The 71,794-nt window shown below is 45.8% G+C and overlaps 1 protein-coding gene across 1 annotated transcript; it reads left to right on the top strand.

The window, feature by feature from the left end:
- The first annotated feature begins 781 nt into the window (after positions 1–781).
- On the top strand, positions 782–45,075 carry BUB1 (BUB1 mitotic checkpoint serine/threonine kinase). The gene is made up of 24 exons (XM_073336764.2): positions 782–857; positions 2,499–2,677; positions 4,819–5,015; positions 5,522–5,565; positions 7,312–7,415; positions 19,647–19,696; positions 19,807–19,997; positions 21,228–21,388; positions 21,770–22,125; positions 24,764–24,822; positions 25,204–25,341; positions 26,826–26,921; positions 28,086–28,176; positions 28,580–28,661; positions 30,314–30,494; positions 31,985–32,072; positions 34,196–34,434; positions 34,954–35,094; positions 38,983–39,098; positions 42,302–42,463; positions 42,702–42,859; positions 42,949–43,126; positions 43,809–43,915; positions 44,672–45,075. Exons 1-24 carry the CDS (start codon positions 782–784, stop codon positions 44,865–44,867), a joined length of 3,390 nt encoding a protein of 1,129 aa, XP_073192865.2. The 3' UTR covers positions 44,868–45,075.
- Positions 45,076–71,794: the final 26,719 nt, after the last annotated feature.

Raw genomic sequence — 71,794 nt, forward strand, 5'->3', positions numbered from 1 at the left:
TATTAATTTAATAGTTGTTTCTTATTTACCTGGACTATTAATTGGAATTCTCCCTCTTTTAAGCAATTTCTCTTAATATTTCAAAGTCATACACTGGTTAGGTATATCTTTCACTATTCGTTTTCCTTCCTGTGCCATACAATTATGTCTCTTTTAGAATGCAATAATCACTTAAAAAGAAAGAAATCCTTTTGGTAGTTTCCCTGCATTTAGTGGACATGGGCCCAGAGTCACAAATGATTTAGGTGTTGCAGTGCTGGGCATTGCAGGACCTAACTTTTAGGCACCTAGAAAATTACAAGAACAATACTTGTATGCAGTGTCTGCTGTAGTTGTGTTGGTCCTGTGATATTAGAAATAGGGTGGGTGAGGTAATATCTGTTGTTGGACCAACTTCACTTTGTGAAACAGAGAAGCTTTTGAGCTTACACAGGAACAACAACAACACTGTGATCCACAAAGCTGAGCTCTGGGAGGACCCAGGTTCCCTATACAATGAATGGGGAAAGATAGGTGTCTAAGAAGGGGTGCCACAAAAGGCAGGCCCTAGATAGGGAGCAGCCTAAAGTAGCCAATGGGAGATGGGAACAACAGAGGTGTGTGCTAACTCTTGCCCCTTTCTGCATGATGGATGGGTGTCTAAGTCCTGACTGGAGTGAGGCATTTATTTCTACAAATGGGAACCTGCAGTCAGGCAGCTGAGGCCATGTCCACACTACAAGAACAGTGCAACTTACATTGGCATAGAGCCGCTGGAGCTTGTATACACCTGGGGGCGTGCATGGCCGGCGGCTTGTGCTGGCACTGCATGGAGCCACTAGGCATGCTGGTGTCGACGCAGAGTGTGGTGCACCTGGGTGGGTAGCCCAGCGTGCCACCTGCCGGTGTCTGGGACCCACTTCAGGGGGAGAGCCCAGGCATGAAGCCCCCCTGTGAGGAGCAGTCAGTTCTGTGGGGTGGGGCCGGGTGGGTGGGTGCCAGGCCCGGGGAGGGAGACTGGGCCCTGGGGGGGGGGGTCTGGGCGGGAGCTAAATCACGGGGGGGGGGGGGGGGAGTGGAGGGCTGGGCCCTTGGGGGGGTGGGTCTGGGTGGGAGCTAAATCACGGGGCTGAGCTCTGGGTGGGGTGCCAGACCCAGGGGCGGGGGGCTGGGCTCGGGGGGGGGTTGCCAGATCCGGGGGCGGGGGTGGGGGGCTGGGCTCTGGGGGGGGGTTGCCAGATGCGGGGGCGGGGGGCTGGGCTCTGGGGGGGGGGTTGCCAGACCCAGGGGCGGGAGTGGAGGGCTGGGCCCTTGGGGGGGTGGGTCTGGGTGGGAGCTAAATCACGGGGCTGGGCTCGGGGGGGGGGGGTGCCAGACCCAGGGGCGGGGGTGGGGGGCTGGGCTCTGGGGGGGGTTGCCAGATCCGGGGGCGGGGGGCTGGGCTCTGGGGGGGTTGCCAGACCCAGGGGCGGGGGTGGGGGGCTGGGCTCTGGGGGGGTGCCAGACCCAGGGGCGGGGGTGGGGGGCTGGGCTCTGGGGGGGTGCCAGACCCGGGGGCGGGGGGCTGGGCTCTGGGGGGGTGCCAGACCCGGGAGTGGAGGGCTGGGCCCTTGGGGGGGTGGGTCTGGGTGGGAGCTAAATCACGGGGCTGAGCTCTGGGCGGGGTGCCAGACCCAGGGGCGGGGGTGGGGGGCTGGGCTCTGGGGGGGGTTGCCAGACCCGGGGGCGGGAGTGGAGGGCTGGGACCTTGGGGGGGTGGGTCTGGGTGGGAGCTAAATCACGGGGCTGGGCTCGGGGGGGGGGGGTGCCAGACCCAGGGGCGGGGGTGGGGGGCTGGGCTCTGGGGGGGTGCCAGACCCGGGGGCGGGGGCGGGGGCGGCGGGCTGGGCTATGGGGGGGTGCCAGACCCAGGGGGGGCGGCCTGGGCCCTGAGGGGGTCAGGCCCAGGGGTGGGGCTAGGCAGGGGGGAGGGGCTGGCAGCGAGGGGGCGGGGCCCGCGCGCTCCCGCACAGCCCGGCGCGCTCGGAGTTCCGCCTCCCAGGTGTTGAGGTTGCCAGGGGAGCACTGACCCCGCCCCCTCTCCTCGGCCATCCCCTCAGGCTTTCCAGGGCGCTCCCTGGGATTGGCTGCCCGGCTGCAGGAGCCCAGCCAATCGGAAGGCGCCTTGGGCGGCGCTGCGCCTGCGCGGGGGATTTGAATCGGCCGGCCGGGGCCGTTGGAGCCTGAGCTGGGGAGCGGCGCGAGCGGGCGGCCACGGAGCGGTGAGGGGCTGGCGGGGGGCGCGCGCGCGCGCGGTGAGGGGCCCGGAGCGGAGCTGCTGCTGCCGCCCGCCGGGCTCGGCCCCGCTGGCGGCGGGGGCGGTCACGTCCCTTTGTGGCGCCGGTGCCTAACTTTTGTGTGTGTGTCGCAGGACGTTTGAAGGCCAGATACAGCGCTCCCAAGGCGACGACCCCCTCGATCCCTGGGACAGGTCGGCCTTGCACCGCCTCGCCCGTAGCGCGCGGCCTCCGGGGCCGCAGGCGCCACGGCGGTGACCTGTTCCTCTCGTTCCAGGTACCTGCGGTGGGCGGAAGGCGCTGTCCCGCCTCAGGGCGGCCGGCCGCGCTACCGCGCTTCCTTAGAGCGGCTGGTGAGCGCCTTCGCCGGCGGGGAGAGGTACCGCCAGGACCCGAGATTCGTGAAGTACTGCATTAAACTGGTAGGGGCCCGCAGGTCGGCAACTAAGAGGTGAAAATGTGTGGGGGCGCTTACCAGCCTCAGAAATAACTGGGAAATTAAGGCTGTCAATCAATTGCGAAAAGAGCCGGGAGGCCTTGGGGCACCTTGGAGACGAACCCATTTATTAGAGCATGAGCTTTCCCGGGCTACAGCCCACTTCATACATGTTCCATCCGATGCATCCGATGAAGTGGGCTGTAGCCCGGGAAAGCTCATGCTCTAATAAATGGGTCAGTCTCCAAGGTGCCCCAAGGCCTCCTGTTCTTCTTGCGGATACAGACTAACACGCCTGCTGCTCTGAAACCTGGGGAAAAAAAATTGGAATTAAAAAAATTAATCATGATTAATCTCCGTTTTAATTGCACTGTTAAACAATAGACCAATTAAAATGTATTAAATATTTTGGATGTTTCTCTTCATGTCTCTGTGTGTGTGTCTGTCTCTCTCTCTCTGTGTCTGTATGTATACATTTCTTTTGTTGTTTTTACAGTGCAAATATTTGTAATAAAAATACTTTGATTTCAATTACAACCCAGAATACAATAAAATATAAGTATATATTTTTATTACAAATATTTGCACTGTAAAATTGATAAACAAAAGAAATAGTATTTTTCAGTTCACCTCCTACAAGGACTGTAGTGCAATCTCTGTTGTGAAAGTGCAACTTACTAATGTAGGTTGTTGTTGTTACAGGGTTCTGTTTTTGAGTGCAGTTATGTAAGACTTCAGAGCCTACAAGTCTACTCAGTCCTACTTCTGTTCAGCCACTTGCTAAGACAAATAAGTTTGTTTACATTTACAGGAGAAAATGCTGCCTGCTTCTTATTTAATAAAAACAAAACAAAGAGCATGAGTTAAGTGAGTTCAAGGACATGAAGATAGAAAGGATTACAAGTAAAAGGAAATATGCTGTCTAATAACTAAGACTTAACAAGCTACTATCGTGGTTCAAAGTAAAATCCTTATCACATGCTTCCTGCAAGATGACTCAAAATGGCTAACCATACTTTTTGGCCAGGACCTCTTCCTAGAAGAACAAAGGGTTCGTTTCCTATGTCTCCCCAAGCAAAAGATCTTAGGTGCTCTCTTTCCCTTACTCTATAGTCCAGTTCTCAGAGACTCCAACTGTCCCCATGGTTGGGTTCAAGGACCCATCTTTCTCAGCTTGCAAAGCACTTCCCTTCTGCATTTGTCCAGTGATGGATGCCTAAAATGGCTCTCCGTCCTTGCTTATCTCCCAAAGTTTGGTGACCTTGCTTTAGGGGGCAGGAACCCCTCCTGTGTACTCAGCTTCCTCATGGACACAGCAAGCTGAACTCATGCTGTTCTTCTCTTCCTGTGGGCTTCCCATCTCCCTGTATGTAAATGGAGCTTCCATTATTTTGATTCTGCCATGATTAATTTACATAGGAGACCAGTAAATAGCTACCCACAATCCTGTCTGCATGGGAATTGTTCCTTTCTGTGTCTGGCACACACAAATTTTAAAACAGAATATCAATTAGTATTAATGTCATTGTACAATGTATGCGTTAATAACCAGTGTTACTGGCATTCGTAAAAGACCTTACATGATTATAACAATAGTGAGCTGGGGTACACTGGGCTAGTAAGGCCAGCTGAAACTCACTGCTAGATATCAGGGTGCCCTCTGCCCTTGAGCTGTTCTTAATGTCACACTAACATCACATTTTAAAATTGTAGTGTAGACAAGGCCGGGGGGGGAAGGGAGTCCATACTACCACACTGACTTCAAATGTTAGTCTGTCTTAATGAAGCTTGAAAGGGCTTTTCAGTCTTGTTCCATTAATATGAGTGGAGAAATAACCTTTCTACCCACCAAGTGCTTGAGAGGTGGGCTTCTGGGGAGCAAGGCTTACTTCCTCCTTCCTCCCAAGTTTCCCTCTGCATCAGAAAAGTGGTTCAACTGTGCTACTAGAAAAAAGGATAGTCTTTCATGTGTAATGTACAGGATTTCTATGTATGCCATAGACATCAGAATCAAACAGTTTTATAATGCGGAATGTTGGACAGCCTTAAAAAAAAAATCACTACTTCTGTCTGTAAATCCTTTTTGTCTTTTAATGTGCCGATGGGTATGTATGTTATGTTCTGTAGGCAGAATTCATCAGTACTCCTAGTCAATTTTTTGACTATATCTACAGCCAAGGAGTTGGTACTAGGACATCTGCTTTGTACATTGCTTGGGCCCAACAGCTTGAAACTGAAGGGAATATACAGCATGCTGGTGCTGTTCTTCAAAAGGGTATTCATAACCAGGCAGAACCAATGGAAAATCTGCAAGAACAATACAGGTAGGGTTTTTTATTTGCTTTTTCTTGGCACACACATCTTGCAAATAGGAACTGTTCAAAATGTGGTATTCAGTGAAGTACTGAACCTGCCTAAATATACATCTTCCAGCAGGGTTGGCGTGTGGCTGATCCACTGGTCTGCCCTGTACGGTGTCATTTTTACTGCATAGGTCCATTTTAAAGAATAAAATAGCCTGGTCCACGTCAATTAACATGCTTTGGAAGTACTCTGTAGGACATTTCAGTTATAATGGAGATTCAAGCAATTGGTTATCCTAGTGACACTTGAATTATCATGCTGTTACAGTCCAGCTTCTCCTTTATCATGATCTTGCCATGAAGGGCCTAATTCATCACTACTATAAGCAGAGATACCTCTTGTGTAATCAAAGGTGTGGCGTCCACTTATGCCAGTGATGAATTTGGCCATTCATCTTTGATTTGTGGTCTGTTGGAACCACAGTATTAAGTCAACCTTAACTAACTTCCATCTCTCTTCAATCTAGACTGTTTCAGAGTCGTATTTCTCAAAGTCATCCGCTGACGCAAGGTGAGGCTAATGCTGATCTACCCATGAACTACACTCACTCAAATAGAATATCTTGCCATAGTGTTTTTAATGTAGGTTTGGGTAAACTCCAAGATTTAGCTTTTTGGAACTATAAGGCTTATTTCCCTTATAAGATACTGCATAAGATGTGTAGCCATGTTTGTGGCTTCTGCTTCTTCCTCCCCTAATTGTTTCATAATCTTAAGGAGTTTTGCTCCCTTCCCCGCTCCCCAAAAAAGTGTTTGTGTGGAGGGGGGGGGAATTACTAGTGGCTTCCTTAGTACTAGCTCAGCTGCACCAGACATGCTACAAGCCAATGAGAGAGAGAGCTCTCCCGTCTGCTTAATAACCACCTCCGCAAGAGGCGGTAGGTATGTTGGTGAGAGAAGCGCTCCCCCTTTGACCTAGTGTTGTCTACATGAGTGGGTTGAGGTTGGTATAACTCTCACTCATGGAAAAATCCACTTTCCTGAGCGACTTAGTAATGCCAAACTAAGTATGTAGTGTAGACCGGGGTCGGCAACCTTTTAGAAGTGGTGTGCCGAGTCTTCATTTATTCACTTTAAGGTTTCGCATGCCAATAATACATTTTAACATTTTTTAGAAGGTGTCTCTCTATTATATAACTGAACTATTGTTGTATGTAAACAAGGTTTTCAAAATGTTTAAGAAGCTTCATTTAAAATTAAATTAAAATGCTGATCTTACACTGCTGGCCCACTCAGCCCGCTGCCGGTCTGGGGTTCTGTTCACCTAGGCCGGCAGAGGGCTGAGTGGGGCCTGCGGCCGGGACCCCGGCTGGCAAGGAGCCGGCAACCAGAACCCCAGACCGGCAGTGGGCTGAGCGGCTCAGCCCGCTGCCAGTCTGGGGTTCCGTCCGCTGGCTCCTGCTCAGCCCACTGCCAGTCTGGGGTCCCGGCCCTGTCCACATAGAGTAGGTACCTACCTTCTCCCTGGTTCTAGCCGTTCTCTTCCTCTCTCTGCACTGAGAAGAGGGTGGGAGTGTGCTGAGAACAGGGCTGGGGGTGAAGGAGCAGGTTGAGGTGCAGGGTCTGGCCAGGAGCTAGAATGAGGGAGGGGGCTCAGGGTTGGGGCAGGAGGTTTGGGTGTGGAGCCCTTACCTAGGCAGTTCCCATTTGGTGTGAGCGGTGCAGGTGGGAAGTGGGGGCGGGGGGGGGAGGGAGGTGCAGGAGCTCCTGTTTGGTGTTCAGGGTGGGGCTGGGGTTGGGGGGGGGTGTAGGGCAGGAGGCTGGGGTTGGGGGTGGGGCAGGGCACTGGGCTGGGTGTGTGTGAGGAGGGGGCAGGGGTCATGGGTGTGCTCCCAGCTCCCTGACCTGAGCGGCTCACGACAGGGGGCTGGAGGGGATATGCCCTGATTCCACCCCCCTTCTCCAAGATCCCTGGAGCAGAGAGCACGCTGTGGCTCCGCTTTTCCCTCTCCCCCTCTGTAGCAGGGGCTGCCAGCTGATCGGCAGGGAGGGAGAGAAGGAGGGGCAGGAACCCAGCATGCTGGGGGAAGAGGCAGGGGGAGGGGAAAGCTTGCCTGCCCTGCAAGGAGAAAGTGGTGGCGGGTGGAGAAGAGCAGGCCTGGCAGGATTTTTAATGGCAGGCTGCTATCTGCCAGGGTCAGCAGACTGGGGGCTTGATTTTTGCTATTGTTAATGGACAGCAAAGGCGCACTTTTTTTTTTTTGGTAGCTTAGTAATGTCCTTAAATATAAAACTGTATCTACGTTGTCTGTTCTAGTTGCTGCCTCAAAACAACTTCACAATTCCCAGACTCCAAATCAAACGGCTCCTAGAAAAGATGTCTCAGAATCTGGTGACCCCGCCGGTCCCTCCAAAAGTCAGGTATCTCAAAACTTCTAAAATCAAAGACTTGAGAAAAGAGCATCTTAGTAACTATTTTAGAGGCCTACAGGATAAATTCAAAATGGTGAAATCTGAGTAAACAGACCACCCGCTTCCACCTCCAACAAACATGGTATTTAGGGTACATGGGCATTTAGATTACATTATGCCTTAACATAAATGTACAGACAAGCTAGTATCAGGACACAATTCCTAGCCACCTTCACCCCACAAATTTCCATATATTAGAAGCAAAGCATGATCTAGCTAGTATACTTCAGTAGTAGGGTAGGTTATATAAATTGCAACAAATAGCTACACAAATTTTGATTCTTAGTATAAAGATTAAATAAAAGTAATTCCATCTATTTCAAATATAAAACTTCTGACAGGGTTAAGAAAATAGCTACAAGAATGATTTAAGATCTCGAAAACCTGCCTTTCAGTGAGATTAAAGTAGTACATAAGAATGGCCATACTGGGTCAGACCAAAGGTCCATCTAGCCCAGTATTTCTGGCAAACAGAAGCTAGGGACACCATCCCTGCCCATCCTGGCTAATAGCCATTGGTGGACCTATCCTCCATGAATTTATTTAGTTCTTTTTTGAACCCTGTTATAGTCTTGACCTTCACAGCATCCTCTGGCAAGGAGTTTCACAGGTTGACTGTGCGTTGTGTGAAGAAATACTTCCTTTTGTTTTGTTTTTAAAACTGCTACTAATTAATTTCATTTGGTGACCCCTTAGTTCTTGTAAAGTAAAATCTAATTTATCCAATAAATGGTTGAGTCACCTCAACCATGTTCTACAAGTACCTGTGTAGGAAGAAGACTTGTGATAGCAGAAGACTCTTTAATCTATCAGAGAAAGGCATAATAAGACCAGATGGCTGGAAACTGAAACTAGACAACTCTTGTCTAGAAACAAGGTGTTATGAGGGCTTGTCTACGCTTACCGGGGGATTGACACACGGCGATCAATGCATCGACCGCAGATCACTCCCATCAACTCCTGTACTCCACCGGATCGAGAAGGGTAAGGGAAGTAGATGGGAGAGCATCTCCCGTCAACATCGCGTAGTGTGGACCCCGTGGTAAGTAGATCTAAGCTACATCGACTTGAGTTACGCTATTCACATAACTCAAATTGCGTAGCTTAGATTGACTTTTCCCTGTAGTATAGACAAGGCCTTAGAAGTGGTGGATCATCACCACCACTTGGAGTCTTTAAATCAAGATTGGATGTCTTTCTACAAGATGCTGTAGCTTACCCACTAGGTATGGGCTTGATGCAGGGGTCACTAAATGAGATTCTGTGGGCTGGCTTTGAAGGTCAGACTAGAAACGTGATCATAATGCCCTTAGACTTACAACCTACCTACCTAACCCAGTAGTCAAAATTACTACATCAATTTGTTACCTTTGTATTGTCAACAGTAAATTTAATATGCCATCGTGCTGCCCATGTTATCTAGTTTGGTTAGGTTCCTTTGGTCTTGACCAACCTAATTTTTGTCCTTGGCAAGCTTTGCTCCCTCACTGGCTGCCTCTGCTTCCAGATTACTGCTGGTCCTAAAACAAAACTTTGTGCACCCTGCTGTTAGCCTCTTGTATGATAAAAACTTGACCTTTTTTCCTACTTTGTTTCTTAGATTGGTATTGGATTCATGACAGTACGTCACTTGTCAGGTGCTGACTAGTTCTCTTCAGAGCCTCTTGTGAAGGACCCCGTTAATTGGTTTTCCTTAATCCACTATTAACGAGTCCTTTCTGCATGCACTACAAAACAGTTTGTTCTATTTTCAGCCTTTCTCTGTGGTAGGGGAAAGAGACTCTGGCAGCAGGACAGTATACGGAGTAGACCGGGGAGGCACTGCATAGGTGTGTGGGGAGCCATGTAGGGTACATACTCTAAGGGTTGAGCTGTATCTTTACTTGCCTAAGCAGTGCCTCGCTATCTGCACTGCTACTTATAATCTTGTGTGGAGGGCCATGTACTGCATGTATCAACACCTTGCTGTAAGGAGTGTTCAATGTAGATATACCCTTATGTTAAATCTTTATTTGCTATTACAAACTTCCGTGAACTGTAAAATGATCATACACTTAACTGAAATAATTGCATGCTATTCTCCTGCCCCTGCTTGGGTCACAAGAAGGACTGAGTGTAGTAACCCTGGCCCTGGCATTAGCACCTGCTGCATCTGTGGTGTAGCAGCATAGAATGCTGTCTTGGGGGTGGGGAGCCAGTGAGAGGACAGCTCAAGCTGGAGGGTAGGGGGCAGCTTGGAAAGAACCCAAAGGGGTCAGTTGGAAAGTGGTTGGAGAAGGGGGTGAAGAGAGGTTGTGCTGGGGTAAAAAGAGGATTGACTAGAGGAAGCTGGACCATCAAGGGCACTGTGGAAGGAGCTTGACCATGAGGGGCAAAAAGCCTATGGCCAGTATGCAAATTCCCCTCCTTGTGCATCGAAGCTCTACAGGTTATGGAACTGGTGCATAGCCAACTATATCCAGATTTTCAGCAGCTTGCTTTTCTAGGCATCCCGAACACCATTGCTAATGCCCTCAGCAAACACATCTCCCACAACTGCAAATGAGATCTGGCCACTCAGGGCCTCCATCCCCAGAATATGTCTTGGCCAGAGACTGATCTCTTCACCACCTCTGAGAACATTGTGTCCTCTCTTCTGTTCAGGGGAGCTGGGTACTACTCCTTGGGGATGCCTTCCTTTTACTGTGGGAGAGGAGTATAGTCTAGGCCTTTCCTCCAGTGCCCCTAATTCTAAGGGTGATGAACAAGATCAGGCAGGACAAAGCAAGTTATTCTCATAGTACCTACCTGGCCAAGCTTGGCACCATCTGTTATGTGCTTCAGTTCTGTATCCAGTCATTGACCAAGCTCCTGGCCATTCGTGATCTCCTGTCTCAGGAGGCAGGGCTTGTTCTTCACCACAGCCTGGTGGTTCTGTCTCTCAGAGCCTGGGTCCTGGATGGATCTCCGCTATAGAAAGTCCCTGATCTATGGAGATGCCGCAGGTTTTACTAAACAGTAGAAAAACATCAATCCACACTACTTAACTGCAAAAATGGAAGCTATTCGCCCACTCATGCGGTCATTACAATCTCTGGCCTGAATTGGTTCCTCTTTCTGGATTACTTGTCAGATCTGTAGACATCCGGTTTATCCCTCAGGTTGATCAATGTACATCTGGCTGCTATATTAGCCTTTCATCCCCCGGTCAAGGAATTCTCTACTTTTGCTCATTTGGTATTGTCCAGGTTTATTAAGGGTCTGAGTAATCTTTCCTCACATTAGACAGCCCACTCCATCCTGGGACTTCAACCTGGTTCTCAGCCACCTGACGAGACCTCTGTTTGAATCAATGGCTACCTGCTCCCTTAATTTATCTATGAAGATGGCCTTCCTAGTTGTCATGTCAGCTCATAGGATTGGGGAGATTGGTTAAGATGAACATCTGATGTAACCTTGGGTAGGAACCTGGGATGTGGACATAAAGACCTTAAGAACAATGAGGGGGGGCAAGGCAGGAGGGAGGAGAAATCTGCCACCAAAGCGCCAATCGTCCATCTATTCTGTGGGGGGAAGTTCTCCCCAAAACCTCACTGGTCTCAGCAGGACTTGTACTTCTATACTCTGGATTTTAGAATGGCTGTAGCCTTCAACTTGGCTAGGACTAAGCAGTGGAGTAGATCAGCTAGATTTTGGTCTAAGGGGACTCCCATTTCTGCTTAGACTTTTGACATGGGTATCTACAGCTGTTACGAGTGCAGGTGCTCAGCCCCCTAGGGACTCAGGGGGACACAACCATATCGCAAGTGACCTCTACTGCAATTTGTGAAGAATATTCTGGAAGCATTACACCCTGCTCCATATCTGATCTGATGTGGCACTTGGATCTGCACTACTGTCTTCAGTTTTAGATCCTGTGCTGATGTCCCCTTGGGATACTGCTCGTAAACTAACTGAAGTGGAGCACCCATGGGGACACTATGTGAAGGAAAGGTTACTCCTCCTGTGCAGTAGCTGTAGTTATTCAAGCTATGTTCCTGTGGGTGCTCCACTCCTCTCTGCTTCTTCCTCTCTGCTTTGGTTGTGAGTCTCAGCACACTATTACTGAAAAATTGCTTACTTTCTCATTTTTACCATATAATAAAATCAATTGGAATATTTAATATTGTACTTACATTTCAGTGTATAGAGCAGTATAAACAAGTCAGAGTCTGTATGAAATTTTAATTTGTACTGACTTTGGTAGTGGTTTTTTATATAGCCTCTTGTAAAACTAGGCAAACATCTAGATTAGTTGATGTATCCCGTGGAAGAACTCTGCATACCCCCAGGGCTATGGGTACCCCTGCTTGAGAACCATTAGTTTAAAACCAACAGCCATTTGTAGTGGTAGGTTACTCATTTGCTACACAGTTGTCCTGGAGGTGTTGAAAACCTGACTCTCACTTAAGTACATGAGGCTTTGTGATCAAATGGCAGCCTTGTGGTTCCACTTGCTTACAGTCCTTCTTGCTGGTGCTGAAGTCCCTATACCCACCAATACACCATTTAAAGAAGTAGTTTGGTAGCAGATAGGAATCCCTGAAATTCTGTAGTGCAGGACACAATGCTTGCCATCACAGGGGGAGGGAAGCAGCTCCCACCAGTCATCTTATGATGATGACATCCATGCTTTCTTCTGCTTTGATAGTGCTGCATCTTTTGAATTTTCTTTTAAGGATACATGCTGTGATTCACTTCTGTGGATAGGACTGCTTAAAAACTGCCTGTATCCCACCGTTCATCTTTAGTAAGTGCTTTAAGAGCCTTTCTGCTAACCATTTGTTCCTCTTCAATCCCATTCGAAGTTCTGCAATAGCCATTGCCACCACTTTGCCATCCATTAGAGCCTCTGTGAAGCAGTTTATGGAGTCCAGCTGAGTCACATTGCTTGCAGTAATAAAATCATTTGTTTCTGTTGCTTTTACCATCATTGTACGTACATATGTTCTTGGTGTAGTATTCACTGTGATTGTGTCATGGGCGCGAGAGTCTTTTGGGCTAATGCACCTACTTCACTTTCCATGCAACATTCTCACTAAGTGAATGCTTCATACAGTTTCTCTCCAGTCTCTTATGTGGAAACTGCTTAAGGAATGCCCTTGGGCTTCCAGCTTAGCACATGAGAAGCAGCTGTTCTCGGAAAAACGTGCCATGAGACCTAGTATAAGGCGAGTCTCTCCCATAGCTGGCACTTGTCCCAGCATCTTCCTCTCCAATCTTGCCTGATTCAGTTTATGGGTGCAGGTCTTATAGCACGTAAGGCACCACCAAGTATTCTCTAAAGATTCAGCTACTAATTGGTACTCTTTGTCTCCCCCGTTGATGCCTAAGAATGATGACCAAAGTAAAAGGATTTTGATATAATTACAATCCCAGTGTAATTTAATTGTTAAGTAAGGATGTGCATAGCATTTGTGCATGGATTCCAGGAACTGCTGGTGGCATGCTGATGTATTAACCTGTGCCTCATTACAACTTTTTGGCATAATAAACAAAGCTGATAATTAGGGCTGTCAAGCAATTTTAAAAAAAGAAAATCATGCTGTTAAACAGTAATAGAATACCATTTATTTAAATATTTTTGGATGTTTTCCACATTTTCAAATACATTCATTTCAATTACAACACAGAATACAAAGTGTATTTTCACTTTATATTTTTGATTACAAATATTTGCAGCGTAAAAAAAGAAACAAAAGAAATAGTATTTCAATTCACCTAATACAAGTACTGTAATACAACCTCTTTATCATGAAAGTTGAACTTACAAAATGTAGAATTATGTACCAAAAAAAAATGCACTTAAACAAAACCATGTAAAACTTTAGAGCCTACAAGTCCACTCAGCCAATTGCTTCGGCCGCCATTCCAGAGGATGAGCATCCGTGCCAATCACGGGTTCTGCTCGACAACAATCCAAAGCACTGCAGACCGACGCATGTTCATTTTCATTATCTGAATCAGATGCCACCAGCAGAAGGTTGATTTTCTTTTTTGGTGGTTCAGGTTCTGTAGTTTCTGCATTGTAGTGTTGCTCTTTTAAGGCTTCTGAAAGCATGCGCCACGCCCCGTCCCTCTCAGATTTTGGAAGGCACTTTAGATTCTTAAACCTTGGGTTGAGTGCTGTAGCTATCTTTAGAAATCTCAATTCGGTGAATTGAAATACTATATCACCTTCTTTGTGTTTTGTCAAATCTGCAGTGAAAGTGTTCTTTAAACGAACAACATGTGCTGGGTTATCATCCAAGCCTGCTATAACATGAAATATATGGCAGAATGTGAGTAAAACAGAGTAGGAGACATACAATTCTCCCCGAAGGAGTTCAGTCACAAATTTAATGAATGCATTATTTTTAACGAGTGTCATCAGCATGGAAGAATGTCCTCTAGAATAGTGGCCAAAGCATGAAGGGGCATACGAATTTTTAGCGTATCTGGCACATAGATCATAGAATATCAGGGTTGGAAGGGACCTCGGAAGGTCATCTAGTCCAACCCCCTGCTCAAAGCAGGACCAATCCCCAATTTTTGCCCTAGATCCCTAAATGGCCCCCTCAAGGATTGAACTCACAACTCTAGGTTTAGCAGGCCAATGCTCAAACTACTGAGCTATCCCTCCCCCATAAATACCTTGCCACACCGGCTACAAAAGTTTCATGCAAACACCTGTTTTAAATTTCAGGTGACATTGTAAATAAGAAGCGGGTAGCATTATCTTCCGTAAATGTAAACCAACTTTTTGGCTGAACAAGAAGTAGGACTGAGTGGACTTGTAGGCTCTAAAGTTTTACATAGTTTTGTTTTTGAGTGCAGCTGTATAATAAAAAACCTCTTACATTTGTAAGTTGCACTTTTGCAATAAAGAAATTGCATTACAGTACTTGTATGAGGTGAATTGAAAAATACAAATATTTGCACTTTATATTTTTTTATTACTATCTTATCATTTTTAAAGTGAGCACTGTACACTTTATATTCTGTGTAACTGAAATCAGTATATTTGAAAACTTAGAAAAGAGCTTTCATGTGATACCCAGCTTGACCCATTTGTCACATATCAAAATTTCCACCCCTTGGTGGAGGACCTGGCAACTGGGACCTGGAGGCAGCAAGTACTCCCTGAGTTACCCCTTCTCCCCGCAAATGCACAGAGGGGCACACCATTGATCAAATTATGATTCTGTAGATTTTTACGAATCAAATGATACCTTCCTTACCTTTCTATCATTAACCAGCCCATGGAATTACATATATTCCCAGACTAAGAAGGTTCCTAACTGAATCTCAAGTGGAGTTAAGTACTCAGCTCTCTTTGAGAGGTGGGGCTTAGCCCCCACCCCTCTCTTCAACATTTACTATTAACTAGCTTAACCAGCTCCCTGTGCTCAGTATGCTGGCTCTTATGAATCCCATTTTTAGGCACCTGACTCTTCTCATGCATTGTGTAGGGAACCTGGGTGCCTAACTTTGGGGTTGTGAATTACACTAAGGTCTGGTCTGCACTTAACATTTACACTGACATACCTACAGTGCTCAGAGGTGGGAAAAATCCAACCCCCCTGAGCAAGGTAGCTGTCACAACCTGATTCCCTGTGTAGAAATAGCTAGCTTGACAGAAGAATGCTTCCTGTTGACCTGACACTGTACAGGGAGGTGTTCCTACAGTCACTGAAAAACTCCTTCTGTCTGTGTAGCATTACATCTGCATTATAGGGTTCTGCCAGTATAGATATGGCACCATTGTTATGCTGGGATAGTGTAGACGTAAGCGGTGCAGTGCCAAAGTCTCCCTTATGAATCCCACCCTCTCTATGATACTTAACTGTAGCTGTTCTTAACTAAAGACTTGGACAGGGCAGGTTGTGATTCCAATTCAGCGCAGGGAATTGAAACTTCAGCCCAACCACAAAGTACTCTTGCTTTGTATAGTATTGTAGTGGAGCACAAGCTCTGCTGTAGTTAGGGTCAAGACCAGCTTTCTGTTTAATACTCAGATCTTCCAAGTGCCCTAAAATCCACATGGTTATACAGATTGTCTTTGAGTTCAGTGTGCCTTATGGGGGTGTGGAATTAGGTCAGTGATCCATATTTGGGGCCATTTGACCAAGGAGTACCTGAGATACAGCTTCACACCCCACAAAAAACAGTAAAAGGATGATTAGTTTAGTTCTCCGGGTGAGTGGGGGCCTAAGCAGTTCTAAACCTTGTGAACCTACTGGATTATATTGAGTGCATGCAGAGGGAGGCTAAAGGGTTTGAAAGCTAGTTACACCTCATGGGACCTGAGTGACTCAAGGGAGAACATTGCAGCAATTGGACCTGTACACCGCTTGGGCGCTGAAAGGTCAAATCCAATTGTTGGCACAAATCTTAAATTTAAAAAAAAAAAAAAAAAAGACAGACATGTTCCTCCAATATGTTTCTATCAAAAGGCTTTGTTTACATGGGGAAAGGTAATCTGAGTACAGCAGACTATTCAGAAGGCCCTGAAACTATTTTTGAAGAGAGAATAAATTACACATGCCAGTGCTGGGAGGGGAGGGTGCCTGGGGTGGAAGAGTAGGTGGGAATATGAGGAGAGGGTTTGGGATGCAGGGAGGGGAGGTGGTTAATTGGGGATGGATGAATAGGAGAGTGTGTGGGTGTGTCTAGTGAGGAGCAGGGGCTGGGGGTAAGGTAGACTGGGAGGTGGGGGTCACTGGGAGCTAGGTGAGTCCTATGGGACTGTGGAAGAACAGGGACGGGGCATTTGTTCAAGCCTACATACCTGTCTTGTGTGCAAGAATCTGTGGATCCCAGCTTCTCTAGGAGGGTCTGACCCCTCCTCCCCATCCTCTTCTATGAGCTGGGATCTGAGGAGATGTGTTCCTTTGGGCGTGTCTGAGCCACTCAGCTTGCCCCTGCAGTGTGTGTTGGAATCTGGGGGGTCAGTCCATCTGTGGAGGTCTGAGCTCTTCTCCCTGCCCCCCATGTATGCCAGGATCTGGGGAAGTCCTGCTCCTCTGAGTGTGAAGCTAAGTAACATACCGTGTGAAATCGAGGGTGGTATGTAGCAAGCACATAGCAGCTGTGTGGTCTAGTGGAGAGAACAGCGGTCTGGGACTCGGCAAAACTGGGCTCTATTTCTGGCTCAGCCACTGACCTGTGGGATGACTTTGGCCAAGGCATTTTAACCTCTGTGTGCCTCAGTTTCCTCCATTGGTATGTTGCGCATAAGGTTTCTCTCCTTGAGATCTACTGATGCAAAGTGCTATGTAAGAGTCAGGTAATATCATTACCTGGCCACAGGAGCATCTGAAGTGCACACTTACATGATGATTACACCTGCCTAAATGACCACTGACTCCTACTGACGTTACTTTCAGTTTAAAAAAAAAAAAGCGCAGACTAAACTAAATGACAAAAATTCTTTGTTAACACAGAGTTAAGGTTGCCTGGTGGTATTTTGTGTCCTTCCAGGATGTCAAGTTCAGCAAATTCAAACTTGTGAAAACCAGGAAATAGAGAATTAAGGTGCACACTCATGCCCTCTTTGAGCAGTGCCTCATTATGCTCGTAAAACATACTCATACTCTGCCTTTGCAGTGGTCTGAACAGAAGTTACCCTAAACCTGCCCTTCATTGAGTTTGGGGAAGGGTAAGTGAAAGTATAGTGTTAAATGGTGCATAAGGGGGAAGGATTTGTAACAGGGGTTTAAAACTTCATAGATGTGGTGTTCTGTCTGTGGCGTTGGCTAAGTGCAGGTCACACTCATCTCCTGCCTAATTGCTGACAGTCCCCATGGCAAGAAGTCACCTCTACCTTGCTAGTGACACATGCTACACAGCACTAAAATGAAGTGTACTGGATCTCTCAAGGTATGCATGCACCTCTTTTTCCTTTGATCTCTCCCACACACAGGGCTCAGAGGGAGGTGCTCGTATATTACTCCTGAGGGCATTCTGCACCAAAAAAAAAAATCTGTGCACGATATTTTAAAATTCTGTGAAATTCCACAAATTTTATTTGTCAAAATAACACTCCATAATCACACCAGTTTCAATTATTTTGGTAATTTATTTCAAAATACCTGTCAGCAAGTATGTCTGTAACAATACAGACACACACAAAAATTCCCCTAAGAGTAGAGTTTTAAAGAAACCACTATGACTACCCAGTTCCTGTTTCTCTGCCCCCTCCTCCCCAAGACCAGCTGGGGGGCCAGACACCCACAACCCCTCCCCCCTAGAGCCCAACCATAGTGCCCCCCCCCACCAATACACCCAAAATCGCTGCCCCCGAGAGCCCAGATACCTGCACCCCCTCCCCACTGCCCAAGCCCAGCTGCGGAGCCCCCCTTGCCCAGATACCTGCCGCCTCTTTCCCACCCCCCGAGCTCAGCCGTTGTCCCCCAGACCAGACACCCTCTCCCAGAGCCCAGGGATCCAGAGGGAGAAACGGCTTGATGCTTGGTCCCATGGTTGCATGGAGTTTGCTGCGCGCTGCCGTCTCCTTCCCTCAGGGTGTGCTGTGAACTGCAGCTGCCAGGAACCCCCTTGCTCTCTCCCCATCCTCCCTACAATGTCTTCTATTTATGAATTGAGCTCTGCCGGGCCCAGCAGCCCCTAGTGGTGGCCAACAGCACTGCAGCCCATTTCTGTGGGGGAAAGGATATTCTGTGTGCACAATGTTAATTTCTGCAAAATTCTGCATTGTGCGGTGGCGTAGAATTCCCCCAGGAGTAACAAATGCCCCTGGAGAGCTACAGCCCCCCACTTTGCCTCATATCACAATCACAGCTCTTCCAAGCTGCTCTGATTAATCCATCCACCATTCAATACAGCTACACCTAACAGGGAAAGCTGCTAGAGTGCATGGAGATAAGTCCCAATGGCTATTGCCAATTCCATGGAGGCTCTGGGTGTATACCTTAAGTCTGTATTTCCTGGGTTTCACCAATTTGAGGTTTGCTAACTTGACGTTCTGGAAGGGTATGAAATACCACTTGGCAATCTTAACTGTTAACTCGGTTTGGTTTGGTTTGGTTTTGTTCCATTTAATGAAGTTCTGCATAGTTGTAGCTAATCAGTATTGGAATTGTCTTGGCCTATCCACACTTGTCAGACCGTTATAACATAACTGAGGTTCCATCCCTATTGTGGGGGGGCTATAATTATACTATACGCAGTCTCCAAGAAAGATACATCTAGATTTGCATATAAATTGGATACACTGTTCAGCTCAATCATGCTACACTCTTGCACTTCAATGGTTCAGGATGGGAATATGGTTAAAAGATGGCTTGCTTCCACCTGAAGTGAAAAGCTATGGACCACTTTGTGTTGAACTCCATTGTCGTAAATGGCAGCATGGTGTAGTGGTTGTGAATGGGCACTTGAGACTAAATTTTGCACCATGGTAAATCTCTGAGGCCAGTGTAGTTGTGGGGGGTCCTCTCTCCACAGGAAGGAATAATGGTAGTGTGGTCAATCATCACTGTCTCACATCATTTGATAATGACCTTCGTGTCTCATAGGACCAGAGTTGACTGGTTCTAAAAAGGAACGCTGTCTGGCTGGAAGACTGTGGTGTGATGTAGACCCTGAATGTATTAATATAGAGGAGAAGCTGTGCAGTGGCAATCCTCTGCTCTGTCAGACCCACGTGCCTTTCCACTGTAGGGAGGGGATGAGGAAGCCATCACACTACCACACTGGGGTAGTGAGAGGTAAACAAGATACAAGAGTGAGATTTGAGATAAAGGATTGAGGAGAAGAGACTGAGGAGGCTTCTGCTGCCCCCACAAGTCCCTCACTTTAAACTAAGGTTACTAAAAAAACTTGAGGATCTGGTGAGGGGAACAAACCATGAGTCTGTTTTCTAGGTATGCTGTCCATTCATTGATGGAATGAAACCCTTAATAGCTGGTATTGGTTTAATAACATGGCTAATTTTATAGCTCTACCTATGTCTGTTATGGGTCTTCAACTAGCTCAGAGTCATCAAAATTTGTAGCTTGGGAAGGTGGGAAGATCAATATGTCTTACATCTTTCAGATTTTATATTCTGGGCATCACAAAGTGTTCAACAGTGAAAAGTGGATTTCCTGAATTCTTGGCTGAACAAAATAGGTGGACATTTTAAGACTAGGCTCTCAAAGCTTCTTTCTACCTTTTTAGGATCCAAATCTTTCTGCAGCTCAGTCTTCTCAGGATGGAGCAGGAAAAGTGTAAGTAGCACTAATACACACTCAAGTGTGCTAGACAAATGTGCTTTAAAAAATAATCAAAGTCCTTCATAGTGAACTTGAATGCATCTTTCACACTTTTTTCTCCACAGAGAGTATCTTACCTACATTTCAAAGTCAGCAGTTCTTCCAAAGCTATCTTCAACCTCCAATGAATTTGAGCAAGTGGCAATGTACAATAAAAGTATGCTCATCTGTGAAGGTTCAGAGCTTTCATTTGAGGAAGTGAGAGCGAAGATTGTTTACCGAAAACAAGAAAGATTGAGACGACAAAAAGAATGGGGTACTCTATCTACTTCCCTTCAGAAATGTCCTTGTCCTTATCTCCAGGGAAAACTAGTTGGTTAAAGTAACTCTTCATCGCTGACCCTATTCAGAGGCCTGCATACACTTCCTAGGCCAAATCTGACATCCCCTCTCCTGTCCAAAGAGTAGAAAAGGCATACATGGGACCCTGTAAACATCAGTGAATGTGTCAGATGAATTCCTTCTGTGACTTGAGGAACTTTCTGGGAGGCAGTGCCATTCAGCCCACCTGATAAGAGAGCAAGAGAATGGGACTAGGATTCCCTAAACTGACTTCAGTGGCAGTGTCCAGGATTCCCTAAACTGACTTCAGTGGCAGTGTCCAGTCAATCTTCTCAAACCCATCTTTCCAATATAGTACAGCACACTCTCTCCCTTCTCCCCTGAGGGGTGGAAGGAGTGGCACTTGAGGGGCCAAGAGCAGCCTATGTGGTCTAGCAGCTGATTACCTTCTTCTTACAAACCACAGGAGGCTTGACTTTCCCAGATTTACTGGAGATAGTGAAGGGAGCCAGGAGGTATTTGTAGACAGCTTTAAACTTGACTCACTCTCTCTACATTTCTCACAGGTCCATTTTAAAATATTTGAATTTCCCTTTTTAAATTGAAAATTAAGCACAAATTCCACTCAGCACCATACAACTGCATAGATCATCTCACACCTTCGCCATCCTTATTGCAAACAAATGCGTGCTCAATGACAGTAATGGAAGCGACACCCAGACAACCTTAATTCTTCCTTCTGCCATGCAAAACACACAAACGGTACTGTACCTTTACCTAGTAAACAATAACTACTCTACAAACCATGCAACGAACATAGTTCACAAATCAATTTTAGAGAAATACAGAACCCCAAAAGGGAAAACACCTAAATAAAATCACAAGCAAGGAAACAGTCACCCAACACAAACATTTACCCCGAGAAGATAGAGTTCTGTGACACTGGTTGTCTACTGTTGACTAGCTCAGAGTAGGGCTGGTGGGAGTGTGAGAAGCTGATGTATGTAGCTGTGTGGTTTTATTTCTATTTCCTGATTAATTTAGTTTTGAACACATTATTTCCCTGTAGCAACCTAAATTGTAACAGCTTTTTATATATCAGTATTTTATTTAAACTAAAGCACCTCATATCTGAGGTGGGGAGAGAAAAGCCTAAATGGACATTCATTGCCTGTTTTGCTTATTATGGTCTTACCACCTTCAGAAAAAGAAGAGAGGGACTATGCAAAGAGAAAAGAATCTGCCATCCTTGAAATGCAGTTCTTGCAACAGAAGCTGGAACAGCTCAGTCAGCTGACCAAAGACTATCCAGAGGCTAAGCTGGAAGAGGCATCCATGCTACAGTCTGTTCCAGATAGAATGGTGGTAAGTATCTACTCTGATCAGCACCAGCACTTTTGTATCAAGTAGTAAAGTTTAGCTTTCTTGCTATGTCTAACTTGGGTGTCTAACTTTAACCCACATGTTTTGCTAATTTAACTTGGAAATCAAGATTCACTGACGTACCTATTTTCCTGTTTTGTATTTGTCTGACATGGCTTTCAATATGCAATTTTTAAAACGTTTTTTGTAACTATTAAACCAAAAGCCTACTTAGACCACCAAGGGTTTATTTTTAGCTACATGTGAAAGTTACCTTTGTATGGAAGACTGATTACTTTTTTGTTTCTGGATGGCTACAAGAGCAGTTTAGCAATGATACAAGAGTTTGCCTCTATGTTTTTTGTTTTTGTTTTTCTTGTAAAGGTTGATCCATGTGTGAAACCAATTCCTGCTCTACAGCAAGATTGGACAGCACCTTCTCAGGCGACAAATCTGCAAACCTTATGGTGCCTGGAGCAAGACCAGTTGCAGTCAAGGGCTGCAGCAAGTACTTCAACAGCAGATACTTCTGTACCACAGCCTGTTGAAGCTACTAGCCATCAGTCTATGTCAGAGTCACTATCAGTGGTAACATATGAAAAGGTCACAGGCGAAGCTAAACTAGATCTTGGAGAACTCCAGAATACTCTATTACAACTTGAGCTCAAGAGTTGTGATGCTGTGTCTCAGCCTATTCAGGAACATTCCGCCTTCAGTCATGGCCATTCTGTTGGACAGCAGTAAGTACAAATGGCCTTTCTAATTCTTGCTTCAGATGTTGCTCAGACTCTTTTTATAATTAGACTACATTACTTTAGCTGTGTATTTTGCTCCTATCCTTGATAGGTTGAAACTCTCTGCAGCTAGTCCTACTGTGAAACTATTGATGGCACTAAAGGAAATCAGCTGGTCTGAATTAAGTGTTAAATATCCAGTTGGCCTCTTTTATAACCCAAACTTCTTGTCACACATCTCACCCAAACTCCCTAGTGAGGATTCTTTTTGTGGAACTAATACCCCCAATACTGAATATTACTACAAAGTATCTCTCAAGGATAGAAAACTGTGACACCAATGCTTTATAGGGATCATTTTAGAAAATGCAATTCTGCTAATATGTATAATATAGTCATTGAAATATCTAACTCTTCCAAGTCTCAACTTTTAACTTGAAGTACTACTTCTACTTCCTATCTGCCATGGTCTGTATCTAAGTTGTGGTAATCAAAGTGCTAAAGTAATCTTCAAGTACAACTTTAATTATTCAGCCCCAATATCCTTAGCTTGTCTAAAATACACCATTTTGGGGGCAAACAGGGACAAGCTGGGTGAATAAGCAATGCTCTCCTTCTGCTGTGCAGCTCTGAGGGGGGAAAAAGCTCCACTGTTCTCACAATCCTGCCTTCACTTATGGTATGCCAAAGAATTAATTATTGGCTCATGTAGCTGTGAGTAGAAGCTTAAGTGTGCAACTGAGTTGAAAGAAGAAGGAAAAAATGAGCTGGAGAAGTAAGGTGGCCCACTACAATGCAAGGAGGAAAATTAGAAAGACTTGTATGGGATGGTGACAGACTGAACCTAACCATGCTGCAGAATTGTCGTTGGATTCAAGCTACATCTAGCAAAGCTTAATAACTGGTCACACTCCCATAAGGCATCAAAATGCCTTAGAATCATAGAAGATTAGGGTTGGAAGAGACCTCAGGAGGTCATCTAGTCCAACCCCCTGCTCAAAGCAGGACTAACCCCAACTAAATCATCCCAGCCAGGGCTTTGTCAAGCCTGACCTTAAAAACGTCTAAGAATGAAGATTCCACCACAAGGCATCCAGATCAGACTGAAATGAGGCATAAATTTAACAGTAAGAGTAATTAACCAGTGGAACAATTTACCCAAGGTCACGGTGGATTCTCCAGCACTGACAATTTTTACATGAAGATTGGATGTTGCTCTAGGAATTGTTTTGAGGAAGTTCCATGGCCTGTGTTACACAGGAAGTCAGATTAGATGATAACACTGGTCCTTTCTGGCCTTGGAATTTTAGTTGTACCCACTGAAAGAATGAACTAAATGAATTCCCCAACTTCTTTGTAGACTTTGAGCCCATTAGTAGACATGCTAGAAATCTGTAGGGAACATTCCTTCTATTTAGGATTTATGGGACTCTGAGTTTATTACCTATATTTTGTGACTTATGATTCCAATACTAGGCATCATTGTAAGACATTTCAAATATAGTAATAGCTATTAAAATGAACTGCTGGACCAAATTCTAGGGAACATTTGCAAAACCCAAATCAAAACTTCAAGTGGTCCAGTGTTTTGAAACTGACAACTTTGTAAACATCAGTCTTAAGCAGAATATTGCATAGTTCCAGGTTTTTTTAGTAAGACTGTAATGACTAGCTCCACTGCTTCCAGTTCATCACACTGCTGTTTTGTAAGCACACCCTGCTTTCCCTTCTTACAGTATCCAGACTGCCCCGGGGCTTCTAGCATTGCAAATGCTGAGCCTTGCTGAAGGAGGCTGCTTGTATTATCCAGATGTGCTCTATGGGTTGCAATGAAGAAGACTTTTTTTGTTTTCTAAGATTGAGAAGACACTTCTTGCTTTCTTAAATCCTCCGTGTTAATTGCTTTGTTAATATTACAACTTCTATGTTTTCAGCTTTTAAGTTACTTGTTTTTACCAGCTGCTTACATTTACCCTTCTGAATCCATCCCATAACAGTGTTGCAGTTTAGGGCAGTAGTTCTCAACCCTGGGGGTACGCAGGGTTCTTCCAGAGGGTACATCAACTCATCTAGATATTTGCCTAGTAGTTTTATAATGGGCTACATAAAAAGCACTAGTGAAGTCAGTACAAACTAGTTTCATAGATAATGATTTGTTTATACTGTATACTATACACTGAAATGTAAGTACAATATTTATATTCTAATTGTGTGCTGTGACACCTTTGTATTTTTATGTCTGATTTTGTAAGTTTTTAAGCGAGGTGAAACTTGGGGGTACGCAAGACAAATCAGACTCTTGAAAACAGGTACTGTACAGTAATCTGGAAAGGTCGAGAGCCACTGGCTATGGGGATCTAGTTGTTTGACTGCAGCTTTCCTAAAGAAAGTGCAGTTATAGTGCGAGCATGGGGATATCACTGTCTGGGAACAGCCCATCATGAAACCACTACAATACTTATTGATCAGGAACTCTCCTCAGGGAAAGACAAACATCTTTTATTTGACGCAAGCTGGGAGACATGATGCTCAAAAAGCTGAAGTGTGTTACTGGAAGTGTCTGAGATGAAACTAGAATACATTTAAAGAGGGGTGTTTTTTTTTAACCCCTCTCAGACTAACACTCTTACCCTTTCCTTTGAAGGCACTCAAATGTGAGCACTCCTGGTCTCAAATTAGATCACTGCACAGAGATGAAAGAAGGTAATTACTGAGCAGTTTCAAAAACAGTGATCCCATTGCATGTGTCTTATTTATTCTGCCTGGGGATGCATACAGTGCAGCTCTTCCTGTGTCAATGAGTCAAGTCTTCTTACTTGGGAGTTACCAATATTTAATATAGATATTTAGAGGTCAGTTTATGTTGCAGTTATACATAATGCCACTGTATGCACTTGAGACAAGTTTAATTGATCGACATGCATAGAACAGCATTGTACTCCAATCTTTGTGTCTGCAGATCATAATGCTAGTTGCATTAAATAGTATAGGAACACTGATGCTTACCACCAAACCATGGAAAATGATAGGTTCCAGAATCTGCTTTGACATATTCAAAAGTTGTTTAAACTCTCCTGTTTTTAGCACCTAGAATTGGAAATGCTTCTGTCAGCTTTGGAAATGCTTCTCAAGCCACCCCGAACTCCTCACTGGGAGGAGTGATGCAGGCAACTCCGTTCAAAGTGCAGCCCTCACCCACTGTTCATACTAAAGAAGCACTGGGTAAGTATGTGGGGTAAAATCCTAGCTCCACTGGGCTCTTTTGTCCTAGATTCCAGTGGAGCCAAGATTGCACGATAGCCTCTTAAAAACAAAGCTACTTACTAGAAACTGGCTTTAGGATACCCATGCCTTCGTTGGCAAAGGGGAACCATAAGACTACTAGCACAATATGAATTCTTTCCCATTTGGAATGGGTTGGATGATCTGGAACAACATGATGTGTCCCGTTTTAATGTTTTGTGTTGGGGGATGGTACAAAGCTCTCCACTTACTGAGCAGCCTAAGTACTGAAAGAAATGCCCATGGTCTTAATAGAATCTTTCTCTGGATCTAAATTACTGTTGTTATCCTGCTGTGGTTCTGTCTGAAGCAAAGCCTGAGATCCTTTTTGTCTAATGCTGTTGCCAAGCAGTTTCTGTTTCCAAGTCAAGAGGAACTATAACAGACTGGTATAGTGGAGAGCTAAGGAATGGACAATTTAGTTGTGTAAATGGTCACCTTTGGTCTTCAGCAGCTCCTTGTGATAAAACTGGACAACAGCAAGTGTGCCTCCATTTTTATCAATCTCTGGTGGAGCATTGGCTGTCTAGCTCACTTCTTGGTCCTTTGTCACAACCTCAGCGCTCTGGCTGGGTTGTTGGTAGTCCTGTCCCCTTTCAGGGTGCTAAAAGGTCCAGCGCCTCAGGAGGCCAGCCTTCGTAGCTAGGCCATGCAGCTCTTGGTCACTGAGTATGGTTCACTTACTCAAGGTCTTAATAAACCCTCTTGTTGGGTTTAATAGGGGAACCAAGTCCTATCCACTTACTAGGTTTCAGGCCAGGCCCCTATATAAAGCAGTTGGTACTAATCTCCCAATTCTTTGCTGTTTCTCTGGCCTGCTTCCTTCTATGTTCATACTATAGACTATTCTTCTGGTTCACCCCTATGGTCCTCTCCTTCCAGACATTAAATATAAATATTTATAATCAGTAAACAAGGAAATACAGAAATACTGATCAGCCTATTGTCATACGTAGAGCAATACAATCCTGATCCCACTGTATCCCTTTGAAAACTTACTTGTCACCAGTTTTTGTCTTTCAATATTAAAGCATCTTAACCACTGACCAAAAAACTGACTGCAGTTTAATTCAAATTGTATATATCTCAGAGAAATGAAAATTGTTCATTGGCTCGAAATGTCTTAATCTCTTCAGGTATTGGAGGGATCCACTAGGAAATAAAACTATTAACTATACTTTAAGCCTCATTGAAACACTAGGTAACTTCATGGTACTCAATAAGATATAAAAGTCCACTCTTGTTTCCATTATTTGTTGTTTTGTTCAACACCTGCTGAAGGTGTTTAAATACAGAGTCCAGAAAGACAGTCCAATGATTAGTGCTCTCTTTCTTACCTTTGACGTTTGTCCATAATGAAAAATCCTATAACTTTTGAAAGGTGCTTCTGCAGCTGTTTTGACATGTTTATTTTCTCTTGTTAGGATTTTTAATGGACATGTTTCAGACACCTATCCTGCCTGAAATGTCTTCTCTTCAAGAAAATGAGGAGAAATTTGAGGCCTATTGTAGAAAAAGTGGTATGTATTTTATCCACAATCACACTGCAACCCAAAATAAATGTTTGTGCCCTATTTAGTTTTGGTGCGGGAGGAGAGCAGTCCTTTGGCTATGCATGGGAAATGGAAGAAGCTTAATCCCGAAGAATTTCATATCATGAATCTGATTTACTGGAAGGCTCTAAATTCTTGTGCAAAGGATTAGGAAAAGTATAAGCACACTTATGTTGCCTACGAAATGCTGTAGAAGAGTGTGCATTAAATTGGGTTTAAATAATTTGTTGCTTCTTTGTAACTATTTCTCTGGCACTTGAAACACAATTCCAGAAAAGATCTAGTTAATACTCTGTTTGATCTGCAAAATTTCAGCCTGAAGAAAGGTCTGCCTCACCCTAACTTTTCCTTCTCTTGTTACTCTGAAGTTTGTGTGCAGGTCAGTTTAGCATTTTTGTGTTGGGTCGGGGAGGGACCGCATTTAGACTATGATGTGTATAGTGTTCTTTGCCAAATGTTAGTATCCTAACTGCACGCCTTCATTAATTATACAGTTAACCTGGCAATTTAGCTGTAGCACAATGCATTGGCATGCTGAGATTGGAATGGAGACTGATTTCCTCCAGTCCTGTACTTCTGAGCCAGCGTGCTCTCAATTCCTAGTAGGGTTTCAGTTCTCTGCACAATAAGCCCGGTTATGGCTTTGGAGTGGAAGAAGCTCCATTAATAAACTCCTGTAGTCTTTAGTATAGCAAAAACTAAACTGATTTGTTCCACTGGGTGAAAACTCTGAGGATGCTTCAGGTAGATGGCTGAGATGTGAAGAGGCAGGACCATGTGGCCTTTAATTTTTCTTCCTTCCCACCTCAACCCCTTGCTGATCCTGTTAGCTTGCCCTTTCTTAGAGCAGACAGGGATTTTCTTTAGAACCTATCAGGTCTGTCCCTTACAGCTGTCTCAGGCTGAGAGAGACGCTCTTTTGCTCCATCCCCACCCTGGGACTGAGAATAGTCTTCTGCCTAAAGGATGCGTATGTAATATGCTACTGGAACATGCGTTATGCTGGAGTAGCTAGCATTTCCATTCCCTTCAGTTCTCTGATTGTGTAGGGATGAGGATGTAGCCATTTATTATGTTGCTTTTTAGGTAAAGCTGAAACAATATTGACTTAATTCTTTCTTTGTTTTCTAGAGCCTGGTAAAAGCATGAAAGCTAATGCAACTGCCCCTGTTGTGTCTGCTTTTTCCGTTTTTGAAGATGAGAATGAAAAAGAAAACAATAGGTAAAGAGAAGCTAGTCACAAATTGAATCTCTTGTCTCCGGCATACCATGCGGGGTCAGTAGTGCCATTCCATTTAGTCCTGCTATGACTGCATTAGCACTATCGGTCTGTTTAGATCTTCAATTTAGGAAGTGTACAGAGGAAATAAGGTTCCCAAAGATTGGGAAAATGCCACATGAGAAGGCCTTGGCTGCTTCTCCATGAAATGGCTGAAGTCTTCTTGAACATAGTTACTGTGATCATGGTTCTTGTGTGGCTTGCCTGGTAAGTGTGAGCAGCTTACTTTCTGAGACCATGACAGGTATGCAGACCAATTTTCTAGAAAGCTAATACCAGCTCTGGCCTCTTAACTTTTGTGTAGGTTATTCTGCTAAAACGACTTCTAAACAGCAGTTTCTGTTAGGTTCCCACAGCAAAAAAACAAGCTTGCCCGGGTCAGAGCCTTTGGAGAACATCCCTTACTCAGATGTGCTGAGCAATCAAAAGTAAGTGTTATGCTTATTTTTAGCAAAGCTTAGCCTAGTAGAGTAATGTGGAATTGGAGGGCATTGAAGTGGTTGTCTTTAGTGCTAACCTGTAGTGATCTGCAATTCTATTCCAGCATTGCAAAATTGCTAATCTGTATCTGCACAAAGAATCCCTGGCATATTAAATTTTGTCTCCTAGAAATTTCATAGGCAAGTCACTGGACATCTGCAAAACCTTGAAGCCCTGGGGTATGTTTCCGGGAGTGTGACTTCCCCATCCCATAAACACAACGTCCTTCTACTGAAATGTTTTTATAAATGGGAAAACTATGGTAACACATGGCCCAGATGTTGCATTTAGTGGAATTAAATGTTGCCAGTTCAAATGTCACATGGCTGGAAATGTGAATTGGAGGCCAAAGGATCCCAAAATCAGGTCCTTGTCCACTGTTGCTAGTGTCTGACATAAGCCCTCCTGATTTATGTTAGTCATTGAAGCCCTGCTTTGACTTTTAAAGTATTTTTCTGGCCTTAGGAACTGCCTACAAAAATGACTAGAGGCATGGAAATCTCACTGAGAGAATGAGAAGATTAAGACTTCTCGGTTTAAAAAAGAGATCATTAAGGTGCTTAGTGGAATTCAAAAGAGGGGGTAACAATTATGCAGATAATGTGAATATCCACAGCTGCATTTGCTAGGATAACGAAAGGAAATAAACCTCATGCTTCTGGGTATAAGCTATCCACTGACAGATTTCTTCCTAACCCACCTGGGCAGCTTGTTCCCTAAATGTCTACAACAATCTTTCTTGTACCTTCCTGTGAAGGTTGTGGTCTGGCCACTGTCAGAATACTGGATTAGATAAACCAGTGACCTGATAGTAGAGATAGCTCTTGTGTTCTCAGAGCTAATCCACTAGCTTTGGCGGGGACACTGCTGGGCTGAATCTGCCTATGTGGGACCTATGACAGAGGAGCTTATTGATCAGAATTCTGGGTGCATGGACATTTTCCCTATATAGGTCTCATAATTGTCATAGCTCCAATCTGCTGCCTTTGCACCCTCAGTAGCAGCTCATTGCACAGCTCTGCCTTGAGCTTCTAGGGTGGGCTGCTGACCTTCAGGGATTCTTGGCAGCTTTTCTCTGCTCCTCTCTCCTTTCTTCTCTCTTTCCCCTTCCTTCTTCCCCAGCAGTCCCCAAGACCAACAAAATTAATCTGAGGAGAGAAGTTGTCCCTGGAAGAACTGAGTTTCACTCCTCTGAGTGGTCGGGAGCTGAGCATGGGTCTGCACGTGAATATAATGTGCATCTGTGTGGGTGGGGAGGTGGAAGAGGGTGCTTCAGTACTACAATGACTAGAGTAGTCGGGGGCTGTAGTGCCTTACTAGTCCTGCTCCTTGGCCTCTGGGCTGGGTTAAGCTTTGGAATTTGGCAAAGTCCAAGTGTTCAGAGGTGGCCACGGTGGCTTATTTTTGCTAGCAATGGGGAGACTGTATTTCTGCCTGGAGAAGGTCGGACCAGAATACATTGGTTCTCTCATTTGTGTCAACATGTTGAGGGTCTCGATGACTGTTGGCTGGAAAAGCATTGTGAGGTCCTGCATGAACTGCAGGTATCACAGACTTGTCGCTAGCTCCTTGGTGAACACTGCTTGATTCTTCTGTGTAGGAAGGAACTCGGACAACAGAGTTCTTGATGGATGACTCCACTGTGTGGGCTCTGCACTGTAATAACAAAACACTGGCGCCCAGTCCCAACAGCACAAGAGACTTTGCACGAGCCACACAGCTTGCTTCAACCCCCTTTGGCTACCTGTCAGCGCACTCGTGGCAAGCCATGGAGGACAAAGGTAAAGGATTACGTTATAAAACGATGTGTATTTGATTCACCTCTGCTTTACACCGGCCCTGTGCCAGCTTCACTTCCCAGATCTCAGCAGCTACTTGGAGTTCATGACCCGCAACATTACAGTATGTGGGTGCTAATTAATTTCAGGAAAAAGAGTAGCAGGGAGAATGAGCCTACATAGCAGCAAAGCTCCTCTGGGAGTTGTAATTTGGTGGGGGAGAGAAGGTAGCAGTTTCCCATTCTGCAAGGATTCCCTGATGAGCAGTTCCTAAAAACCTCCTAAACTACTGTTTCCTGAAAACTCCCTTCAATAGGAGTCAAATCTTAAGTTCCTTGCTTGTCTGTTTCTCCTTCATGGTTGCTTCCATACTTTTTCTCTTGTGTGGAATGCCCTCCCTCAAACCCTAACGCTGCCACACCTTCCAAATCCCTCCTTAAGAACGGCTCCTACCATAGTGCTGACAGAGCACTGGCAACTGACTGGGCAGGCAGGGACCTGAGCCTGTTGCCACTGATTGTAGGTCTCATTAACGAAACATAGCTGTACCTACTAATTGTACACACAGCCATTCTAAAGGAAATACAAGCTTGTATTACTGCTGCCCCTTCCCCACGTGTCTTTCCACTCTGTTCTGTCTTTGTCTTTAAACTGAATTGAAGGTTCTTTGGGTCAAGAACTCTGTCCAAACAATAAGTGAGAGCATGTCCGTAACATAAGGGTAAAACATTTCGAAATGCAGCTGAGATTGCCCAAAGAATCCTGTTTGTACCCCTGTCCAAATGCCAGCTTCCATGTTCCCTCAATATTGGCTTTTAGATGTAGTTTTGGGGTCAAGAAACCTGTAGAGGGGATCTAAAAACATCTCTCAGCAGGATATTAACATCTGTTGTGTCGAGTGCTGAAAAACGTTTGCAAGTAACGTTCTGTGCTAAATAATATAGAAGAAGCGTTCCTCTCACTTTTTAACGTTTGGAATGAAGAAAACTTAAACCCATGGACTTGTACTTGTTACTGCAAGAGCAGAAGCAGAACACTTTTCAAAATGGGTTCAGTGCCTATTTAAAAAGCTTCTCTGATTCAGTGTGCAGTCAACATTCTGGGACTCTGATGCTGTCCACAGCAACGTTTTTCAATTAAATGTTTAACAGTGACTTCTAGTGCACGTAGGCCATAATCGTCAATCCTGGACAGCTAAAGTTAGTCATGTAAATGAATGACTTGAATTTTAGAGGTGCTTTTTGCTCAGAACTCATGGAAGTCTAGAGGAAAACCATTGGGTTGGGAGTTCTCACTACTTTGTTGAATGGGTTAATATGTTCCAGTACTTCTGTTCCAAAATTCACTAAAATCTCCAGTGAACTTCTTGCTAGCTAGTCACACAATCCATAGCAAATGTTTGTGCTGAGATATACTGGATTTTATTGTAATCACTTATAGTTCACAAACTGCTCTTTAGCAGTGGGACAAACTTGTCATGCACTTTTATTCAGAAAATGCAGTCCACAACAATGATGGTAAGATGGTTCTGGATTCTTCTGAGGAGCAGTACATGGAGGCATCCAATACCAGGAAGCTAAGGTACAGTACGACTTGTTCAGATGTTTGAGATTTCAAATGCCTAAATGAAGACTTCTTGAATGATAGCAGATTCGGCACCTCTTCCACAGTTAATGGATACCTGCTGTTTCATAGATGCGTTTTTCTACATGCTCTAGAATCCACATGCTTACTCAGATTGTCTCAAAATTTTGCTGTGCCTCATGAAGGGTCTGGGTAGGATTAGCTAAGCTTAGGGTTAGAGAGATAAAGCTCCCCGAAAATCATGTTATCAAAATCCTGTGCTCACAATATTTTTTTTTGCGCACACCTGTGGCTCAAACTGTCACTCTAATCCTTCCCAAATTAATATTGCCTGCTTTGAATTGATCTAAGTTAGTGCACAGTACCCACTGCCCTTTGGGAAAGAAATATTTCAGAAATTATGGGGGTAAAGTTGGGGACTGTAACATGGGTTGACCCAAACTGACCTGCCAAAGAGTGAAATGCATTTGTTCAGCAAGACATCCGAGTAACTGAAGGTACGTCTACACTGCAAAAAAAAAAAAAAACCTCACGGTGCCAAGTCTCTGAGCCTGGGTCATTTGAGGTAAGGGAAAGGATTAATTAAGGACCTGCTGAAAGGGTCCTGAAGGAAGCAACAGGAGAAGATTCTAGAACTGCTGTGAGCAATAGTCACACAGGTCTATTGTAAGACCTTTGAGCATGGGAAAAAGTTTGGGTTGGAAAGCCAGAGCCAGAAGGCTGAGGGCTTGGGAGAGCAGACTCCATGGGAGTAGAAAAGACTCCAGCCAGGAAGGGCTGAGAGTAGCCTGCCAAGGCCAGGAAGAGATCCAGAGACCAGGCTCAAGGCGGAGAAGAGACAAGCCCCAGGGCTGAGCATTATTTTGTGTTTTAGGCCAATAAATTAGGCCCTGGGAAGAAGGGGTATTAATGGACAAAAATAAAGCCTTTGTGGAGTTGGGAGACAGAGGCAGGGCTGCTGCAGAGCTATACCTGGCCAGAGGGTACTGTAGGACAGGCACACCCATTGAAAGATCAAGTATGTCTTTGCTCGGAGTCCTGTAGCTCTCAGAGGTGCACAAGGGTGTCTTCTTGCAATGGGGATTGTCGGTAACCTGTAGGCATATTCAGTAATGTTCTCCAGGTGTTGGTGAGAGGTGAGTGAAGGCAGTGTCTCAGAGGAATTCTCAAGTTAAGGGTGGTATCATTTAGCAAGTTGGGAGTGAATTGTGTCGTGGGGTGACTTGGGCTAGGCTCAGTGTTTGAGTGTAGGCCAGGTGCAGGTCATTCCTCTCTGCTGTACCTGAAATAAACCAAAGTTTTGCCTTGACAAAGAAGGTGCTGGACACTGGGAGGGGAGCACTGAAGGTCAGTGTTCTGTATCATTTGTAAATGTTGGGTGCTTGTTAGTATGTGTTGTGATGGGGCATTGCTCAAAGAAGGTAGTGAAGGTTGCATTACAGAGGTAGCATGTATATACTTTAACTTTATTTCCTGGGTTTTCAGATATTTGACTTTAGCTACTCTCCACATTCTGGAAGGACATGAGGCAGCACTACGCAAATTTCAATTCTATATTAAAGCCCTTTTGGGTAGTTAATTAGGGCTTCCACACAACGCTAGTATCCCAAATAGCTACATGGGGAACCCTGTGGATGGCAGAGGAGCCTCTTGCAAAAGCTCTTGCTTTTTTTCTCTTTCAGTATGAATATGCTGTCCTTCACTGTCTGGGAATTTGTCTGGGATTGTCCATGCATCTGGATAAGTGATGCTTGCTTGTTTTAAATGGAAATAGATAATCTGGACCACAACTCTGCAGCAAGGGATGGAATCTGTGGCTGGGGAATCAGAGTACATGGGGGCCCTACCCGTTGGGAAAGTTCTCCTGAACCCTAGGCATTAAAGTAGTTGACTCAAGCCCTGAAGCGTGAGGATGTGTTTCACATACATTTTTTCAAGAACATACAAAAATGCAGTGAGATTAATTTAAAGGAATACAGATACATGCCATTATTGACATTGGGGCAAAAGAATGCAAACATAAGTTTATTGTTTTAAATGTTTTTATCTTTTTTGGGACATAGGGAGGGCCAGTTCATTATTGGCAAGTAACTTAATGTTTTTTGTATTTAAATATGTAGCCCAGTGTTGGAGCAGAGCCCAGAACAAGGATATCTGTCAGGAAATGCACCCTCTGCAGCTGCTTCTCTAGTGTTAAACCAGCAACTAGCTACTGAGAAGGCTGTGTTGGAGACTTTGCAAGCAGCCAGGGGATATTCAGATGAGGAGATGGTGTTAACTGCATGTAAAGAGTCAGTCAGTACTCCACAGGTTCCCGTGTGTGCAGAGGACAGGACATACCAGAATGTTAAAGCTCCAGGTACTAAGGGTCAACAGTATCATTCCTCTGTTAAAGCTGGGATTTAGGTAGCTGTATATACTTAGTATTTCCTTCCAATGCGCAGTGGTCTGAAGCAAGCAACTATGAATCTATGAAACGTCTTGCAATTTCTCTAAAAAGTGTTCCTTATGAGTAATGATCCAACAGCATGTGGAGGGATAAGGCTGCATATTTCCTGCATCTTGTGAGGTGCTGAGTGCCCTCAACTCCACTGAATTTGTTGGAACCTGAGGATTCTCTCAGCTCCTCTGTCAGATCAGGTCCAAAGGTTTGGCTTTATTAATGCCTGTGTCTTCAGGTAACAATAGCTTTTATATTCCTTTTATTAAACTGTTTCACCCACTCAGCTAAATCTTGGATCATCAAAACCAAGACATACATAAGGGTTCATGGTAGGATAACCTGTCATTCATGCTTATCACTAGATTGTAGACTTGTGTTCCTCTATTTACTCACATTTTACATACAGCCTACAAATTCTCTCTCCCTTCCATGAAGTCATTGTTGAAAACCCTTGGGACGAGGGCTTAATTCGCAAACTTCTATCAAGGCTACCTAAACCACTGAGTACCTACTCTAATACTTTTGAATGGAAATCCAGTCTTCCCACTGTCAAACTGAAGACTGAACTTACACTGGGTAAGAACCGCCATTTTGACACATTGATTGCACTCTGTCTGAAAATTGCTTTAGATACACTGGGCAGTAAAAAAATAAATTCTTTTACATTTATTCAGAAAACCTTCCAAAAATGGCTCCCAGATTGTTTAAAGAACTTAGGGTTCAACAGTGGACCCATTTAAAAATTGCTGTATTTGGATATTATCAGCCTCTCTGTCTCTGAGAGGGAACCAATAAAGTACTTGACATGGAATTCTGAGGCTTGTATGGAACAACAATAATCCTATTTCAACAGAGATGTTGTATGTTATAGTAATTACAGCATACCTGCATGACTTAAATGTTAGTGTTCCCACTAATGGGATACACTTTAGTGTCTGACTACTCACATGCAGTTGTAGGCAAGCAGCAGACACCACCAGTTTGGTTAACCTAATATACCCTCTCTACACACCTGCTCATCATTTGAAAGCTTATGATGTCTACTTTAAGAAGAGGTCTGATGTGGAGCTGTCAAATGGTGCTGTTACCATAGAAGTAGGGATAAACAATGACACCAATATGTTAAAATGACCACTTTGAAATATTTGCATTTGTTTCTGTTAGTTTACTGACTATATATAATTTCAAGACTTAAAATTGGATTTCTTTGTGGCCTCAAAACATCACAATAACAATCTAAATGGTAACAACAAATCTGATAATAAATTTGTTTAGGTATCATTGAAATGTAATAGCACTGGTGACGTTTCTAGTCAACTTCATTATCTTGTTCATTGTTATGATCTCTGTCAAGAATGCTTGGGTTACCACAGTGTTCATTGCCTTAGCATGTACGCATTTCTGTGCAGGGAGGATGATTCTGACTACAGACACAGTTGATTGTGCAGTGGCCCCTACTGGTACAGGAACAAATAAGGTCTTATAGAAGCTGTGATACAGCATGGCCAGAGGGCAGCAGGAGAGTGTTAGAAGGGAGCCTTATTCCCTGTAGAGGGAAGAAAGTTTGCAGATTAATTAAAGCACCTGAAGTCAGTCACCTGATAAAACCCCCCTGCTTCAATTAGACAAGGGAAGGAGTTGAGGCAGAGTGGATTGGTGTTGGAGCAGTTTGGAGGAGCTGAAGCAGAGTGGATTGGTGTTGGAGCAGAGAAGTGCTGCGGTGGGTTAAGAAGACCAAGGCCCTAGGTAAAGGGACACCTGATTTGTGCAGAGGGAGGGCAGGAAGCCCCACAAGCTGAAGGGCAGGAGAGGGAAGTAGCCCAGGGGAAGGAACTGCTAGTTCAAGCAGTTTACCGCTATCCCTAGGGCTCCTGGGCTGGGACTCGGAGTAGAGGGTGGGCCCGGGTCCCTTGCTCTCCACTCCTCTGCTCTAGGACACTAGTGGGGCAGTTAATACCCCAGTTCAGGGCGAGAAACGGTGCCCTGAACCCTCCCCAAGAAGAGAGAGCGCGAGACCCATCAAAGGAGTGCTGGCAATTTGCCACAAAGCTCAGATGCTTTTGGGTCTGGAAGAATACAGGAAGTATTTGTCATCCACACTTTTCCATCTGTATTGCAATGGTGATCCAATATCAGGTTTACCTATCCAAATCTTTGTTTTCCAAGATGCTCTTTTGACATGCTGTTCAAAACCATCCTTGCATAGTGGAAGTTTGGCCACTGACTTGTCCTTGTTGGTGGGTAGGTTGCGGTGCAAGCAATTCAGGTCTCTGTGGTTCTCCTTTTCTTTCTGAGTCTGATCATACAGCACTGTTACCAACTTCCTTGCTGCAGAAATTGCAGCTTGTCCATCACTCCCAGTTTGTCAAGATCTCTGAAGTGGTAAGCTCCCTTTGTTTTGACAGCATTATTAAACAGATTTTTTTCCCTAGACCCTATTAATGAGTGTATAGCAGGAACTATGTTGCAGAAGTCATGAGTGAGTGCGTCCCAAATTGCATGCATAGGTATGAAGCGATGCTTGTTAACTGTGCTGCTAATTTGTTCTCTGTATGTTCCATTTTTGGAAAGTAGTGAACAGTGAGGACCAAAATCTGTATCAGGTGACCTAATTATTATGGTATCTTTGATACCAAGAGACCCAAAAGCCATATTGAGGCACACAGCATGCAGAAGCATCCTTGTATCCGTTTCATCTTGAGTACTGTACAAATCTTGAGCTTCTTCAATTCCTGTTCTGGAGATGGACTTTGCTGCTTCACCACTAAAAAAGCCTCCAGCAAGAAGGAGTGTTTCTGTTTGGGTGTGCTCCTACACTCTGTTGTCTTTTGAGCCATATATTCACAGAAGAATTTTACAGGTGATTGCTTGTTGGATGCCATGTTTAGAAATTTTTTTCCATGAAGGTACAGAGCATTTCTTGCGTCCAACCTTAAATCCTGTCCGGCACTGACTTTCTGTGGTTTTCATGCCCCTCCCCCCCACAGCCCCTTTTGCTCCTTTCTGCCCCCACTGTGGCCCCAAGACAGAAGAAACTCTGTCGCTGTGCCATGGCCCTGGGCCACAGTGGGGAGTGAGAGCGGGCGGTGGGGCTTTCCCTGCCACCCCATGGCTTCTTCCCGGAGAGGTTGGGGGTCACTGGAGCATCCCCCGCCCAGGAGCTTCCAACAGGGTCAGCGCCCCGGGGAGGCCTTCAGCCAGCAGTAGCAGATTTTTTCCAGGGGCCCCTAGTTGGCCGGGGCATGGACTCCAGTCGGCCCAGTGGCTAATCCACCACTGATCTAATGTATGACATTTGCCTCCAGCCATCATTTGTATGGCAGTCCTGGCACCTCTGATGTACACTGTAGTTTCTTTGTTGCATGCTCTTAGTTCATGGATTTTTTCAGCTTGAGCTTCCAGCTGAGGGCCTAATTCAGCTTTGTTCTCATTGTTCCGTCAGCATCATCAGTGGTTTGAGCATTGGCCTACTAAACCCAGGGTTGTGAGTTCAATCCTTGAGGGGGCCATTTAGGGATCTGGGGCAAAAATTGAGGATTGGTCCTGCTTTGAGCAGGGGGTTGGACTAGATGACTTCCTGAGGTATCTTCCAACCCTGATAGTCTATGATTCTATATATACTAATGATATACATATTTTGAACTATGCAGTACAATTTGCTGCGACTGGTACACAACCTTCAATGCCAGACTGATCTTGTTAGCAAACTTAAGCTGAAAATATGGATAACTATTATAATCACTAGTGAGATACTTCAACAATTAAGACTATGCCATGAGAAAATATTTCATGTTGGTATATTGCAAAATGCTGCTATTTGCCATTTTTTGCCACGTTCTAAACAGCTGCATCATTTCGGGGATGGGGGGGAATACTTGCCCATGCAAAACCAGTAAAAAAAATCTCTTAATACATTGTCATTTGGTAGCTTTGACCAATAAAACACCATCTTAAGGTGTTGAAATTAAGCAGTAAAAACTGTGGTCATAGTCACATTGCAGTATTTCTGGAACTGCAAACAATGAAACTAATTTTGGATACCATTGTTTCATCTCGTTTACAGCACTTCTTGACAGCTTCACAGCACACCACCTGTAAACATACATAAAATAAGCTTGCAAATGATATATGATGTGGATTTGTGTAGACTGGATACACTAAACTCCAAAATTACTGTCTTTTTTGGAGAAAATTGCCACACACCTCCTAGAAAGCATTATTGTAATTGCAATATGAGGGTGCCATGGAGCTTCTGAGGTTTTAAACTTATTTAATACCTGTTTGTTACACAGCACCGAGACCAACAGTAAAGGTGTTTATAATGCACCAAAGCAATAACGTGCAGTGCTGCTGTAACGTGCTTGGCCAGTTCATTCTATCTAGAAAGCTTTGCTGAAGAGGAAGTTTTGTAAATAGAACTCATTAATCTATTGTATCTTTCATCTCCTTCCTAAACTGCCAAAGGTTCTAAATCATTCCATGTGGATTGCTTACTTGGAGAAGGGGCTTTTGCTCATGTCTATCAGGCTTCTGTCCTGGATACAAATAACCCTAAAAATAACCAGAAAGTAATATTAAAGGTAAGTGGCTTTGGTTCTGAATAGCTTGTCATATAACTTTTAGAGCTGGTTTCGCTGAGGTCCCTTAGTAATTCAACCAATAGTCTGAGATGTGTAACTAAGTGGATTCCTTAAAGTGCCTAACCTCTAAGGCAGTGGTTCTCAACCAGGGGTACACGTACCGCTCAGGGTACGCAGAGGTCTTCCGGTCATCAACTCATCTAGATATTTGCCTAGTTTTACAACGGTCACTAGTGAAGTCAGTACAAACTAAAATTTCATATAAATGACTTGTTTATACTGCTCTATATACTATACACTGAAATGTAAATACAAAATTTATATTCCAATTGGTTTATTTTATAAATATATGATAAAAATGGAAAGTCGCAAATGTTCAGTAATAGTGTGCTGTGACACTTTTTTGTATTTTTAAGCAAGTAGTTTTTAAGTGAGGTGAAACTTGGGGGGGTACACAAGACAAATCAGACTCCTGAAAGGGTACAGTAATCTGCAAAGTTGGAGAACAACTGCTCTAAATGAACTTTGTCTGGCTTCAGTTTCCAGTCATTGGTTCCTGTTATGCCTTTCACAGCGAAGTTAAAGAGCCCTCCAATACCTGGTATTTTTTCCCTGTGAATATACTTAGGTGCTAATCAAGTCAGCTCTCAATCTTTTTGATAAGCGAAAACGATTGAGTTCCTATAATTCACTGTAAGGCAGCCTTTTTCCAGCCCTTGAATATTGGTTTTTTTGTTTGTTTGTTTGGCTCTTCTCTGCACCCTCTACTTCAAAGAATGAGAAAAGCAAGTTTTTAAATGTGATTTTTTTTTTTAACCTGATAGTGGTTTCAGTACATAGATTCCTTGGTTCTAGTACTTAATGCGAAGTGGAAATTGGGTTTCCAGTGTTGAACTAGCCTCCTCTATGGCTATTTGTCATAAATTGTCACTGTAAGCAAGATGTGTACTGCCTGCAGTAGGCTTAAATGACAATTTTAGTCTTATTTTAAATAAAAGACAATCTATATAGAAATAAGAGCTTCTAACCACATGAGCAATCATATTGCTGTGAACTGAATGGTTCGAGCACTTTTCAAGATCTGTCATAGAGTTCAAGGCCAGAAAGTTCCAGATCAACTAGTCTGACATGCTGTATATCACAGGCCACCAACACCACCAGGCAGAGAATGGAAGGACTAAGGTGCAGCAAGACCCTGCCATGGCAGGGAATTAAATGAGAGATACCCGTAATATTAAATTTCGGCAAGGTGGAAGTTGTGAATTGGCCTAAACAAACATTCTTCTTTGAGTAGCATCCCTGTGGGTGCTCCACTGTAGGTGCGTCTGCATCCCTGCGCTGCTAATCAGAGACCTTCCGTAGCAGTGTCCCTTCACCCCACACATGTGCTGCCACCCCTCATGCTCTGCCATGAGGCTATCCAGTGCTGTGCACACGAACCCTCCTCAGTTCCTTCCCAGTCACCCCTGGCTAGAGATGGAGCTTTAGCTGTCCATTCGTGGATTGTTAACTTCTTTAGAATTGTTAGTTTTTAGCTACCTTTTGGAGCTTCCCTTTAACAACAAGAAAGAAAGGGATAAAGAAATTACTTATTAAAAAAAAACCCCATCCCTTTATTTTAGAGTTTGTTCTTTTCTTCAGGCACCTGTCTGGGGATTCCCCATGACAGGGTATATCCTAAGTACACTTAATAGCAAGGGTATTCAGTTTTTTTCCCACCCAACTATTAAGAGATTTCTCAAAGGCATCACAAACCTCTTTCTCCAATCCAGACTTCCTACCCCACAGTGGGATCTCAATCTAGTGTGAAAAGGACCGACAAGACTGCCATTTGATCCCATGGCCACTTGTTCTTTAACTCACCTTTTCATGAAGACAGCGTTCCTGATCTCCATCACCTTGGCAAGAAGGATAAGGGAGATAGCGCCTCTGATGGAGCATTCTTCCCTGACACGGTCACACTCAGACCACATCTGAAATTTACCCCCAAAGTGATTTCCGCATTTCATGTGACCCAACTTATTTATCTTCCCACCTTTTATCCCAAACCCCATCAGGATAATAGGGAAGCCGTCTGCCATACTCTCAGCGTAAGAAGGGCCTTGGCCTTCTATTTGGACAGGACAAAAGTTTTTAGAAAATCTCTGAGACTCTTCCTCTCCATTGTGGATCGGTCTATAAAGGCATAGCAGTTTCAGCTCAAAGACTCATCAAATGGACCTCAAACTGTATCAAACTCTGTTGCCACATTCACAATTTAGCACCCCCATCCACAATCTGCACACACTCTATGAGATCGGTCTCCTTGTCCATCACCTTCTCCAAGGGTATCTCTATATCCAAAATCTGCAGAGTAGCTACCTGGGCATCTGCTGAACTTTTGCTGAACACTATGCCATACTAGAGGACTCTGCTCCAGACACCAAATTCAGCACCATGGTTCTATCATCCATAATAAATTTGATTCAAAAGCCGCAGCCTCCGGCAGGGGGTACTGCTCAGGAGTCACCTACAGTAGAGCATCCATAGGGACACTTACTCGAAGAATCAGAGGGGTAGCCGTGTTAGTCTGGATCTGTAAAAATGGCAGAGAGTCCTGTGGCACCTTCTAGACTAACAGACGTATTGTAGCATAAGCTTTCGTGCATCTGACGAAGTGGGTATTCACCCACAAAAGCTTATAGTCTGTTAGTCTATAAGGTGCCACAGGACTCTTTGCTGCTTTTACTCAAAGAAGAAGTTACTCACCTTGTGCAGTAACGATGGTTCTTTGAGATGTGTCCCTATGGGTGCTCCGTGACCAACTCTCTTCCCCTCTACTTTGGAGTTCTTATCAACTGTGTGGTAGAGAAGGAACTGGCTGGTTAGCCTTGTGACAGAGAACGGAGGGGTGTGGGGGAAGCAGCTTATTCTCAGGCCAAACAGATGCAGCTGCCAAAGTTCTCCAATCAGCAGTGCAGGGATTCAGACTCACTTACGGTTGAGCACCCATAGGGACACACATCTGGAAGAACCATCATTACTGCACAAGGTGAGTAACAACTTCTTCTAATGGTTCTAGAACTTATTATCTAGATAAGAAGAAAAATGCCCAAGCTCTTAGGTCACTGTAATTATATGGGAAGATTTTCCCATCTTCCTTCAATTTACTAGAGAAACCCATTGGATTATATCACTATTTAATATGGAGTGTTTGGTTACAGGTGCAGAAGCCTGCAAACCCTTGGGAGTTCTATATAGCATTTCAGCTGATGGAGAGGCTTAAACCAAGTGTGCGACATCTCTACATCCAGTTTTATTCTGCTCACTTCTTCCAAAACGGAAGTATATTAGTTGGTGAGCTATACAACTATGGAACTTTACTGGTAGGTGCACTAAGACTTGTGGACTGAAGAGGCATATTTGTAACCTTTTAGGAATTAAAATATATTACAATGCATAGTAATCCATTGTTCCTCTTCGCTTTACAAAAACACGTGTTGTAGGTTTATTTTCCAACACTCTGTTTTGGAAATACGGAGCTACAATGTATATTATGTAAAGCTATCTTTTGGTGTGGTTGACATTCTTTCTCTCTTCCCATCCCCATATCTTTGTTTATAGAATACTATAAATATTTACAAAAAGCTTCCTGAAAAAGTGATGCCTCAAGCACTAGTAATCTATTTTGCTGTAAAAATTCTATATATGGTGGAAGAGCTCCATAACTGTGGAATCATTCATGGTGACATTAAACCTGATAACTTCATACTTGGAGAAAGGCAAGTATTTCCCTTTAGTACCAAAACTACTACCCTTTTCTACTGTGGTTTTAATAATTATGTGGCAATCATTTACTCATTTGCTGCAGGCTTTTGGATAATGACACCTGTGACATAGACAGTCTCTCTCATGGTCTGACAGTCATTGACTTGGGTCAAAGTATAGACCTGAAACTCTTTCCTGAAGGAACTGTGTTTACAGGAAAGTGTGAGACATCTGGATTTCAGTGTATCGAAATGCTGACACAGAAACCATGGAACTACCAGGTATGAGATTACATAGATGTAATAACCTGAGCACTTGGCCCCAATCCACAAATCTATGATTTAGGAGCATAAGTTTTAGGCTCCCTGCAATCCACAAAACCCCTGTCACACCCTGTTGGTGCCTAAACTCACGCAGCTCTAAGTTTCTGCCTCTGAGCATGCGCACTTCCACCTCATTGAAGGCGTCGGGATGCCTTGTATGGGGAGCCTAGACTCTGAACACAGGCTTCGTGGATTGTAATGTTTATGTGGGATTTTGGGTTTTTCTGAGGTTTTTTCCCCCTCCTTCTCTAGGTGCCTAAACGTTAGGTGCCATGATGCTCAATGTTGCAATGCCTAAGTCCCTTTGTGGATCCGGGCCTCGGTGATTAAATTCTGGCCATCTGACATGAGTCCAGTGTTTAAACTTGATAGGCAGGATTCTGCTTGGACATAGCAAAACAGGTTTGCATTTCTATCTGCTGTAACTTCCACTGATAACTAAGATCACAACTGTTGTTATATAAAGGCCTGATCCTGCAACTTCTGCTCAGATGACTTGTCCAGCTGAAATCATAAGGTAGCAAGAAAGTATGTTCCCCGAAATACTTGAGCAGCATGAGTTTTCAGATCACCTTTTAAGTAATAGTGCTAAATTATTAATCTGGACTTCTTCACAATAGACCCATCTCTCTCTGTTTAGACTGATTACTTTGGAATTGCTGGAACAATATACTGCATGCTCTTTGGCACCTACATGAGGGTGAGAAATGAAGAAGGAATCTGGAAAACTGAGGGAGTCTTCAGAAGGTTGGTATCACTGCATCTTAAGGGGAGCTCCTCAGGAGAACTTTTTTATAAAATGCAGCTAAAACTACTCGTTTTAGATGGCTAGAGAGATTTATCTTCTGCACCCAGTTCTGGGGAAGCTGCTAACATAGAATTAGCTTTTTAACTGTCTTAGTTACCCCCTGATGATTTAAAACCCATGATTCCAGGCTGAAGTGTGGCAAGTTCATACACACACGTGCTGCTTGAGGAGGCATTGTACTTGATGCAGGAAGTCTTTCAGGCACAAACTGCCTTTTCAGCAGTGGGTGTGCCAGATTCCAAGAAGTTAAGGAAAATTTACAGCAAATAGACTTAACACACGATAGTACACTAGTCAGCAAGTTTGACTGGCTTCTTTGTAACATGTTGCTTAGTTAAATTGCATTATCTTGTCTAAGGAGTAAGGTCCACAAATGCCCCAGGTTGGAGGTTCCTGGGTGGATGAAAACATTGGCCTGTTTAAGAAGGCAATGCACTCTATGGGAGAGAGGGAGGCTAGAAGGAAATTCAACTATATAGTCAAGTACCATAACAGGACAGTTGTACTTGTTGCCACTGTATGACTAGAAAATACACTTGTTTTTTCCTCTTACAATGGGTTTCTCTAAGTGTAGGTAACTCACTTGTTTGCTGTAACTGGAATAAGTGTACCCAACAGGTCAACTGAAACTAAATATATTGAGAACAGTCTGGATATGCTGACTCTGTAATGAAGTGCTTGTTTTTCTCTTCTAGGATTCCTAATGCAGAATTGTGGAATGAGTTATTCTGCAGCCTCCTGAACATACCAGACTGCCATCACCTTCCATCTTTGGGAGCTTTACGCAAAAAGCTAAGAGACTTGTTCCAAAAGTCATATGCTAAGGAAATAAAGTTCCTCCGCAATAGGCTTGTGATATTGCTCATAGAAAACAAACGTTCACGAAAATAAGCCTTGAATTTAAAGACTTCTGTTTCTCTTAATCTGGAGCGAAGCTTTCTACATATACTTTTAAAATGTCATGTCTTTTCAAAATACACTTGGTTTGCTACTGATCTTTGAGTGAACTTTGTCCTTGACAACTTGAATATTTGCCTCTGCTGTCATGGAGAAACTAATCTACACAAGCTATATGACTTTTTAGGAAATTCTGACTTGAATTTTTAAAGTTACTTTGGTGGACTTCAATGTGGGAGACCAGCTAGAGGTCTCATGCAGCAGTAGCAAAATCTCCTTTGCTTTCAGAAATGATGATTTTTTTCTCTACCACAAGGTATTGTCCATAATAGTTACATCATGTTGGGTACATGATGCATAAAGATGAACTGATAAACAGGTGGAAGGTAGTGGCTGCTTTGAGACCAGTCATTGTGACCAGTTAGGTTCATTATGGGCAAATGGAGGAAAGGCCCAACCAGTTCATGGATTCCATGGCCAGAAGGGACCATTGAGGTCATCAAATGACCTCCATAACATAAGTCAGAGAACTACTTTGACCTGAAACAAAATGTTTCCTACTTGGAATCCCTTTTAGAGCATCTGACAAGGCTGTAATGTCCATTCAAATTGCTTAAAATGGGCTTTTTTTGTAAAGAAAGCAAATCTGACCTGAAAAAATGTGGAATGCAACATAAAAACTGGATTTAATATCATCTCTGACAATTGCAGGAATTTATCCAGAATAGATTAATGTCTATCCTCGTGTGAAGTTAGGGCTTCTGTTCAGACCACCAGAACTGATTAGAATTCTGGACCAGCTCTCTGCACAGGAATTGTAATTGTGTCTGTAAAGCTTAGTGAAGGTGTCAGGATTCTTTATCTGGTAGCTGCTGCTCAGAGGTAGAGACATTAGGTTGCCACTTTAGGAACAAAAAAAGAATTATACTTCCATCATGCTTGGAGATGTAATTAAATGCTATGTCCTTTTGTAGACAGGAATGTGTTTCCAAACCTAAGCTCACCAGAGACACAGTATCTCCAGCCATCAGAATACTTGATTACTGAAAGAAACGGTATGTGGAATAGTGACACTGCTGCTCCCTAATAGGCTGAATGCCAGTGAATAGAGGCTACACCGTAACTCAGAAGACTGGCAAGATTAGGCAGAACCTGCTTTACAATTAACTCGGAAAGAGTTACTATTTAATGTAGCTTTCCTCAGGAGCTTGAGACAATAGTGCATGCAACATGCTGATGGAGACCTTTTGTTTCCTTTTGTTTGCTCAGCCTAAGAGACCTGTAGGAACTGAAGCAGGTGTTGAGCTTTCTGATCTATGTCATACAGGGCTTGAAATAAGAAGAACGTGTTCTCTGCTACTGTAGCATAAAGCTGCTTTCCAGCTGGAATCTGTGCTGATCTTTATGCACTGCTGGAAGACTGAAACAGTGTCCAGGACACCATGTGCTGCATATTATCAATTCTGTGCTTCAGAATAGAACAGTGACCTCAAGGGAGGGCATTGCCCTGTCAGTGACTGGCTGGGCTAAGAGCACTTGATTCTTCAGCTAGCCATTCACCTACAGACAGTGACTGGCGTAGAAACAATCACTACTTTACCCCTGGACACTTTCTTGTCCAGAAGTTTTATGGAGAGTTCCTGTTACAGGTACTGTGACAGGGAAATGGATTTGTGACAGTTTGGGATGCCCATCCTGTTCATCAGACCACCCTTTCCCTGATATTAGTCTTATAGTGCCATCTGATACCCAGCTCCATCTCCCACATCACACAGAACCAAGAGAGGCAGAGTTCAGAAAGCCAGTTGCAGCTGTGGGTAGAAGTCTCCTGTTCCAGGGCTGACAGTACTACTGGGCTGAAGACAAATTGTAGCAAGCAGAAGGCTTCCTACACTTTTAGAGGGAAGTAGGATGGAGCTGATATGGCCTGGGGAGAGGAGAACGTAACTGACACAGGCTACTAATTGATAGCTTAGAATGTTATGGGAATTTTAGTCACATTTGTAACTATTATGCAGCAACATGACTCAAATTACACGCTTATTCTAGCAATCTTGCCTCGCCAAACTCACAGAAAGCCTGGAGGGGGGAAAAAAGTAAAGTCAGTCACTAGAATCTTAATTAGATATGTGAAAGGTAACCTATTTCACATCTAGCCCAACCTCTGCCAGCAAAGGGAGAAAAAGCTTTTATGGGCACCACCTTCCCTTTCAACACCGCAGACCTCCATTGCTTACTTTGTTCAAAACACTCGATTCTGTTGACAGAGAACAACTGACCTACAGTATTTTGCTAGCACTGCAGCAGGTCTAGTCTCAAATGCCTCCAGAAAGGAGGCTTTCGCTATTTTTGTGGGAGACTTTTCAAAGGATGTGCATTCCCTCCTCACCGCTATTTATCTTTTGCTCCTTCTGTTTGTCTTGTCTACTTGATTTCTGTTTTGTACCTTAAAGGCTGTAGCCCCTCCTCTATTTAGGAGCTTCTCTACCCACCTAATTTTCCATGGTATTGTGGAGTTTGCAAATTGAAACTTAATTAGTTGTAGTAAGAATTCCCTTGGAGTCTGTAATTAGAACATAGAATTTAGAAGAGAAATCATTGCTTCACTAAAGAGCAAATTACAAAGATTACCAATTTGCTAGCACACAAATGTAGCCTGTTGGCAGACGGCTTATACTGAGGTACCAAGGCATCACCCTCTGGTATGTAAAAACACACACAATGCTTTGTGGACTCTTGTATTGGATTTTTAAATCATTATGCTCCAGCATAAGATATTGATGCTTTCTTAGTACATTTTACAGCGTTTGTTGCCTGGAATACATTTCCAGTTTAAGAAGTGACACCTTTTGTCCTAGGTCTATAGAAAGGAGTTAGGGTAGTCATTTCTACCTTCATGGGGAGCAAGAATTTTTGGAAAGATTGTTCTACATTTTTGTTTCTGCAATAAATGAAAAAGTGACTGCAGTATGTAACTGGAATAAGTATCTAAAGCACCCACATGCACTTTGTGTTATATGTAAGAGTATCTTAATTATAAATGCAAAAATTGGCCTGGTCTTTTAAATAAACAGGAAGCTCAAAAAATCCAACTATAACAAAACATGCATGCCCAGAGACCTCAAATTTGAGACTTGAAAGAGAAGCGATAAGATCAAAAGCAATTAAAAATAGTCTGTGCTTATTTTGCAATATTGTCTATGTTCTGACATACTGCGGTCAGAATTTGTGTCATAGGAAAAGTCTGAAGAAGAGTTTAAGGAATACCTGCTTGTATAGTTACACTCTCTTGCAGAGACAGGTTCGCTGTCCCATCAGGAGTAGCAGTAATTTCTTCCGCAACCTCTGGATTTATTGTTTTCACATCAGTCTCAATCTACAAAGGCAAAGACAGAATGGATATAGTCTTCTAACGAAAGACAATTTACAGCTGAACACTAGTATTACCAAATCTGAGCCATCCACTTGGTTTGATGTGGAAAGTTAGAGATGCGTTCACTAGCCATGTAGTATTCTAAATTGCACTTGAACAATCTAATCTGACTATGAAAGAAATCTGCTAGTTAGGCCATCTACCAGTGCCTGCCAAATGCTGCACAGTTCAGGGGGAGCTATGTGGCATGTCTGAAGCCACAAGCAACGCACATTTGGCACTATTTTAATCACTAGTGGCTAATCTTTGTAAATCTGTTACTCCATGATTTCTGTGCCAGGAGAGTTGAGCATACAGGGCAGCTGTGCTTTCTGAAATAAGAACTTCAGTAAAGCGGTATTTACACTGAGGTAAATGAAGCATTATTCAGCATTTAATCCAAGACAATTTAATTCATCTGCATTTTTCTGTATTTACCACTTGTTATTTGCAAGTGTGGGGGAACTTAAGTGTGAGGCAGAATCACTTATGATTCTGTCTCCATCTACCGCCAACCTCCTGCTTGACCCTACACTGAATTCATAAGCCTGTATTTATAACATTCTGCAGTTCTGGGAAAGTAGGATGGCACAGCTGTCCTCATGGCATGCTGGAGCAAGGAGGGGATGAGCTGGGAGGGGAAAAAAACTTGGGCACAACAAACAGAATCCCCTCTCTCTTATTCTGACTGGAAAGGATAATCTTGTGAACACTGAGTTTGAGAGGGTTTGTATGCAAAATAGTTGTCTAATGTATCATTCATTGTCCACTGAAATGCAGCTAAACAGCATCTATTCTGCACCAGAAAGCTAAGTTTATATATTAAATATTAACCTTTATAGACTTTAGTAGGTAAAGAATGGCAATACACAGGAAAAAAGTCTCTAAAATGAGTGAAAATACTATACTAGAGCTGTACTTAAACAAAATTAAAGCATTCACCAATTTTCTGTTCAGATTAGATTTCCCCCCAGGAGCCCTACTAAAAATCAATGGTATTTACATGAGTAAGGAAGTTTGGAAGTTTCTGAAAAGCCAATATGCTAAAGTGCCACAGACACTTTAAAACTGGGTGATAGGACCGTTCTTAAGATATTTTCTTGAGTCCAGCCTAATTCTTAAAAAGTGCCATAGAACTTGCTGAGAAACTCAGTGTTTTCTCACTTCCTAAATAAGATTTTAAACGCCAGTCTCTCAGACTTCCACAGGCGGTGATATTAATGATTTCTTCCCATCTCATGCAGACCCAGAGATTATGATAACTGCTCTGCAATTTGGAGGTTCTTCTTCGAGTGATTTGCTCATGTGTATTCCACAATAGGTGTGCGTGCTTGCCAGGTGCACCAGTGCCGGAAGTTTTTCCCCTAGCCATACCCATGGGTGGGAGCACTCTCCGCGATCCCTGGAATGGCTCCTGCTTGGCGCGGTATAAGGGAAGCTGCATGCTCCCCCCACCCTCAGTTCCTTCTTGCCGCTAGTGAAGATGCGAAGACTGGAACTGCTCTGATCCAGCTTTGTTGTAGCTCGTCCCCAGAATTGTTTGTTCGTTCAGTGTTAGTACCTGTAGTTAGTTAGCTGTTTAATTAGTGAGCCCGGGCCGGGGCATGCCCCGCACCCCGGGGTTTAAGTCATGCAACTCTTATAGGCGTTCTATGCCAAGAAGTGACCCGCATGCGCTGTTTGGGAGAAACCCATATCAATGAAAGGTGCAAGATTTGCAAGTTGTTTAAGCCTTGTACCAAAAGAGAAAGGGACATTAGGCTCCGGGCCATCCTGAGAGGGTTGGTGCTGACCCCGACTCCAGCACACCGCTCCGAACCGGCACCGTGGCATCAGTACGCAGCAACCCTCCGGTGCCATTGACCAGTTGGCACCACTCCCCGTCTGCGCGGCATGCCAAGAGGGCCAGAAAGACTCCCTCTTCACAGCGGCACCGAGGGAAGTCTGGGACAGAAGCTAGGCCCATGTGGGGCAGTCCTCAATCCCCACCGGGCCCCAGGCCTCCAATTCACGTTGAGAGGAGTAGCCCAGCCCCTTCAGAACAGGCCTCACCGGATGTCTGTATGCCATCCACGTCTGAAGCCCTCCAGGCAGCCCGGGATGTTATGTCTATGCCGGTGCCCGGAGCACAGCCAATGTCAGTCCCATGCTCCAGAGGCAAGCTGCCGCTGGGATCTCCGCAGTCGCCTCTGGCCCGAGGGAATTTTCCCAACACCATTCACCGCCCAGCAATCGCTCAGGACAGAGTCCATGTGGATCGCCCTTGACACCGACCAGACTGTCTGCCTGGGTTCCATCCAGCCGGGACTCTTGGTGCCGCTCATCCTCAAGGAGTGAATATCGACGGGACCGCGGCGGGTGTCACCAACAGTCCTCGTCTCAGAGAGGGTACCGCAGTCGGTCACAGCACAGTTGTCAATGCCGTTCCCACTCGGATTCCCGCTCCAAGTCTCCGCCAAGACACCGCAGCCCTGGGCGTCAATCGCCACGTCTCGCCGTTGCGGGTCTGCCCGTCGAGGCCGTTCGCGGAGCAGCTGTTACTGTCGGTACCAGTCCTCCACGTCGAGATCACGATCCCGGCACCGCTGTTCCTTCCGGTCCAATGACAGCAGCAGATGTTACGCCAGCCCGGTCTCCAGTCGTAGTCGTCCCTCAGTGGGCCAGGTCATGCTACCCGAACACCCAGCCCCACCGGTGCCACAGCAGGTGCAGTGGCACAGAGCGTCATGGCCAGCCCAATGGTACCTGTGGGCACCGTGGCCTCCGGTGGGAACCCGCTCGGTGGCCGGAGCTTCGGAAGCACCGTTGGCCTCCCACTCCAGACCCCCAAGAAAGGAGTCGGTGGGATGTACGTCCTCGGCACCGTGCCCGGAGTCTGACCAGGTGGTGGACCCTCCGGTGCCGGATGACACCCAGAGCACCGCACCGGCCTCGTCCCACCCGGAGGAGACGATTGTGGCTCCGCCCCCCTCTGCCCCACAGAAGGACTTCAGGGCCTACCAAAAACTCTTAAAGGGGGTGGTAGCAAGCCTCCACCTCCAAGCAGAGGAGATGGAGGAGCCCTCAGACTCCCTGTTTAATGTGTTGTCCCCGTCGGCACCGGGTATGGTGGCCTTGCCTCTCCATGAAGGGGTGGCTAAAATTTCAAATGCCCTGTAGAACTACTGGCTTCGTTGTCCCCCATCTCTTAAAAGGTGGAATGCAAGTACTTTATACCCACTAAAGGGCATAAGCACTTGTATACCCACCTGGCGCCCAACTCTCTAGTGGTAGAGTCGGTCAACCACAAGGAACAGCAGGGTCAGCCTGCCCCGACCCCAAAGAACAAAGATTCTTGGAGACTGGACTCTTTCGGAAGGAAAATTTATTCGTCTTTGAGCTCCCAGTTACGAGAGGCAAACCATCAGGCTCTCCTGGGCTGGTATGAATTCAATCTGTGGGGCTCCCTGCCCAAGTTGGAGCACTCCCTCCAGGAGTGCAATAGGAAGGAGTTCAAAGCGCTAGTGGAGGAAGGGGCAGCGGCCGCTAGGGCATCCCTGCAGGCAGTCTCGGATGCTGCGGACACAGCCACACGATCAATGGCCTCCACAGTGTCCATGAGATGGGCGTCATGGCTCCTGCTCTCTTGGCTGTCCAGTGAGGTAAAGTCTTCCATGCAGGATCTCCCATTTGATGGGACAGCTCTGTTTGCGGAGGAAACAGATACAAGACTGCATGGCATGAAAGACTCCCGCATGACCCTCCAGACTCTGGGCCTCTATGTCCCGTCTCCAACAAAACCTAAATTCAAGCTGCAGCAAACTCCCACCCAGGCTGCCCTCCCGAAGTATGAGGCTGCCTATAAAAAGCAGCGGGACTATAAGAGACGCCCTCAGAGGCAGTCTCAGCCTGCCCCCCAGCCTGCGTCCTCCAAGGCAAGCAGGTGGGGAAAAGGCGTTTTTGATGGGATGCTTGGGGGCATCCCGCCAGTCCTCACCAGGGATCCAATAAAGTTACCCTTCTCCAACCAGTTGTGTGCTTTCCTCCTGGAATGGTCGTGGCTAACCTCGGACCGATGGGTCCTCAACACCATCTCCCGGCGTTACACTCTCCAGTTTTCTTCCTCCCCGCCCAACCACCCTCCAACCCCGTCCCTACTGGGGGACCCCTTGCACCAGGCTCTGATCGAGCAGGAGGTGGGACAGCTCCTAGGACTAGTAGCGGTAGAAGCGGTGCCTGAGGAGTTCATGGGCAAGGAGTATTACTCTTGTTGTTTCCTTATCCCAAAGGTGGGCTCAGGCCCATCCTCGACCTGCGAAGTCTGAACCAGTACATTGCGGAACTTGAGTTTCACCTGGTCTCTCTGGCCTCCATTATCCCCTCCCTGGATCCCGGGGACTGGTACTCTGTCCTCGATCTACAGGACAGGTACTTCCACATCCGCATATTCGAGGGGCGCAGGCACTTCCTCCGTTTTGTGGTGGGACAGAATCATTACCAATTCACGGTCCTCCCGTTTGGTCTGTCCACAGCCCCCAGGGTGTTAACACAATGCATGTCGGTGGTAGCAGCCTAATGCAGATGGCAGGGGGTCCAGATATTTCCCTATCTGGACAATTGGCTTGTCAAGGGCACCTCCCGGTCACAGGTGAGGGATCACGTGGCACTCCTCCTGTCCATGTGCACCGCCTTGGGCCTGTTGGTAAACAACACCAAGTCCACGTTAGTCCCGGTTCAATGCATAGAGTTTATTGGGGCGCTCCTGGATGCAGTGTCAGCCAGCACCTCTCTCCCGCCAGACAGATTCAAGACCCTGAAAGGTCTCATTGACTCGGTCACAAGGTTCCTGGTGTCAACAGCCAGGGTTTGCCTACAACTCTTGGGTCACATGTCGATGTGCACGTATGTGGTCCATCAAGCCAGACTCAGGATGGGGCCCCTCCAGCTTTGGTTGGCCTTGAAGTTCTCCCAGGCCATGGACAGGATGGACATGGTCCTCACTGGGCTAGACTCTGTGATCACCTCCCTACAGTGGTGGTCTGCCCCAAACAACATGCTCCAAGGGGTCCTGTTCAGGGACAGGACCCCATAATTGAAGCTGCTGTCTGATGCGTTAGACCTGGCTTTGGGGGCCCATGTGGGGAACTTTCAGACCCAACGCCTGTTGTCGGCTCAAGACCTGACCCTACATATAAACATCAAGGAGCTCAGGGTGGTGCGGCTGGCGTGCATGGCCTTCCACATGCACCTGGAGGGCAAGATAGTCAGGGTCCTCACAGACAACACGGCCTCTATGTTCTATAGCAACAGGCAAGGTGGGGCCCGATCCTCTGCCATGAAGCCCTCAGGTGGCTCTATTCATGACTCGGCAGAACCGGCAATGCCCCCGGTTCTGCTCCGGGGGGGCTTGGGGAGGGGCACTATCTCCGATGCCTTTCTCCTGTCCTGGTCAGGCTGACTTCTCTGTGCCTTTCCCCCATTCCCTCTAATCAGCAGGGTCCTGGAGAAGATAAAGACAGACAAGGCCCAGGTCCTCCTGATTGCCCCAGCGTTGCCCAGGCAGCATTGGTATGGGACCCTCACGGGTCTGGCAGTAGCTCCGCAGTGGCCATTGCCATTCCACCCGGACCTGTTCTCTCAGGACCAGGGCCGCCTTCTCCCTCCCAGCCTAGAGGCACTTCACCTCATGGCGTGGCTGCTCAGTGGTTAGGCAGAGAGGAAAGGACGTGCTCAGAACAGGTTCAGCGTGTCCTCAAAAGTAGATGGCCCTCCACTTGCCAAGCTTATTTGGCGAAGTGGTCCCGTTTCTTTAAGTGGGCGGCGGACCAGGGTGTCTCCCCTGTGGCCATCCCAATCCAACTTATCCTTGATTACCTCCTCCATCTGAGGGCCCAGGGCCTGGCACCCTTATCAGTCAAGGTGCACCTGGCAGCCATATCAGCCTTCCATTCACCAGTGCAAGGGCACACGTATTTTCCCATGCTATGACTGGCCGGTTCCTTAAGGGTTTAGACCGTCTTTTTCTGTATTTTAGACCTCCGGTCCCGCATTGGGACCTAAACCTGGTGTTGGCTCATCTCATGGGGGCCCCCGTTTGAACCACTGGCCACATGATCCTGGTCTCACCTCTCGTGGAAGGTGGCCTTCCTGGTTGCAATCACGTTGGCCAGGCGAGTCTCGGAACTCAGGGTCCTGACCTCCGAGCAGCTGTACACGGTCTTTCATAAGGACATGATCCAGCTCCGCCCACACCCCACCTTCCTCCCGAAGGTGGTCTCCACCTACCACATGGGTCAGAACATTTTTCTACTGGTCCTCTGCCCCAAGCCTCAGGTGTCCAGTGAGGAGCGCCATCTCCACACGCTCAATGTGCGGCGGGCTCTGGCTTTCTACCTCGAGCAGACCAAGCCGTTCAGAAAGTCCTCGCAACTGTTTGTCGCCTTGGCTGAGCGCATGAGGGTCCAGCCAATTTCCACTCAGCGGCTTTCCAATTGGATCACTTTGTGCATCCGCCCCTGTTATGAGCTGGCGGGTGTCCCCCTGCCACTCATTGTGAGAGCACGCTCGACTTGGGCACAGGCCTTGTTGGCTGCCTTCGTGGCCCACGTCCCCATCCAGGACATTTGCAGGGCCTCCATGTGGTCTTCGGTTCACACGTTCATCTCGCACTATGCGATTGTTTCCCAAACCAGGGATGACGCCGGGTTCGGCAGGGCTGTCCTCTGTCCTGGGAACTTGTGAACCACCTCCAGCAGATATAGCTTGGAATCACCTATTGTGGAATACACATGATCAGTCAGTGAAGAAGAAAAGATAATTACCTTTTCTGTAACTGGTGTTATTCGAGATGTGTTCCTCATGTCTATTCCACAACCAGCCCTTCTTCCCCTCTGTCGGAGTTGTCTGGCAAGAAGGAATTAAGGGTGGGGGGAGCGTGCAGCTCCCCTTATACCGCACCAGGCAGGTGCCACTCCAGAGGTCGCGGGGGGTGCTCCCCCACACAGGTTCTGCTAGGGGAAAAACTTCCGGCACCGGTGCACTTGGCAAGCACGCACATCTATTGTGGAATAGACATGAGCAACACATCTCAAAGAGCACCAGTTACGGAAAAGGTAACTGTCTTTTCTGAAAACCAAATTAGGCCCTTATGATATCAGTGCAATTTGATCGTGGGTTAGCACAAGTATAGCTCAGGGTCTAATGGGGCCTACAAAAATCTATTAATGGTGATTATGCGTGACCTGCAAAGAACCCAGCTTCACAGTCAATACCTCACTTCCTCTTTCAAAGCTACTTCTAGCTGGTATGTTTAGCCTTCTGAGTAGTAAGAGCCTGATAAATGTTTCAAGTCTCAGAATGGAATTAGCAGTCAGGCTCTGGCCCAAACACCCTCTGTTGTGAGGAAACCTGGGATCTTATGAGCAAACTTCCCAGTATGAACGCACACTGATAGTTTTGGGGAAAGCATAAGTGTAAATAAAATTAAGAAGAATCGAAGAAAGGAATGTGTTAAGTTATGCGAACTGGGAAATTCCAAAACAGCCAACAGAGTGGGAAGATGTCTGGTAGAATATTAGAAATATTTTATATATTTTATTATTTATTAGAAATGTTTTATTTTATATAGTTTATTGGATCACTAATTTGAAGGATAGTTTCAGTGCATGGCAGGGTAGGGGGATGTCAGAATTATCAATATTAATGTCACATTTTGGCGCATATGTTAGAGAATTCTTGGAGCAAACTTGTAAAATATTGTTAAACATGCTAAATGCCAAGGTGGCATAAGCCTGGATATTGTCCAATTCCAAAGCAGCAGCTCACAATGCAAGATGGAAATCTGGCATCCTACTAGTTTACAGTGTTGTAGCCGTGTTGGTTCCGGGATGACTTGAAGAAGAGCTCCGTGTACCTCAAAAGCTTGTCTCTCTCACCAACAGAAGTTGGTCCAATAGAAGATATTCCCTTCGCCACCTTGCTGCTAATAGCCTACCGGTTTACACAGATGCGTTAAGAGCACCACACTACAGCACTAATGGAGAAGTCATAGCATAAGTGATTAGAGTCATGACAGATTCATTTAAGTTAATAAATAAGCATTTAGTTTTATTCTTTCTGAATCACCTACATTCTTATTAGGAAAATCATTACCCTCTGTTTGTCAGCAAAAGCCCTGTAATCATTATCATGTGTATGCACATTATAATCATCCACTTTACAGAGATGAGCAATAAAGGTTTCTCCCCCCACTCACTGCCATCTTGCCCTCTGAAACTCTAGAGACACTGCAAGGTCAAATATGGTCCAGAATTAAGGGTTTGTACAAATAAGATTACAAAAATTATGGCCAATAAAATCTTATTGATTTTATTCCCATGGAGATGGTTTATGTATTAAAACCTTCACCTACAGCATTTGCAAGCCAAAGGTTGCAACATTTTTCATGTGCATTTTAATCGGAAAGTTAGAACATACTGCAATCAGAAACTGGCCAAGGTGTTTCCCTGGTCCTAGCTGAGAGAAATACTAAAGTTATGTTTTTAACCCAACAGTGTTTTTTATAATGTTAAGAAGGTCCTCTCCATGGTTTAGAATTGAGCAGCAACTTGGAACTGCACTACTTCTGCTAGAGTGAATGAGGGACACTTTTCTCACCCACACGTCTTTTTCCTTTGGTTAATCCCCCTTCTGACCATTCTACTGAGAGACAGCCAGCCTTGCAGTATTCATAATCTTTATAGTTGCACTGTGAGTTATGCCTAAGGAGTGAAAGGAAATTCACATTTCAGCAGGTCATTCCATACAAAACACTTGTTCTCAGCAAGAGTCAAGTCCTCCGGTTTAGCTCTGGAATACCAATTCAAGACGATTGGCAAATTCCTCTCAGATTAAGTAGTCCTCTATTGTACCTCAAAAGCTAGGAGCAATTGTTAAAATCTGTGGGCATGGCATCCATACTATAAATATTGAGTAAACATTCAACAAAAACGATAATGAGCACAAAAACTGAGCAGGTCTTTCTGCTGAGTACTAGCCATTTCCTGTGAGTACCAATGCCCTGGAGTTTGTGGCTGGCCAAAGGAAGTTAATGCCGTAGCAAAAGAACGTTGTTAGCTTCAGGATCACATTCCTGTCAGGAGAGTTTTATGGCTATTTTGAGAGATTTGACAGTGAAAGACTTCTGATTTACTTGGCTTGTTTTGGCAGCAATTTGTGTGTGGTTTTCCTACAGAGCTTCTGGAGACAGGCCTGTAAAATGCCATAGAGATTGTGAGGGGAGTTGAAGGGCAGGTATAGGACCAGAAACTCCTCTCAACCCTCTGAGCTGAGTTTGAATGTAATACTTGGCAATCTGTGTTTCTGTCATTAAGGTTACTAATGAGCCCAGCACACAGTGTGCATTAGGAGTTTTGGGAAGCCTTGAAGAATGGGGTTTGGCTGAAGCTTGACAGCAAATTGGTCAGGAATGCTTCCATAACACAGGAATGGTCATTCGAGAGTTCAGAGAAGCAGTGTCCGTTCTACTGCTCTCAGAAACTGGGGTAAAGCTTCACTCAGGAAAAGACATAAAAGTGAAATAAATCTGCCTTCATCCTCGTTCTGTGTGCCGTTCACAGCCATGAACTTAATAGTAGAGGGCTCCATGTCAGCTGAAGGATCCACCCAGGGGCCAGTGGTGTCGTGCTCCTGACTGCATAGTGCACCTTCCAGGGAGATGGTCCAACATAGCAGCGCTTCATGGAGGGTGCTGGGGACCTGAACGTCACTGAACAAGCTGCTAGCCACCGAAGACAAATCAGGGCATTGCACAGCTAATAAAGGTCGCATTGGTGCACCACAGCAGAGGAACAATAGTACTGTGAAGATGAGTGGATGATACATGGAATCACGGGCTCTCTCAAACGAGAGAGATTTACTAAAAAAGCAACTACAAGCTATCGCCCCAAAGAAACAGGCTTCCACACACCTTGAGCTTCAGCTTTATCTTTTTTTGTTTACTAAGGTACAAATTCTGTCTTGTACTTAGTACAGCATACAAACACTTCTAGGGATAAATCCACAAAGGTATTTAGGTAACTAACTGCCATTTTAGGCATCTAAGTCCAAAAATTGGAACCTCAAAAGCCCCACTCAGCTGCTACCTAACCCTGTTGGAATCGGTAGTCCCTAGACACCTACATTTCCACTGGCACGGTGTCCTAGGTGCTTGCATTTCTGATAGCAGGTATACAGAAAGCTACCAAACTTCTGACACTGTTGACTCAGTGCTGAAGTCCCAGCAGAGTCCTCAAATTAACTCTTTCCCCACCTGCTGGGCCTAATGCAATAATCAAGAGCCCTAATGCCTGGATAGCACAGTGGCTTGAGCACTCCTTTAAAACGTAGGAGACCCAAGTTCAAATCCCCACACTCTCTGGAGTCCTGCTTCCTAAATGAGTGCCCTACTCCCTGGTCTGTTGGGTACTCTGGTGTGTAGTTTTCTCAGTCTGTCTTATTGAAGCTGTTCCACTTCATATCAAACATGTAAACATTCATTGGCTCAGAGAAAGAACATGGCTGATTGTCTGTCGCAGTGGTTTAGAGACCCAGGCTCTGGTCCCTGATCCAATGAATGTTTAAATACTCCATAGAGTGGGGCAGCTCCACTAGCCATGATTGTGGGGGGTGGGAGACCTGCGTTCACACCTTGCTCTGAATTAGGCGGCGGTAGGCTATGAACTGCTGTCTCCTGCCTGAGAGCTCTAAGCGCTGGGCTGTGACTTTGTAAGCATGGTGGTGGCACAGGCTTCTCCATGGCTTTTCTGGGGAAAGGGACTGAGTTTATTCAGGCACCTGCTCCAGGAGCGGGTTCACAGCTGCGAATCCCAGGTGGAGCTAGGTGCCTCCCTCTGACCTGGACTTGGGCACCATTCTCTCTTTGATGGGCAGGGCTTAAGCCCTAGCCCCTCCTCCAAATTTCCTATTGGCTGGCTTCGGTGGCTTCTGGCTCAGTGTGCTGGCTTCTGTGAATCCCATTCATAGCCGCTTAGCTCTCCCACTGCATGGGCGGGGCGGGGGAGCCTAGCTGGGGGCTGTGAATTCCACGGGGTGGCAGTGTGCCTCAGGCTAGCTGTTGTAATACTGAGCCTCGGTCCCCTTTGTGGATCTAGCCCCTAGTGGTACACTGCAAGTAAGCATACCATTGCAAAGCCAAATGCTTGACGTTTGCTGTTTTATTGTACCTAGGGGTGGCCCACAACTATTTTGGAATCACTGGAATTGTTTCGAAACTCCTTTATTCCCCCAGGGAAAACACAAAGGCCTCTTTGTTCCTATAGGATCGTTCATGTAATTGCTCCATTTAAAAGCAACCTCCAAAAACTTACATTTTATTAAGAAAACGTTCTTCAGAAAGCTCCCACCCAAGCATAACGTTGTTCTGTATTTTATTCTTTGAAGACTATATAAATGTTATTTTCTTTCCACCCTGGGAGACCTCTACCAATCTGTAGGCCTTGTTCACAATCAACTATCTGTACCAAATACCCAGATGCATGTAAAGCGGGATACCGGGAGGAAGCACAGGCAGGAATGTCTGTGAGGGGAGGGCTCCTGCCTCATACTGGGAATGAGGGGCGATCAACAGGTTATCTCAAGTGCTTATATACGAATGCACAAAGCCTGGGAAACAAGCAGGGAGAACTGGAGGTCCTGGTGATGTCAAGGAACTATGACGTGATCGGAATAACAGAGACTTGGTGGGATAACTCACATGACTGGAGTACTGTCATGGATGGTTATAAACTGTTCAGGAAGGACAGGCAGGGCAGAAAAGGTGGGGGAGGAGCACTGTATGTAAGGGAGCAGTATGACTGCTCAGAGCTCCGGTACGAAACTGCAGAAAAACCTGAGTGTCTCTGGATTAAGTTTAGAAGTGTGTGCAACAAGAGTGATGTAGTGGTGGGAGTCTGCTATAGACCACCGGACCAGGGGGATGAGGTAGATGAGGCTTTCTTCCGGCAGCTCACGGAAGCTACTAGATCGCATGCCCTGATTCTCATGGGTGACTTTAATTTTCCTGATATCTGCTGGGAGAGCAATACAGCGGCGCATAGACAATCCAGGAAGTTTTTGGAAAGCGTAGGGGACAATTTCCTGATGCAAGTGCTAGAGGAGCCAACTAGGGGGGGCGCTTTTCTTGACCTGCTGCTCACAAACCGGGTAGAATTAGTGGGGGAAGCAAAAGTGGATGGGAATCTGGGAGGCAGTGACCATGAGTTGGTTGAGTTCAGGATCCTGACGCAGGGAAGAAAGGTAAGCAGCAGGATACGGACCCTGGACTTCAGGAAAGCAGACTTTGACTCCCTCAGGGAACGGATGGCCAGGATCCCCTGGGGGACTAACTTGAAGGGGAAAGGAGTCCAGGAGAGCTGGCTGTATTTCAAGGAATCCCTGTTGAGGTTACAGGGACAAACCATCCCGATGAGTCGAAAGAATAGTAAATATGGCAGGCGACCAGCTTGGCTTAATGGTGAAATGCTAGCGGATCTTAAACATAAAAAAGAAGCTTACAAGAAGTGGAAGGTTGGACATATGACCAGGGAAGAGTATAAAAATATTGCTCGGGCATGTAGGAATGTTATCAGGAGGGCCAAATCGCACCTGGAGCTGCAGCTAGCCAGAGATGTCAAGAGTAACAAGAAGGGTTTCTTCAGGTATGTTGGCAACAAGAAGAAAGCCAAGGAATGTGTGGGCCCCTTACTGAATGAGGGAGGCAACCTAGTGACAGAGGATGTGGAAAAAGCTAATGTACTCAATGCTTTTTTTGCCTCTGTTTTCACTAACAAGGTCAGCTCCCAGACTGCTGCGCTGGGCATCACAAAATGGGGAAGAGATGGCCAGCCCTCTGTGGAGATAGAGGTGGTTAGGGACTATTTAGAAAAGCTATTTAGAAAAGCTGGACAAATTGGAGGATTGGGCCAAAAGAAATCTGATGAGGTTCAATAAGGATAAGTGCAGGGTCCTGCACTTAGGACGGAAGAACCCAATGCACAGCTACAGACTAGGGACCGAATGGCTAGGCAGCAGTTCTGCGGAAAAGGACCTAGGGGTGACAGTGGACGAGAAGCTGGATATGAGTCAGCAGTGTGCCCTTGTTGCCAAGAAGGCCAATGGCATTTTGGGATGTATAAGAAGGGGCATAGCGAGCAGATCGAGGGACGTGATCGTCCCCCTCTATTCGACATTGGTGAGGCCTCATCTGGAGTACTGTGTCCAGTTTTGGGCCCCACACTTCAAGAAGGATGTGGATAAATTGGAGAGAGTCCAGCGAAGGGCAACAAAAATGATTAGGGGACTGGAACACATAAGTTATGAGGAGAGGCTGAGGGAGCTGGGATTGTTTAGCCTGCAGAAGAGAAGAATGAGGGGGGATTTGATAGCTGCTTTCAACTACCTGAAAGGGGGTTCCAAAGAGGATGGCTCTAGACTGTTCTCAATGGTAGCAGATGACAGAACGAGGAGTTATGGTCTCAAGTTGCAGTGGGGGAGGTTTAGATTGGATATTAGGAAAAACTTTTTCACTAAGAGGGTGGTGAAACACTGGAATGCGTTACCTAGGGAGGTGGTAGAATCTCCTTCCTTAGAGGTTTTAAGGTCAGGCTTGACAAAGCCCTGGCTGGGATGATTTAACTGGGAATTGGTCCTGCTTTGAGCAGGGGGTTGGACTAGATGACCTTCTGGGGTCCCTTCCAACCCTGATATTCTATGATTCTATGAAAGATTCTTTTAAGTTATCTAATTTTGTTCCAATTCTCTTCACACAGGAACAAGGACCGATGGCATATATATTTGTAATGCGGTTATCAGTCGGGTTTGATATTACTTCTGCCCTGATGTATTTTACTGTCTCTTCTTTACAGCACAAAGAAGAGACTATGGTGAACAAAGGGCCGTGCTAATATAGAATTGAAAGGAGTGATACAAGTTGGGCATCAGTTCTGAGATGCGGGTACCCCGACAGTGAGAACTAGATAGGTCTGTTCACTCTGGTATGCCATTCTAATGACACAGTCATGTAGCAGGACAAGATAGCTGTGTTACTCTCCAGTTTTTTCAGGAATGGGCTACGGTTTGATCTACACATAAAAGTAGGTTGACATAGCTACATTGGTCCATGGTGTGAAAGAAACACACCCCAGTGCAGACACAGCTGTGTCAGTGGTAGATGGCTTCCATCAGCGTAGCTACCATGTTCGGGGAAGTTCCTGCACTGAGACAAAACATCCTCTGCTGGCGTAGGCTGCGTCTATACTAGGGTTCATGCCAGCATAGCTACTGTGATGTATCTCTGTGGAGATAGAGGTGGTTAGGGACTATTTAGAAAAGCTGGACGTGCACAAGTCCATGGGGCCGGACGAGTTGCATCCGAGAGTGCTGAAGGAATTGGCGGCTGTGATTGCAGAGCCATTGGCCATTATCTTTGAAAACTCGTGGCGAACCAGGGAAGTCCCGGATGACTGGAAAAAGGCTAATGTAGTGCCAATCTTTAAAAAAGGGAAGGAGGATCCTGGGAACTACAGGCCAGTCAGCCTCACCTCAGTCCCTGGAAAAATCATGGAGCAGGTCCTCAAAGAATCAATCCTGAAGCACTTGCATGAGAGGAAAGTGATCAGGAACAGCCAGCATGGATTCACCAAGGGAAGGTCATGCCTGACTAATCTAATCGCCTTTTATGATGAGATTACTGGTTCTGTGGATGAAGGGAAAGCAGTGGATGTATTGTTTCTTGACTTTAGCAAAGCTTTTGACACGGTCTCCCACAGTATTCTTGTCAGCAAGTTAAGGAAGTATGGGCTGAATGAATGCACTATAAGGTGGGTAGAAAGCTGGCTAGATTGTCGGGCTCAACGGGTAGTGATCAATGGCTCCATGTCTAGTTGGCAGCCGGTATCAAGTGGAGTGCCCCAAGGGTCGGTCCTGGGGCTGGTTTTGTTCAATATCTTCATAAATGATCTGGAGGATGGTGTGGATTGCACTCTCAGCAAATTTGCGGATGATACTAAACTGGGAGGAGTGGTAGATACGCTGGAGGGGAGGGATAGGATGCAGAAGGACCTAGACAAATTGGAGGATTGGGCCAAAAGAAATCTGATGAGGTTCAATAAGGATAAGTGCAGGGTCCTGCACTTAGGACGGAAGAACCCAATGCACAGCTACAGACTAGGGACCGAATGGCTAGGCAGCAGTTCTGCGGAAAAGGACCTAGGGGTGACAGTGGACGAGAAGCTGGATATGAGTCAGCAGTGTGCCCTTGTTGCCAAGAAGGCCAATGGCATTTTGGGATGTATAAGTAGGGGCATAGCGAGCAGATCGAGGGACGTGATCGTTCCCCTCTATTCGACATTGGTGAGGCCTCATCTGGAGTACTGTGTCCAGTTTTGGGCCCCACACTTCAAGAAGGATGTGGATAAATTGGAGAGAGTCCAGCGAAGGGCAACAAAAATGATTAGGGGACTGGAACACATGAGTTATGAGGAGAGGCTGAGGGAGCTGGGCTTGTTTAGCCTGCAGAAGAGAAGAATGAGGGGGGATTTGATAGCTGCTTTCAACTACCTGAAAGGGGGTTCCAAAGAGGATGGCTCTAGACTGTTCTCAATGGTAGCAGATGACAGAACGAGGAGTAATGGTCTCAAGTTGCAGTGGGGGAGGTTTAGATTGGATATTAGGAAAAACTTTTTCACTAAGAGGGTGGTGAAACACTGGAATGCGTTACCTAGGGAGGTGGTAGAATCTCCTTCCTTAGAGGTTTTTAAAGCAGGCTTGACAAAGCCCTGGCTGGGATGATTTAACTGGGAATTGGTCCTGCTTCGAGCAGGGGGTTGGACTAGATGACCTTCTGGGGTCCCTTCCAACCCTGATATTCTATGATTCTATGATTCTATGGGGTAGTGTAGACATACCCTAAATTTTTACTTCTTATCCCTCCTCCCTCCCAAAGACAGTCAAATAGGAGCTGATTCTGCTCCCATTAAATCAATAGCAAAACTCCCATTAATGTCAATGGAGTAGGAGAAGGCCTATAATTAGGAACATATTGTTGTTAATAATAATAATAATAATAATAAATAAATGTATTTCTATTATCATGGTGCTAGAAGTTCCAGTCATTGGCCAGGACCCCATGGTGCCAGGCGCTGTACAAACACAGAACAAAAAGGCAGTTCCTAGCCCCAAAAGTATACAACTTAACTATAAGACAGGAAACAACAGGTGTATAGAGATAGACAGTGGAGTACAAAGGAACAATGAGACAATAGTGGTCGACATGATCGGCCGTGGTCTCAGCACACTGGCAGCCTAACTGTTGTCAAGTTTTTTTGTAGGCATCCTGGCAAAGGAGTGTTATTTGGAAGGCACATAATGAGATCGTTTTGCGGATGTTTATAGGAGCTCCAGCCAAGCACGAGGAGCAGGTTGGGAGAGAGCACAAAGGGGCTTGTTTGAAAATGTAACAAGTGGGTGATGGAGACTGGCATGATGGGTCAATTGGAGGCTGAAGTTTACCTCTTGATAGTGATAGGTAGGGTAGAGATACGCCGTGCAAGTGGTTCAGACTGCTGGGCCGTCCAGTTTGATGGCCTGTCACCAGCAGTGACATGATGCAGCAGAGGAAGGTGCAAAAAACCTCAGTGGCCCACAGGGGAATTCCTTCTGCTAGGGCCTGACATTCCCGAAAGCATGAAGTCTTATATCCCTTAGGATAAAAAGTGACATTGTGGATGTTCACATTCTCTGTACAAATGCCTAAGACTGTTCTGAACCCTACTAAATTCTCAGCCTCCCTGATATCTTGTGGCAGTGAGTTACACAGGCCAATTGTGCATTAAGTCAAAAGTACTTCCTTTGGTCATTTTTCAGCTTGCTTCCATTTAATTTCATTGACTGTTCCCTGGCTCTTGTATTCTGAGAGACTGAATATTGACTTTGGCTGGAACTGCTGGGCATTCAGTCCTTGTGAAAAACAGATTACTCTATTAGGTGCCTCAGATAGGGAAAGACAGACCAAATTTGAGTGGTGTTGCGACCCTGTGTGCCATGTCGCTGTTTCCTCTGAGAAAGATTTGATTTCCCCTCCTGCCCCCCCCCCCCCCCCGGTTGAGAACCTCTGCGTTATCACAGTGCAATGGGAGCTGATTGCATGGGGGTAAATAACCATACCAGCTGTGAGAATGTTGAGAATCAAACCCTGCGTTTCATTCACCAAGCTAACCTCAGCCTCTCATGAAGTGGGCTGTAGCTCACGAAAGCTTATGCTCAAATAAATTGGTTAGTCTCTAAGGTGCCCCACGTCCTCCTTTTCTACTTGTAACAGGGGCAGGTTGTCACATCAGCTGCAGAAATGGAACAAACAAAACAAACAGTGCAGGACTCTACCGTGGAAAATGATCCAAAGCAAAAGGGTTCTTTAAGTTAAGTCAGGGCCTGACTCATTGCTGGATTACTCCAGTTTCATGCTGATATAATTCCAATGACTGCGAAGGAGTTACTCCTGATTTACATCAGCATGCGTGAGATGATCAGTCAGGATAACCGTTTCCCGTGGCATTACATAGGTATTAACTAGTGACCCAAAGGACCCTCTTGAACTGGTTTTACACTGGTGTAATCTGATCATTTAAAATGGAATGACTCCTGATTTACACTAGTGATTAGTAAGAGATAAATCAGGCCCATGGCCATTCTAGCAGGGTTCGATCGTGAAATCATACACATAACACGGCTGTGTTAAACCAGGCTTGAAGCGTTCGATCTCCATCACAGTGAGAATGCATCCCCTGCTGCTGTTCATTGTTTTTACCATCAAATTCATTAATCAAGGTCTCCTCGACACCCAAAGCTATTCCATACTTAATGGTAGATGTTATATATGTAGCAAAAGCAACATGCCATGAATATTTCATGGCCCTTTCAAGGCTGCACTGTACAAGCAGTTCCACCTGACCCACCCAGGCATACCAAACGTGCACCTGTTTTCAACACTACACCGTAATTTATCACAGGCTAGGGAGAGACATGTAGATAATTACAATCCTCCTGCTATGGAGATTAGGGGAAGGAAATTGGCATAATGGAACCGCACATCTTCAGATGTTTCTACCATCCGGAGAAGCAAAAGTGGAAAAACACAGCCAAGATTTACCGTTGACTGAAAAATACATATTGCTATTGCAGTACGAACCATCTAGCCAAGAGCAGGGCCCCATTGTGCTAGGTGTTGGAAGAGGTAGTCCCTGCCCTGAGGAACTTACCGTCTAAACAGTCAAGGCAGACATGAGGTGGGAGGGGAAACCGAGACACAGAAGAGGGAAATGACTTGCGCGGCGTCACCGCGCAGGTCAGATGGACTCGCTCGTACACACGCTATCGTGACGTATCTCCCCCACTGGACAAGGTGTCCCGTGCTGTTGGCTCAGCAGTGGGTGGTTCACTGCTAGGGCAGGAGTAGGTAGCTCGCGTCCCGGCGGTATCCCAGGAGCCGCCGGGATACAGCTCCATGTTTGACTGGAGGGGTTTGTCAGGCCCTGGAGAGAGGGTGCAGTGTGGTCACCCTTAGGCAACACCAATGCTAGCGTCCAGTTTGCAGAGCAGCGTTGCCGGATGCTGGGCATCAGGGGGCTTCATGCTTTTGGAGACTGAGAGAAGGAGCTTCTCTGCTCACCGCCCCAACAGGAAATGCGCACAGCTCTAATACGGCTCCGGTGGAGGCTATGCCACAGCCATGCTCCTACCCAGCAGAGCAGAGAGCACTGCCCTCCCCAGCCAGGGCCTCAAACTCGCAGCCTTTTCATCTGGACACTAGTGGGGCCCTTAACCTCGGTCCTTCACATCTGCCTCTGAGAAGCAAGGGTCACTTGGCACACTGAGCAATGGCAGAGTCCTGATTTCCAGGCGGGCCCACTTCCTGGGGCACGAGAGGAAGTGGATAGAACGGGAATAGGAGAAGCAATGGCATCGCCAAGCACGGCTGCTAGATCCCCACCAGAACCATTAGATGCAGCTCTCGGGTGGGAGCTCTTGAGGCAGTGAGGTTTATTCCAGGTGCCCCAGATCTGCCTGTTCACAGAGGGCCAGATTCTGCCACTCTCACCGAAATAGTTTATAACCATGCAAATAGCCCCTCTGACATCACTGGGGCTAATCCCAGAGTAAGGTTCTACCAACATGAGTAAAGAGCCGGGCCCATAAAAATTATTTGCCAGATCCGATTTACACCAATGCTGGGGTAAATCAGCATTGCTCCATTGAGATCAGTGGGCAGATCTCCAGCTGGTGTCAATCAGGGTAGCTAGATTCAAGTCAATGAAGCTAAGATGATTTATACCAGTTGAGGATCTGGACCCATCTGTAAGCTTGAATCAGCAGTTTCTATTCTGTGCATAGCTATTAGAGTCCAGCGTCAGTTAGCCGCTGTGCTTCCTAAAACGCTTTCAGGTGGAAAAAAGCTTCTTATTCAAATGCCCTCTTTATATTCTGTTTTTGCACAAAGCTATCTGGACAGCAATTACACTGCATTGTGCCCGAGTAAAAGAAAATGATTTCTGTTGGCCATGTAATCAGAAGAGCGGGACGATAAGCCATTCTGCATGCACGCTGTTTCTGGTTACGATTCAGGGCTCCCATTAGAGAGATTGCGTTTGGCCTTTCATTAGTGACATTTCCAGCTTTCCCTGATAAGTCTTAAATCACCCTTTCTCTTTACTAATACTGATGACTCTCTCTAGAACCTGCTCGATGACCTATCGTCAATAGCCATCGAACTCATAGCGGAGAAGTGGGAGACGTGAAATAATGTGAACTTTAATCATTCATGCACCGAACTCCAAAATATGAAAACCGGCAGCTGGTTAATGAATGGTGATGAGACAAAAGCTGTGACAAAATGGTCTTGCATCTCAGAGAATTTTGGCTCAATTAGCAGTGCAGGGACGTGCATAGCCTGACACTCCAGAGGCGACGTTACTCCACTGCCAGGTGGATGCCTGGTCGATCGTAGTTTACGTGGTCTGTATGTTGTCTAATCCTGACCCTGTCTTCTTTCTTCCTTGGGAGTAATAATGGGCACATTTAGCCCCTGATTGCATGGGGGTATGTATGTGCAAGCGCGTGAGGCGAAATCTGCTAAACCAACAGCTCTATTCTGGAGCTCTCGCTTGGTGTCACTTTAGGGCTCGCGTGGCTCCTGTCCGCCCACGCTGTGGAGATCTGGCCCAACCTCCACCGACTGCAGGAGGCTCTGGGCAAGTTCAGAGCCTGCTGGGGATCTTTCCCCAAGGCCCGGGAGGTGAGGAGAGTGGAGGAGTCATGGGGCCAAATTCAGAAGTGATGCCTAAGGGGCTATAAGTTAGAACTTCTTACATTCTCCCAAGCCCTCTTATAGTCACCCAGCGCCAGCTTTAGGGACCGTCTTCAGGGAGGACACCAACATTTGGGGGTACCACATCATTACGTGTGAGGGTGCTGAATGCCGGGTTAGGTTTGGAGGTTTTTTTGGCTTGCATCTTTTGGGTGGGGGGGGGGGGGTGCTGAAAATGTCTTCCGCCCTGGACAGCAAAACACCTACAGCCGACCCTGCTCTGACCCCCTTCAACTCACCTAGACCCCCTTCCACATTCCCTGGCTGCCTTAGCTACCCCAAATCATTCAGGTGCTTTTGCAGTTCTCCCGCTCCCCAGACAGCGAGCTGTACCAGGCAGGCACCACATTTGTTGAGTGTGCAGCACAGAAAACCCTGGCGTTGGTTAACTGCTAACGTAAGATAATAACAAAGCATGAAACGGGACCCCTGAAGCTGAACGTCTATATTTTATCTCGCACACTAGGCTGGGCTAAGCAGGCCTATGCCATGCATGCCCCCACCATGCAGCATGCTAGTGGCATGCTGAACACTACCTCTAATAGATGGCTGCCCTGCTACTGTCTCCTTTCCTTGTTCTGCCCCTGGATGGAGCGTTAGCCTTCTGGGAGCTTGAAATCCTAACGTCTGAGTTACTAACCATTTCGTCCCGATACGCATTCAGCCTGGAGAAAATCGCTGCTGCTCTCAGGCTTCACGGGGATGGGCTGAAGTATACCAGTCGTGCATCTCCTTTCCAAGGGATCAGCATGCATGTCACTCAGAAGAGAATAGTAAATATGGGGGTGATTGAATCCTCATCTACCTGCCGGGGCCCTGCCTGTGAGCGACCTATGGATGTCCACACACTTCACCTGCTCACAGTCACTAGTTAACCAAGAGCTAGCCCTGTAACTAGGAATAGATTTTTGTTCTGGCAGGTTAACCCAGACCTGTCTGCTTATTCCCTCCTCATCTGGGTACAGCCAGCACTCAGGATGAGCTGATCTGCAAAGCAGGCATCTATCTGGGTGTGACAGGTTATCCCCCACTCTGGGGTGCCACCTGATGTACTGGGGTACCACTGAGCAAGCCTATTCCACCAGTCGGGGCTCCCTTCCACTGCTCTGCTGAGCCAGGCCCCCAACCCTCCTCCAGCACACACACAGGTAGGGACACACCCAGCTGCAGAAAGACACAGACACTGAAATCAGCTCTGCATGGGAAGACTCAGCTCGGGAATTGCCCAGCACTCAAGTGCACGCCCCCCTGGAGAGTAAACCCAAAATTGTATTGTCTTGCGCTGCACAGAGAACTGTACAGCGTAAGCTCATGAAATTTGCTCCCTCCCTCAATGTGGAGGAAGATATGCACAGCTTTTTGCCCCCCAGTTGTGAATTCCACAAACTGGTTTAGAGAAAACAAAATCAAGTTTATTAACTACAAAAGATAAATATAAAGAGATTATAAGGGATAGCAAACAGATCAAAGCAGATTACTGAACAAATAAAACAGACAAGCAAACTAAGCTTAATACATTAAATAAACTGGTTACAAGTAGTAATTCTTCTTGGAGCGCTTGCTTATGTCGATTCCAAGTAGGCATGTGTGTGCTGCGTGCACAGTCGTCGGAAGGTTTTTCCCCTAGCAGGACCTCTTGGGTCGACTGTGGAGGCCCCTGGAGTGGCGCCTTCATGGCAGTGAATATAGGTCCCTGCCGACCCGCCGTCTCCCCAGTTCCTTCTTACCACCAGTGATGGTCATTGGAACTGTGATCGCTTGCCTTCGTAAGTCCTTCCCCTAGTCTTGTAGTTAGCCTTTGTGAATAGTTTTCTAGTTATAGTGGTTAGTAGTTAGTTACTTAGATAGGAATGAGGTTTTTTTCCCCACACCAATTTGGTCTCCCTTTGGGGTTCGGGGCATGCCTCCATCCCAAAGGTTTAAGCCCTGCGGGACCTGCAACAAGCCCATGCCAACAGGCAACCCCCATGACTCTTGTCTCAAGTGTCTGGGGGAAGAGCACCAGACAGAACGGTGCAGGATTTGTAAAAGGTTCTGACCAAGAACTGAAAAAGCGTGGGACTTCAGGCTCAAACAGATCCTGATGGAAACAGCCCTCTGTCCCCAACCTGCTCTGGGCTGACAGGATCCGGCACCAAGAATCTCAGTGCAGAGTGCTCCGGCCTCTGTGCATGAAATGATGCTGTGGAAGGCCTCTGGCCAAAGAGACCCACGGCATCGGAGGCGGTATGGCACCATTCGCACTCCCCAGTGCCACACAAGTGGCATAAGAAGGTGGACGAAGGGCGCTTGCCTGCACTGAGAGTGACCGGGTTGGACAGCGTGGCTGGAGTGCGTCCTACACAGGAGCACTCGGCACCGAGGGCATGAGACGCGGCACTGTTGACGTCCCTCCTGAATCCAGGGCCGAGTTTGGGGCCATAGGGGAAGAGCGAAAGGCAGTGGCACGGACCTCTTTACAGGCACCACTGGACGCTGCAGATTCTGCCGCGTGAACCTTGTCTTCTAGTACAGCCGTGAGGAGGAGCTCATGGCTTGAAGCGCCAGGCCTTCCTCCTGAAGTGCAAAACACAATTCAGGACTTGCCCTTTGATGGCACGGGCCTGTTTGCAGAACAAACTGACTCCAGGCTCCACAGCCTAAAGGACTCCTGGGCCACATGGGCATCACTAGGCCTGCATACCCCAGCTACCCAGTGCAAGCACTTTAGGAGGTATGCAAGGGAGCCCCCTTGAACAAACCCCAGCCCTCTCTGTCCCTGGTGACGGATGTGTCAGCATTGGGGTGGGGCGCTCGCCTGGGAGAACACCAGACCCAAGGTCTCTGGTCACAGGACAAGATTTCACTCCACATCCACATCAAGGAATTGAGAGCGGTCCAACTGGCGCGTCAAACCTTCCATGCCCAATTGCAGGGGAAATGCGTGGGGGTCCTGACGGACAACACAGCTGTGATGTTTTACATAAACAAGCAGGGTGGGGCTTGTTCCTCTCCCCTATGTCGTGGAGCCCTCAAGCTGTGGGACATAGCCCACTCTGCATAGCCCACTCTGTTCACCAGGAATCATCTTACCTCCTAGGTTCTCAGAACTAGCTGGCGGACTATCTTAGCAGACCCTTCCACAATCACGAGTGG

Source organism: Lepidochelys kempii, chromosome 3, assembly GCF_965140285.1.
Source record: "Lepidochelys kempii isolate rLepKem1 chromosome 3, rLepKem1.hap1, whole genome shotgun sequence".
Taxonomy (NCBI): domain Eukaryota; kingdom Metazoa; phylum Chordata; order Testudines; family Cheloniidae; genus Lepidochelys; species Lepidochelys kempii.

Bases quoted from the DNA above. Each gene is read 5' to 3' on its own strand.
- BUB1 (XM_073336764.2), top strand. From the start codon at position 782: ATGGCCGGCGGCTTGTGCTGGCACTGCATGGAGCCACTAGGCATGCTG. The intron at 24,823-25,203 runs GTAATTACTGAG...TCCTGTTTTTAG, and splicing joins CTGCACAGAGATGAAAGAAG to CACCTAGAATTGGAAATGCT. The intron at 42,860-42,948 runs GCAAGTATTTCC...CATTTGCTGCAG, and splicing joins AACTTCATACTTGGAGAAAG to GCTTTTGGATAATGACACCT.